The sequence below is a fragment of the Vigna angularis genome, chromosome 8, assembly GCF_016808095.1.
Source record: "Vigna angularis cultivar LongXiaoDou No.4 chromosome 8, ASM1680809v1, whole genome shotgun sequence".
In the NCBI taxonomy this organism is placed as follows: Eukaryota; Viridiplantae; Streptophyta; class Magnoliopsida; order Fabales; family Fabaceae; genus Vigna; species Vigna angularis.
The window spans coordinates 6,334,028-6,406,116 of record NC_068977.1 but is presented as its reverse complement, the minus strand read 5'-3'; the positions used below and the strand labels follow the sequence as shown (position 1 = coordinate 6,406,116).

At 32.2% G+C, this 72,089-nt stretch overlaps 5 protein-coding genes across 8 annotated transcripts in view; 2 read left to right on the top strand and 3 right to left on the bottom strand.

The window, feature by feature from the left end:
- LOC108343746 (ribosome biogenesis protein WDR12 homolog) overlaps positions 1 to 4,489 on the bottom strand; it is a 7,712-nt gene extending 3,223 nt beyond the window's left edge. Inside the window, exons 1-8 of the mRNA XM_017582107.2 lie at positions 4,169 to 4,489; positions 3,984 to 4,081; positions 2,395 to 2,501; positions 1,627 to 1,662; positions 1,429 to 1,514; positions 777 to 835; positions 584 to 694; positions 357 to 479 (exon numbers count right to left, since the gene is read on the bottom strand). Coding sequence (XP_017437596.1) covers positions 357 to 479; positions 584 to 694; positions 777 to 835; positions 1,429 to 1,514; positions 1,627 to 1,662; positions 2,395 to 2,501; positions 3,984 to 4,081; positions 4,169 to 4,337 — 789 coding nt within the window. The 5' untranslated portion in view covers positions 4,338 to 4,489. The remainder of the gene's footprint in view (positions 1 to 356; positions 480 to 583; positions 695 to 776; positions 836 to 1,428; positions 1,515 to 1,626; positions 1,663 to 2,394; positions 2,502 to 3,983; positions 4,082 to 4,168) is intronic.
- Positions 4,490 to 13,630: 9,141 nt separating this feature from the next.
- Positions 13,631 to 15,813, top strand: LOC108345408 (UDP-glycosyltransferase 83A1). The gene is made up of 2 exons (XM_017584009.2): positions 13,631 to 14,266; positions 14,813 to 15,813. Exons 1-2 carry the CDS (start codon positions 13,774 to 13,776, stop codon positions 15,685 to 15,687), a joined length of 1,368 nt encoding a protein of 455 aa, XP_017439498.1. The 5' UTR covers positions 13,631 to 13,773; the 3' UTR covers positions 15,688 to 15,813.
- Positions 15,814 to 27,473: 11,660 nt separating this feature from the next.
- LOC108345246 (transcription factor UPBEAT1) lies at positions 27,474 to 28,171 on the bottom strand. Its single transcript, XM_017583833.2, has one exon. It carries the CDS (start codon positions 28,099 to 28,101, stop codon positions 27,739 to 27,741), a length of 363 nt encoding a protein of 120 aa, XP_017439322.1. The 5' UTR covers positions 28,102 to 28,171; the 3' UTR covers positions 27,474 to 27,738.
- Positions 28,172 to 36,455: 8,284 nt separating this feature from the next.
- Positions 36,456 to 38,621, bottom strand: LOC108345439 (cytochrome c-type biogenesis CcmH-like mitochondrial protein). Of its 2 annotated transcripts, XM_052867414.1 has the most exons (4): positions 38,513 to 38,621; positions 37,944 to 38,093; positions 36,951 to 37,072; positions 36,456 to 36,842 (listed from the first exon to the last, which is right to left on the bottom strand). In XM_052867414.1, the coding sequence occupies exons 2-4, from the start codon at positions 38,085 to 38,087 to the stop codon at positions 36,836 to 36,838; spliced, it is 273 nt and encodes a 90-aa protein (XP_052723374.1). In that variant the 5' UTR covers positions 38,088 to 38,093; positions 38,513 to 38,621; the 3' UTR covers positions 36,456 to 36,835. The 2 variants fall into 2 exon arrangements, with proteins under 2 accessions (XP_052723374.1, XP_017439524.1); XM_017584035.2 differs by having other exon boundaries at positions 36,456 to 37,072.
- A 7,497-nt stretch (positions 38,622 to 46,118) lies between these two features.
- LOC108345530 (sister chromatid cohesion protein SCC2) lies at positions 46,119 to 71,426 on the top strand. 3 transcript variants are annotated; one of them, XM_052866749.1, is made up of 29 exons: positions 46,119 to 46,578; positions 48,274 to 48,383; positions 48,793 to 48,929; positions 49,011 to 49,101; positions 49,239 to 49,498; positions 54,188 to 54,295; positions 54,426 to 54,537; positions 54,804 to 54,900; positions 55,018 to 55,204; positions 55,330 to 55,761; positions 55,865 to 56,188; positions 56,303 to 56,379; positions 56,457 to 56,667; positions 56,741 to 56,791; positions 56,915 to 57,073; positions 57,207 to 57,374; positions 57,601 to 57,900; positions 57,976 to 58,128; positions 63,925 to 64,094; positions 64,514 to 64,622; positions 68,211 to 68,372; positions 68,451 to 68,555; positions 68,625 to 68,858; positions 69,366 to 69,499; positions 69,584 to 69,874; positions 69,947 to 70,358; positions 70,537 to 70,629; positions 70,752 to 70,877; positions 70,965 to 71,426. In XM_052866749.1, the coding sequence occupies exons 1-29, from the start codon at positions 46,328 to 46,330 to the stop codon at positions 71,199 to 71,201; spliced, it is 5,301 nt and encodes a 1,766-aa protein (XP_052722709.1). In that variant the 5' UTR covers positions 46,119 to 46,327; the 3' UTR covers positions 71,202 to 71,426. The 3 variants fall into 3 exon arrangements, with proteins under 3 accessions (XP_052722709.1, XP_017439602.1, XP_017439600.1); XM_017584113.2 differs by having other exon boundaries at positions 54,807 to 54,900; positions 55,865 to 56,379; XM_017584111.2 differs by having other exon boundaries at positions 55,865 to 56,379.
- The last annotated feature ends 663 nt before the right edge of the window (positions 71,427 to 72,089 follow it).

The following is a 72,089-nucleotide window of genomic DNA, read 5'->3' as shown; positions in this document are numbered from 1 at the left end:
TAAGTTTGAACATGACTCAGAATTAGATGATCAAATTTCTTCTAGAATAGTTTCAAAAACATCTTCCTACATGGCCTCCAGCCCCTAGTGCCAGCAAACATAGCAACCTTGATACTTCGAATTCAACCAGTAGAAAAAGGAGCAACTCAGTATCAGCCTTAAATTTTTACAATTCCATTCATCAATTACAATATGCAGAGAAGAAAGAGTAAAGGGTCACATCTGATGATCCCTTACAAGTCAAAGTTAAAACAAACTTCAAAATGTAAAATATTTGGAAGAAACATGTGTGACTACACAAATTGCAATTTTGACCGCATAATTTAAACAATAAGATGTAGGGAAGTTCTACAAACCTCCAATTGAGAGTCCTCAACTTGATCTCCAATTTTTCTCTTCTTAGAAACTAGGTCATCTTCTGCATTAAAGTCATTAGTTTGCCATAGATTGATGGTACAATCCCAAGCAGCAGAACAAACCTATGCATGAGACACAAGGAAGAGTGGTGTTACAGACTGCTATATTACTGTACTCATAAACCAAGGAGAGAAAGGTGGAGAAAAATAGAAAAGAAAATCCAAACCATTTCTCCAGAAGTCTGCGCTGCCACACTCTGAACAGCAGACTTATGACCACGCAAGATTTTGTAAGCCCTGACCCTCATAGGCTGGTTTACAGGCTCTTCTGTATTGAGCTTTTACACAAAGGGGAAAATATAACATAATAAGCATAAGCACAGCATAGGAAACAGTAGTTTAACAGTTTCTTTTAGTTACCTTCCACAGCCTTAATGTCCGGTCTTTTGAAGCAGTAGCCACCGTAACAGTTTCCAGACCTGATAACAGTACAAATATTCATATGTTGGAACAATTTAATCATAATACATATATTATGGAACAATATTTGGATTACACAGAAAGAACAACAAATGTTGCCACTATTCCCACCCACTAAAGCACAAATGCTTCAACATCATTTAATTAAGAATGTTTTGGCCGCCATGCTTTCTATGTCTTCACCAGGATGCATTCCACTATAGGCTTAGTTCAATCGTATAAATTGTGTTAATGATCCTCCACCAACCCCCTCCCCACAGTTTTCCATTCAGAAACTGAAACTCAATTTTGACTACAGTTGCACATATAAATGAAAGTATCTTTTGAGGAAGTTAAAACATTAAAATACTACTAATGACAAATAAGCATAATATCACAGTCTTAAAAAGGAACAGGGAAAGAACAAAATGTAAATAGCAAAATTAAGAGAATGCCAAGGCAAAACAGCCATAAGCTTTATTTTACTGTTAGATACAAAATTTCATAATTTTATCATCAGAAATACACTGGATATCAATAAAAAAAATGACAACTAGCAATCAGAAAAATAGACAGAAAAAAAAATTGGGGAGAATATAATTGTCTTCCTTACCTTCTGGATTGATGATACTAACAGAAGTGATTGCGTCACTATGTCCCTCCAATACATGAGTGCATAATCCAGCACCTTTCCATACTCTAAAGTATAATTTAATCATATAACGGTGGAAGCCAAGTAAATGGAGAAAGTAATAAATAATATGATATGCCAATAATTCTAAAAGAACAAAACTGGGTAAGACTCTTATACCTCCCTAAACCATCATAGCATCCTGTCAAAAAGAACCTGCAGAAACAGTAACACTCAACTTTAAATTCTTAGTGAAGGAGATACAGGTAAAAAAAACCATTCAACTTAGTAAACTAGAATCAAAATTATTATATCAGTGAAAATTACACAAAGTCACGAGGTAAACAAACAAAAAGTATTTACAATAACACTCATCATTAATCCACTGGCCAAAACTCTAAAGAACCTATTCACAAAGAGGGTTAGGCTGTTTCCCCTTGATACTCCCAATGTAACCATCAACCACAATGCAAAATAAACCTCAAAATGGGAACTCATGAGTTAAAAAAATGGCTTTACAATTGTCAACACGGTTGCGACAACAATAACACTCATTAACCCAATGGCCAAAACTTTAAAAAACCTACTCAAACTAGGGTTTGGTTCTGTCTTCTGGCTACTGCCAATGCAAAAATAAACCAGGCAGTGAACTACTGCTTCCAATCACTTTTGCCATTATCACCAAATATGATTAACAAATTCATTGAAGTCAATAAAAACCAATCACACTGACTTAAATTCAACCTTGTAAAATCTTTCACAAAGAAAATGGTTAAATAAAAAGAGCCCCATACAAAATAATGGCATATTACAGTTGCTAGCAGCAGTACAGAACATAAGAGTTAATATAGAATATATTAAAAAAAATTAAAATTGTTATGGAAATACTGAAAAATCTGTACTGGATTTTTAAAAATTCTATCAAATATGACACATTTGCAAGCTTACCTAGAAGAAGAACCATCAACAGCACTGACCCAGTCATCGTGTAAACAAGGGTCTTCCTCCTTCCGTGGGGCCACCGCCCTTGTGTACTCAATTTCCAATATCCTTTCCTATAAATTGACCACACAAAACAGTCCGTTACCTTTCCAATACTTGATCACTCAAAACAGTTAGCTAACTTTCCATAATTGATCACTCAAAACAGTTAGCTATGATTATATTACATCATAGCAAAAGGAAACAATGGTCTGTTTCCAATGTAAAGAAATAAAATAAAAGATATTTGTAATTATTTTTTGTAGTTCCCCAAGATAAATTTCCAATCCATGGAAACTCCTAACAACTCCATAAAAAATGGGTCAATAGTCACTTTTGTTATAAAAAGAGTAATTTAATGTCACTTTGGTCTCTAAAGTATTAAAATCTAAAAGAGGCCCCTAAAAGTGTAATTTTCCTATCACATTGGTCTTGACATTAGGAAATCTCTGCTAAAGTTTACATTTGTACACACAAAACACTATCATTTTGGTCTTTACACTAAACCACTTATCGTAATTCTAATTCTTGAACCTAACCACTGTTAATTACTTAATTTCATTTTAGTCCCAAACTTTGTGATCTTAAAATAACCCTAAACCCTTGTTTGACTGAGAGGAGGGGGAAATTGAGATTATATGGTGTGGTAGAAGGAAAGTGAAGAAATCATTTAAAAGATGGAGGGACCCAAACAATACCTTTTCTCGCCTATCTTTCAAAGTTATCATAATCGAACGGTTATAGACCTAGTCAAGGTACTAGATGAGTGGAACACTGATTGAAACAGGAGGTTACTATTTGAACTGCATGACCCACTATACTATTAACTATATATTTTATATCACAAATAGAGTACAAAAAAGTTGTCTTCCATTTTTTAAAGATACACATTAGTGTACTGACTATATTGATCTTAAAATACACATTAGCGTCTCTCCCAATAAAATTTTGAGTTTCCTTTACAATATATCTCATGAATACATAAGAAAGTAGCACGGTATGCTAGATGTTGGGCAGATTGGCATGAAGAAAGTAACAGGCATAGCTGGGTGTGGTAGGCAGACTGATGTGTAGGTTAGAGAAGAGGTGCAGAAAACTACCTTAGACAACAGTAGATCAGACCAGAGATTCACCAGTTTTATCCCGGTTCAGAGTCAGGTTGATGAGGTATTGCCTATTTCTACTCATTTGTCCATCTCTCTCATCATCTCTATCCTATATCTCTTTGAAAAAATGTTATTGATTACTATTTTATTTCTTATCGATTTCATTTCTACTTCACCAATTTATTAATTTCCTAATTCCCTCCTCTCCACCAAACACAGTATAAGTGTTTAAATTTGGGAACTAAAATGAGAATAGGTCGTTAAGTTTAGAAATCAATATTATCAAATAGACACAAACATCAATGAGCAGCTTCAATTTCTATTGGGAAAAAACGCAATCTCTTACTACACACATAGAACCAATGTGCATTTTCACTCTCTGTCATACAGACAATCATACAATTGTAGAGATAAGTAGAACAGGATTTGTAATCGTTTCAAAAGTATTACCGCAGAGATTCCCTTAGCGAGAAGAAACTGCTCGAGCGACATCCTCACGAACTCGCCATCGATCAAAAAATCAAAAGGCTCAGGCTGATAATCAGCATCTGCAGAATCAGCCACCAAGGAATTTCATCAGTAGTCTTGACTTAACACACAAAAAAAACATACGGCGGCGTTTGAGAATGAGATACCGTTGGATTGAATGAGTGCGTTGACAAGAGATGATAGGCCGAATCGAGTGAGGTCGGCAGGGATTGCGATGGCGGTGGACGGAACAATGAACGGCGCATTCAACTTCGTCACGAACCGCACTTGGATCCTCCTCGCGCTGGCTTCGTCACTTTCTTCGTTCATGTTCATTTTCGTTTCCTCTTACTCTTTCTTCTGCAAGGTTAAGGAGAAAAGGAAGCCCGACAAAAAGAAGAGTGCCAAGGGAAGAGGAAGAAGAAGAATAAGCAGCAGCTAGGGTTTAACGGTTTTCAAGTTAGCATATTCAGTTGTTAATGGGTTTTAGACAATACTACGCCGTTTTGATAACAAGAAAATTGGGTACCCTAAAAGAATAATCCCTTTAGTAGTATAGTATAGATATAGATATATATTTTATTATTTTATTATTTTGTATGAGTAATTATTTAAAAAATACGAATAATTTAATATATATATATATATAATTTTATATATTAAAAAATTATCTAGCAATTACTTTTCAAAAGAGAAATTATTTAGTTATTTAAAATGAAAATAAATTATTCAATTACTTATTTTATTAAATAAATAAACCATTTTTTATTTATTAAAGATAAGATTGTTCAATCAAAATATACAGCACAAAATTGCCCAATAATAGTGTATATTCTTTATATAATGAAATTGATAAAAGAAAATATTCAAAAACTGAATTAAATAATTTATTATTACTAGTGACTTTATTAAATGAAACGAAAGTGTTACTCAGATATGTGACTTCTCATAAACTTTAACCACTTAAAAAAAACTCCAGAAAAGAAGTGTAATAGTTTGTTTAAAATTATATTTATGGAATTTTAATTTTATTATATTAAAAATAAGGTTTTATAATTATTAAAATTTGTGATGTCCAACTTTAATCTTTTATTTTCTTATGAATAGAATCATATATAATTTATCAGAGACAATATAGAAGTACTAATTTTAGTTAAAACATATGCAACTTGTATTAGATGGTATTTTATATATAACTAGTAATCTAAATTTTATACTTAAGTTTATAATTCACTTTATTCTTATATTTTTCTTAACTCAATTAAATCTTACTTGTTAAATAGAATTAATTTTATTTTTCCATTTTCTATTTAGAATTTCTTTAAATTTTATTTTTTGTTTTTTATTTTTTTTCTTCCTAACTTCGCATTACCTTCTTCTTTACCTCGTTCACAAAAACATAACAAAATATATGGCAAACTTTAAAATCTAAATTTTCTTTCTAAACTACTATACCAGTGATAATCTAAAATCTTAATTTTGTTTTCTTAACTATAGCAAGTGGAGGAAGGTGGAAAGAGAAAGCTAGTGAGAGGTGGATGAAAAAAAAACAATGAAGTTTAAAGTAGAAGATAAACCATATTTTGACAAGTGAAACTTTAAGAGGAAGTTAATACCAATTTGACCAAGTGTAGGTGTGTGCATGTACATTTGACCAAGTGTAGGTGTGTGCGTGTGCATGTGTGTGTCTGTGTGTGTGGTGTTTGTGGTTATTGATAGGTGTTTAGTATTAGTAGATTTCAATATTAACACGGCATTTATCTTACTTTGATTGTGTATAAAATTCATGTTAGTTACCCTAATTTCACTTTTTTGTTAAAACAAAAGAATTCAACGAGTCAAAGTTGTATTTTGAAGGAAAGAAGAAGAAATTAAACACTTTTAATGAGATATGTCACAACACAGTTGTAACGCCATTTTGAGGGCATGGGCCATGAAGAAAACCCAACAAAGAAGGTTTCCTCAAGCCTTAGCCTAAAGCTCAAGCCATGGAGAATTCCTCATCATGAAGTAACATCATGCAGGTCCAGCCTAGTATCTCACTGCTTAAGCCATAGAGGAACCCACTAAGGGAGGAAGCCTCACGACTAAAGCCATGGACTATTGTTTGAGCCATGCTGTCAAGGTCTATAAATATCAGCATTTTGGACAAATGGAGACTTTTGGAAACACTTCAGGACTTCAGTCTCAGACACTTTTGATAGTACTTTTAGAGAGACTCTAAAAAGTCTTCTCATACACATCATATGTAATCAATTAAACATCTTTAGAAGATTAGGAGATATATTCTCTTCATTGTTTGTATTTCTTTCTATCATCTATGAGGAGCTTAATCTCCCTTGTGTTGAAGAAGAGTGTAAATAGATTTGAACTATCTTGTATTCGGTAATATATTCCATTTACGAATGATTTCTTTTGATCTAAAGTTTGTGAATTGACTTATACTTGTTGTTTGATGAACTTATCACTCATCTTATACACCTAACTTAAGATTAAGTGGAAACTAGTCTTAAGTTGTTGTCCAATCAATCATCTTGAGGGCTTTTGGATGCTAGGAATATATCTAGAGTGTGGAGTTGGAAATAGAGTGTTAACCTTAATGCAGGTGAGTTGATTATACAATCACTAATGATTCAAATTAAGCGGGCTGGAAATAGCCTAGGCTCTAGGTGCCAAGAATGGATCTAGATTACATTTAAAGAGAACTCTCAAGACTTGATCATCTGAGCTTCATGCTTAGAGGTAAATTTGATGTAAAAGAGGAAAAATCTATAAAGTTGAGCTTCAACACAGTTTAATCATTTAAAGTCACTCCTTTATTAACTTAAATTGATTTCCGAACTAATTTTACAATATTTTTGCCAATACAAACCTATTTTTCACACATCAATTGCTTTACAAAATATCAAACTAGTTAAAATATTGTGTTTTTTGCCAAATCCATATGTATATGACACTTGTTTACTATAACAACCTAGTATATTGGTTGGTATATTTTGGGTTGCAAATCACACGCGAACAGTTAAACATGTGATATATATATATACACACATATAGAGAGAGAAAAGTGAAAAGCATACAAAATTTTAAGGGTATGTTATATATGTTGTGTTGATACATAGTCTTTATATGTAGAATCTTTTATTATAATGTAGTCATTTTCCTTTATTTTTGTTAATGTGTTTTGTTATTGTTGTGTGGATCCAACATTGGTCCCATCATTTAAAACAATACAAAAAAAGTTAATAAGATCAAAGTTTAAAGATATGACTACCAACTTTGAGATTGGGAAGTTTTCTAACTAGAACAACTTCAAATTATGAAGGGTTAAGATGAAAGTTATCTTGATACAACATAGAAAAGTCTTAGAAAATGATTTTGATATATTTTTATTCATAGACAAGTATAATATATATACACAAGAATTTTTATAATTCATATTTTCTTAACATAATTATAGTTGCATAAATCCTTTATTTCCAACAATCATAATATTTAATTGTCTAATAAAATCAAATAGAATATTTGATTTACCGTAACATCCTCATTCAAGTTGGTATAGGGATATCACACATTCCCAACTAGAATAAAGACTCATTAGTTACCATATTTGTCACTTTTTTAGTAAGGAGATTGGTTAATTACAATTCTGACCTTACAAAGGGAAAATAAATGATTTCAACTCCAAGTTTCTCTTTAATGAAATGTCAATAAATCTCAACATGTTTTGTTCTATCGTGTTGTACATGATTATGTGCAATTGATATTGTTGATGTATTGTCACAATATAAATTCATTGGTTGCTTTGGTTTATGTTAAATATATTATCTTTATCTTATCTTTATCTTTTATCTTTAATTAGTTTGTTATTATTTCTCATTTGTATCTTGGACTTAGTTCATATTTCTTCTATTATAAATAGAAGACCCCATGTATATATTAAACATAAGGGAGATTAATCACATACATAGTTTTCACTATATTCAACATGGTCTCTAGAGCAAGGTTCTTTTGAGGAAAAAAATTATGTTGCCACTAAACCCTCGCTAACGACGGTGGCGCCATCTACTGTTGCCGGCAGTGCCATCGTCTACCATTTAAGAGCATTTTCTTTTGTTTTATACTTGTTTTTCTTCTTAGATAATTTCTTTTGTATTCGTGTGCTTATTCTCTTATTCTTATCTTCAAGAATCTTGAATTTATAGGCTTCAAGAAAATGTTTGTTAGATAGTACTTGTTTTTTATCTTTGGATTTTCTTAGCCTTTTTCGTAGATAATAGTTGTAGGTTGAAGTCAACTTATCAGAGCATACATGCTTTTATAGTACTTTATCAAAAGTAGGTTGTACAAACTCTTCAGCACGACTTTTGATAGTGAGAACATTCTGTGAATGTCTTCTTTGTTTCTAACGTCCACTTCTGACTTGTATATGATAAAGTGGGTCAATATTTGACATAAGCAATTGCAAAGAGTATAGCAAATATGCATGTAGGTAGATATGTCATTTTTCTTATCACTTTTGTTGTTTTGAAACGTTGTGCATTTAATGCTCTTTAATGCGTGTTCAGAGCAACTATAAGTTTTTCAAATTTTCTATTGTTCAAGCAAAATTTAATCGTTTAAGCATTCTTGTAGAGATACCAAGTAGTTCATAAAGGTTTCACCGTTTGATGGAAATGTCGTTAGGTATTGTTTGGCATGTACAAAGCGTTTTGTTTAGTGATCTTAGTTTGGTTCAAGAGTGCATTTAGTAAGATGTTGTTCAACACATGTTTTTGAAACAATGTTTGTATCTTTTAGTGTGTTTACCAAAAACATCATACATTATAGTGAGAGTTCGTTTAGTATTATTTTAGCTAAGTATAGCAAGAACGCCTTTAACAAGATTCTCATATAGCACATTGATGCATGTTATGAAGAAATCGTTTGCTAGTTCGTTTACTAAGATATTAGTTTTTTCACTTAAGCCTTCCTTTAAACATTTAGACGTCATAAGATTTTTTCACAAAATACTTATCTTTCAACGATATTGTTTTCCACAAAGACAACATTTTGTCCTATTTCGTTTATTGATGTTTGTTAAACTTCAAAACATATGAGGATTCAGAGTGTTGAGGTCGCTCTTTTTCCTTTTTTAGGTTCATCGTGCGTGGTCGCACGTCCCGTCTCCTCTCAAGTAGTTGTTCAAAGCATCGAGATTACTCTTTTTCCTTTTTCAGGTGTCTTGATTAAAGAATCTTGGATTTTTAAGGTTTCTCTCTCTTGTTCATCCATGACTTCTTTCACTACTGTCTCTTTTGACTTCCTTTCTATCACCATTGTGTTTGATCCTTCTATATATGTTTTTTCTCCCATGGCAAAGATGTTTTTTGTTGGTTTATTTATAGTCGTGATGGCTTTTCAACAATGATTTCTTTATCTACTGGATGTCCACAAAGCATTACTCAATGACAATTTGCAAGAAGAGATTTACATGAAGCAACCTCCCAGTTTTGTTGTTTAAGGGGAGTCTTCTGGGTTAGTATTTCGTCTTCCGGGTTAGTATTTTGTCTTCCATGTTGTATTTGCAAATCATTAACAACTTGGTGTCACTCGAGTGCGAAAGCAAATATTTTCATGAAGTCTTTATGGATTATATTAGTAACAAGCTTGGTACATATGATTTGTATGCATTAGCTTGAGGGAGAATGTTAGATATATTATCTTTATCTTTTATATTTAATTAGTTTGTTGTGATTTTTTATTTTTATTTTAGGTTTAGTTCATATTTCTTCTATTATAAATAAATGACCCTATATGTATATTCAACACAAAGGAGATTAATCTCATATATAGTTTTCACTATAATTAAAACCTAAATCTAATAAAACAGTTTGTACCCATAAAGTTCACAATCCCAAGTGTCATGCATTTAAACTCTGCTTCGACACTTCATCTTGCTACTATCGCTTGGTTTTTACTTCTCCAAGTTACAAGGTTCTCCCCAACCAATGTAAAGTATCGAAAGGTAAACCTTCTATCATTTTTTGAACTTGCCTAGTCAACATTAGTATAATCTTCTATCTCTAGGTTTCCATGATTTAAAAATAAAATTTCTTTTTCGATGTAGACTTCAAATACCACAAAATCCTCTCAACAACATTCATGAGGCATAAATTGACTAACAACATTCACTACATATATGGACATGTATGAGCATGTAAATTAGTTTTCCCACTGGCCTTCGATATTTCCCTCTATTTATGCTAGCCAAATTTGATCATTGAGAAAGTATATGATTTTGTTAAATTGGAGTGTCAACTGATTAACACCCAAGCAACCCAATTTCGGATAATAAATCAATAATATACTTTCTCTGGCATAGAAAAATACTATATTTGATCTAACAACTTCAATACCCAAAAAATATGAGGATTCCAAGTTGTTTCATCTCAAATTCATATACAAGATATTTTTACAAACTATAAATCTCATCATAGTCATTTTCTATAATTATCATAGCATCTACATAGATAATTAAAGTTGTAATTTTACCTTTTCTTTTCTTAAAAATAATATGTGATCACATACATATATACTTACTTTATAGCCAAAAGCCTTAATAGATTTAGTGAACCTTTCAAACCATGTTCTTGGGAATTGTTTTAATCATATAAAGTCTTTTTTTTTTTAATTTGCAAACAATCATTGTTTTAAGTCTAACATATATGGTGGGGAATCATATAAATTTCTTTTAAAATTTCTCCGTGTAGAAATCATTTAACACATCAAACGATAAAAGAGATCAATTTTGATTTGCTACAAGTAATAAAAGTATTATCACAATGTTGAGTTTAGTTACCAGTACAAACATCTCTTAATAATTTACACCATAAAATTGAGTGCAGTCTTTAGCTACTAGTCATGTTTTATACCTTATAATAATTCTATCGACCTTGTATTTAGTTGTAGACATCCAAACGTATATCATTCTTTTTTTTTCCTTCTAATTTTAAAACTACCATCTCCTTAAAACACAATAAGTAAAACTTGAATTATATTTTAAAACCGTGTGAGAATGTTCACTCCATCAATAGTTTCATTTGATATATATAATATTAAGTGATTTTCTTTAAAGACTGTATCTAAAAGATAAATGATATTCAAAGTAAACAAAAACTTATTTTACTTAAAAATTAATAAATGATCCTATCATTCTCAACCACTGCCAGGTAGGATCCAATTTTAAAAGAAGAAACACAATTTGATCAATGACACAAAATTTGAGAAAGAAATAGAAATTAGAAAAGAGCTAGGGTGCTAAATGACAAACACGTAATTTTTTATAATTTGTAACAAATATAAATAAAATTTGCAGCTAAATATATTTTTCATTCTAATATGCATAACATACCTTATTTAGCTGATAAAAATTATTATATGTATTCTTTGTTTCATCTCATATTTCAAATCGTAATACTTGATTATTTAATAATGCTTTAATTTATTTGGTTTCTCACACTTAGAAATTAAAAAATGTATTTTTAAAATTAATAATAATTATCATTTATCTCAACACAATAACGTGATAAAATACAGACACAAAAACAAGTTTCTATAACTTTGGATAACTACGTACCATCGTATAATTTTTTCTAGTCGATTTATTGTGTACCAAATTGAATTAGTTTATGCATGACAGCGAGGATTTGATTATCTTGTTTAATGGAGAACAACATTGTACTGCTAAACTATTTTTTTATAGGAATAATGCTGATTATATTCTATATATGATTAAATTAAGTGAAAATTGAAAGCAATGGCAACCCAACAACAGTTGAATAGTTAAAATGGTCCCCTATTTTCTCTTTCAAGTTTTGCAATTCAGTTAAAAATTTGAATCTTCCATCATAATTTTATATTTTATTTTCATCTATTCAAAGTTTATAACTTTTTCTAATTTGAATGATTATAAATAATGTCGTCGATATTTTATTTATCTTATAATTAGGATGACAGTAAATAGGACAATAGATAATAATTATCATTCTTTGTTTTATAGGACACAATTTATGAAAACTTGTTCTTTTGTATATTAGACATTACGTCATAAAACTATAAGCACATATAAAAAATCGTTAAAATTCATTGATGTTTAGGAATACTTTTAAAAATAAACAAACATATAACCATAATTTATATTTCATAATATAATCCTATAAGAGTTATTATGGCTTTATATATATATATATATATATATATATATATATATATATATATATATATATATATATATATATATATATATATATATATATATATATATATATATATATATATATATATTCAAAATACTTCCAAGCACAAGTTATCTTTAAACATACTCATTTTATTGTGATAAATGAAGTTAAATATATGTATATTCAATTCTTTTACGTGATAATTGTATAGTAATTAATTGTTAATTTTGAAACTATATATGTACACATAGTATAGCTACCCACAATCATTAATAAATAATTTATAGTACAAGACTTTACCAAATCCTTTAATTATTCAAAAAGAAACAGATTCTCTCATGTATTTATTTGCAGAAGGAGTATTATTCAACACTAAAATTTTGCAAACCTTTTATAGCCATGCCCTTGCTATTTTTTCAAATGAAATAATGATAAATAGATATGTTTTTTTATTTACTAACATATTCATAGTGAAGTGTATTCAATGTAGAAAAAATCATGCTCCTTTGTCATTGTATCAAACATTTGTCTTAGTGTTAGTTTTTTTATGGAAGCAGCACAATAATGTTCATGCAATGGACACCAAAAGTTGGAACCATCCATTAATCATTTATCAATAATTCCAAGAGAATATTTAAGTTCATGGCATTGATATGAATTGTACAATCATAATATTTTGTATTAAAATAGATTTTACATTTGATATTTTTATTTATAATTTTTTACTTTTTTTTTACCATATGATCACTCAGCTATAGATTAGACGGTCAACTGGTATTGAAACACACGAAACAATCACTATTAGGATCGAACGGTCGAGGAATCAGATTGATTGGTCAATGGTCAAGGTGATTAACTATGATGCTGAATAGTAAAATATGATTACTAACAATTGAGCCGTAATTAGGCCGTTGCTAATTAAAAGCTCAGTCTAAAATCGTAAATATAAGTTTGAGATAAGGAGGTAGGTGATTTGCATTTACTGTACCATTAATATCTGAACTACCAAACATTGAGCTCACTTTAACATCAAAATGTTTTCTGCATATACCCATCGAATAGTTTGGACGAACGGTTACAAGAAGACTTAGAATTGAAGACAACTTTATACCCTTAATCGATCTCCATGACGTTTGGACAGTTGCCCTCAACTTTAAACGCCAAAACATTTACAAATACAAAAATTTATTATTTTGTGCCCCTCTTACTCCATGGTTATTTTTGGACGTAAAACCTTTTTTAAATGTAAAAGTATCACTGTGTTATACTTTGGTGTTATGATGAGACTTTTAAGAATCAATTTTCAAATTACTATTCTTCCATTTTAAATCTTTCACTAATTTGTTGGTCATCACCCTTAGTTTAGAATAAATGGATTTTTGTTTGTTTGAGCTTCATGTAATATACATATTGTGTGTTCATACTAGGCTACAAGAACATGTCATGCCATACGAAGACAAGTAGTTGTAGACAATGGTAGAGTCAAATTCTCCATCCCCAAAGGTTTTCAAAATCTTAGTATACAAGAACACAGAGAATCTGCATAGCAAGGAATGACAATAATGATGGCAAGGCCACATGTAATGGTTGTACCTTACCCAGCACAAGGGCATGTGATTCCTCTGATGGATCTTTCACTGATCTTAGTCAAACAAGGTATCAAAATAACATTTGTGAACACCAAAGAAAACCATGACAGGATCAAGAGTGCACTTCCATGTGGGGATGGTTTACTATCTCAAATTTATCTGGTGTGGATTTCTGATGGATTGGAATCCTCAGAGGAGAGGAAAAAACCTGGAAAATCATCTGGAGCAGTGTTGAAGGTTATGCCAGAGAAAGTTGAGGAGCTAATTGAATGCATCAATGGATCAGAAAGTGAGAAGATCACATGTGTGCTTGCTGATCAGAGCATTGGATGGGCACTTGATCTTGCAGAGAAGAAGGGAATTAGAAGAGCAGCTTTCTGTCCTGCATCAGCAGCACAGTTGGTGTTGGGATTGAGCATTCCAAAGTTTATTCATAATGGGATCATAGACAAAGATGGTGAGTTCATACTTTTCTGATTCTTCTGCAGCTCAAGCTTTTATTATTTGTTTCTTTTCTTTCTCAAAATCAAGTTACTGAGAGTTTCATGAGTAATCAAGTAGTATCATGCTATTCCATACTTATGAAGTCAAGAAAACAGTATTACTTATATGTAACACTCCTTTATTTATGAAGAAATTCCCAACACTTGTGAACTTCATAAATTGATGTTTTATAAGCTGCAATTAGCATATGGCTTAGCATAAAAATTTGCTCATAAACCCTGAAATGAAACCACAATCAGGATGTTATCATACTCATTAGAGGAGTTATAAGGTTAGCTTAGGAGTCAAGTTGGAAGAGAGAACAAGAGAAGATGTGGATTTAACTTCTCCCACCAACATTTAGGAATTACAAGATTGACTTAGTGAGTTTGAAAAAGATGGTTGCAGAGGTCGTGAGTTCAACTTCCTTCACTAATATAATACTAACAAGTAACAATTGTCGATAAAAAAAATCATACTCATTAGTATTCATGTCTTACTCAGCAATTTAATTATCCAGGAACTCCATTGGAAAAGAAAGGCATTCAACTATCCCCTACAATGCCAAGTGTAAGTACAGAAAAGCTTGTCTGGGTTTGTGTGGGAAACAAGACCATTCAGAGGCATATTTTTCAACTCATGGTAAAGAACATAGAGTCCATGAAGAAAACTGAGTGGCTGCTTTGCAATTCATCTCATGAACTTGAGTCTGAAGCAATTACTATGGCTCCAGAGATCATACCTATAGGGCCACTTCTGTCATGCGATCAATTTGGCCACTCTGCAGGCAATTTCTGGCCACAAGACCTATCTTGTTTGAAATGGTTAGACCAACAATCACCAAACTCAGTAATATATGTTGCATTTGGAAGCTTTACAAAGTTTAGTCCTCCCCAGTTCCAAGAACTTTGTTTTGCTCTTGAACTTTCCAACAGACCTTTCCTTTGGGTTGTGCAACCAGAAGAGTCAAAACTTGCATATCCAGAAGGTTTTGTAGAAAGGGTGGTGGAACGTGGAAGAGTGGTGGGTTGGTCACCACAGAAGAAAATTTTGATCCATCCTTCAGTTGCCTGCTTCATAAGTCACTGTGGTTGGAACTCCACACTGGAAAGTGTCAGCAATGGGATCCCAGTCTTGTGTTGGCCTTATTTTGCTGATCAATTCCTAAACAAGAGCTATGTTTGTGATATTTGGAAGGTGGGATTGGGACTTGAACCAAATGAGAGTGGCATGATCACACAAGGTGAAATCCAAAGCAAAATCCATCAAATTTTTATAGATGAACAATTGAAATCAAGGGCTAGAGATTTCAAGGAGAAGATTCATATTGGCACTGGACAAGGTGGTCTGTCAAACAAAAATCTAGACAGCTTCATCAGCTGGATAAAAAGTTGAAAGAGTTTAAAGTTAACAGCACTTGCTATAAATTTAATACAATCATGCTTGCTTTCAGAATCCTTTTCTTCCTCCTTATGTGTTTCTGTCTGTGTTCCTTTACAATGACATTCTCTTTTTTCTTAGTTCAGTTGTATTATAATAATAAAATCCCAGAGACATGTTATCATCATGTACATTACATAATTTTTAACCATGAACTCACCTTCTATATGTTATGGATACTGAAATCTATGCACTTACTGGTGTAAAAGTCCCTCTCGCTGCTAAATAATATTAGATCTAAGTGAAACTGAAAATCTGTCAAGTAGCATCTATTTGAATTCCATAAGATTCTGATATTTATTGCCCTGACACTCTTGCAGCATTGGCTTTCATATAAATTGCTGTGTTTGCTTCTTTAAGAATTCAACTTTATTCTCTTCTCATTTCTAAAACATGTACATCATCCTTTTTTTTGTTCTCTAATACCTACCTATTAATTGCTAATGTGCTAATTTGTCCAAAATTGACTAACTTGATTTCTTAATAAAATTGACTAAGGATCTCCTTGATAAGCTTCTCATTAGTATTTCTACAATAAAAGATGAAACAAGTTTATTCATAAGTTAATATCGTGTTTGGTAGAAGCAGAGGGTCCATCAAAGACAGTATTTCCCCTTTATGATTTCATCTTGAAAATCTTATTTTTGAATTGATCCATCATTTGGGCCAAGATGACTCTAAACATTGATAAAGTTTTGAATCCTGAAAGAAGATCCTACTTTTTAAGAATGAACTTTAAGTCTAACTTAGTTTTATAAAATCAGTTTATATGACAAAATTTGTACTAGAAAAACGGGTCTTATTTCTAATTGTTGTGGATCTCCAATACTATTTGAAGTGAGTCTGAGCTACATATATGTTTGATAGGCTAAATGGAAATCTCTTAAAACATTATATGACCAAACATCCCAACTTGGACAAACTATTATTTGGTCATACAGAAGTTTTAGTTCACTTCTTAAACTGTCACAAACTTTGTGCTTTCCAAATATCTCTGTCTAGTTTTTCTCAAATATCATTCTTCAAAGATGTTAGAAAGTTTCACATCTGTCTCAAGTCTTGGAATTTTGTGTATGGATATGTTTGATAACTTCACTCCTTACCAGATAGTTTTGAAGTGAAATTTGACAAAAAGTCAATCCCCTTTAACCCTCATTGGTGTGACTGTGTTGCACATAGATAGCAAAATTTAAAACTCAGCAATGACAACACAAGACAGAAAGAGAATTATGAAAAGGAAACAATCAGAAGTGATGCAGATTTTTCAACATCGCTGTATGAACTGAGGTATCAGTCCTCCCTGGCCTCTGTGGTGTGTGTTTCACTTTTTTCCCTTCTAGAGTGGTACAGGTTTGAAGAGATGTTAAGGCATTTGGTCTAGAAGGGACCACACAGCGTTTGATCTTTGCTTGGTGAATGTTTGAATCTGTTTCTTTTCTACCCTTCATTCTCTCTTCTATTTGTTTTTCATTCTGCATCCATAAGAACATCAGCATGTGACCTTACCTCATCTTCAATTGTTTCAACAATAATCTCCATGACTGTTTTAAGATCCCAAGATTTTTGCATCAATGATAGCCTTCATGTTCCTTTGTCTTTCATTAATCCAATGTGTCAAGATTCATGAACAGTCAATACTGAAATCTGGGTTCAATTTACGTAAAAGGTTAATACTACTTTTAATCACTGACATTATAGCTCTATCGATGCTAAGTTACTTAGTTTTGGAGTTTGATCTTACTATGGACAAAACAGTTACAAAGAGATGAGAACCCTTCTTATATAAGATTCATCAATTTTACACTTATTGTGTTTCTTAATCACAACAAAACATGGACCAAAATGAACCATAACCGGACCACTTTCATTCGTAAAACACGTGAATGGTTTCAAGAACGAAACTTCTACGCATGGTGACATATACATAGTGACAAAGTTCACAAATATATGGATACGTAAAAATGGGCCCCTCAAAGCATGGTATATGTATAGATCAAAATTTAATGCAGTTTTTCTATAAAAAAAATTGCGTACAAATTACAAATGAAAAGTTTAGAAAAATTATATGATTTTTTTTACAAATTAACTTATGTATGAATTAATTTTATCTTCTGAAGTTTTTTCTTTTCTTAATTTTAAATTCTTAGTAAGAAAGATAATTGTTTCACTTTCAATGATATTTAGTGCTGTAAAAACGGGCATTCGGTCCAACCTGGTCCAGCCCACCACGGGTTGACTACTTAGTGAGTCAATCCAACCCGATCCATTTATTAGCGAGTTGAAAATATTCAAACCTAACCCAGTCCACCACGGGTTGGTGGGTTAAACGAGTTGGTTCGGGTTGGTTCACTGACTCATTTAATTACAAGATTTTTTTAAATAAAAAAATTACAATTTTTTTGTAATTTAAATTTAAATGATTTCACTCTAAAATGATATTAAACTCCAAAGACAATTCAAAATAAAAAATTAATATACAACTCAAATATAATCCAAAAACAAAGTCAAAAAGTGAATAAATGAGTTTATAATATTGATAATTTTTGTATCACTTATCAATTTATAATATTAGAGATAAATTTATAATATTTCACTCTCTTAAAAAATCTTTTTCTTTACTATCATTTACAATACAATAAGAAAATGTTAATAATAATATTAAAACACAAAATAATAAATAATTAAATTAAACTAAGTGGGTTGGTGAGTCAACCCTACTCACCACGGGTTACACCCGGGTGAGCTGGGTTCTAAGTGAGCCGGGTTGAAAATTGCCCCGCATAAAAAAATTTCATTTTTTTAAACCCAACTCAGTCTGAACCCGTGGTGAGCCAAGTTGGCCCGCGAGTACTAACTCACTTTGACAACACTAGATATTTGGTTACATATATGTATGATTATTTGCTTGAGGAGTTGTTTAAAGTGATTGAGAGATAGAAATTCAAACTCAGAATTTTTCTTCGGATTAATGGACATAAATATAAATATATATATATATATATATATATATATATATATATATATATATATATATATATATATATATATATATATATATATATATATGTGTGTGTGTGTGTGTGTGAAATAATACTTGACGTTGAATCAATTATTTTTATAAATAAGATTCATTTTGTTAATAAATTTTTAAAATTCACTAGTACAAAAAGTATAACGTCGAATATTTTCGATCTTTCACGTTGAATTCGAGGTCGACGTTAAATTGTAGTCAAATTTAAAAAATTCGACGTTAAATTAACGTCAAATTCTGTCAATATATAACGATAATCAATTTTTTTTGTTTTTTTAATTAATTGTGATCCCTTTTACAATTCTACTAGACCTAAAAAGCAGAAAAACAACAAATTTCAGTTTTTGATATTTTATAAAGTATGACCTATGAACGTGTAATGTATTATCAACAACAAACAACAGTAACCAACAACAACAAGTTGAATCAAACAACAACAACAAATAAGTTCAACCAAACAACAACAACTAACCTTCAAAAAATGGGTTCATTGGAATAAAGTGTCATCACCCGTGAGAGAGAAAGCAGAATGCCCCTATGAAAGACAAAAACATGAAAATAATCGGTCAAAACAAACAAAAATCATACATAAAGTAGTTAATTAACATGCATTTGTATCAAATGAAAGAAAGATTACATGTGATGGTCGTCAAACTTCGTTCCAGAAAAGTTTGAGAAGAGAAGAAGGTCTCGCGCGCTAAGATAAAATGAATGAATTTTTAATCTCCCACTCAAATGTTTATTGATTCACTAACCTTTTGATGTCTAACGCTGGGACATCCGACGTTCAAACATCATTCTATAATAGATCTCTTAGGATTTTGATAACAACACTTAATTAATGCATCTAACCGCTCCAATGCCCATCACGTTGAAGCCCAATGCAAATTAGACATTCTATTGATGGCTTAAAAGAAAAAATAATTAAAAAGGGGAAACTTTTGACTGATAAATAATACATCGAAACCCCTATAGAATTTGACCTATTATTCATGGTTTAAAAGAAAAAAGAAAAAAGAATTAAAAATGGATTACTTTTTGGCTTCTGACAAATCATATGTCGAAGCCCTACAGAATTTGACACATTATTTGTTGTTTAAAAGAAAAAAGAATTAAAAAAGGATAACTCTTTGACTTCTGGCTGAAAAATAATACGTCGAAGCCCCTTCAGAATTCGACGTATTATTGGTGGTTTAAAAGAAAAAAGAATTAAAAAAGGATGACTTTTTGGCTTCTGAAGAACAAATATTACGTCGAAGCTCCTATAGAATTCAACTTAGTGGTTTAAAAGAAAGAAAAAAAAGAATGGCGCGTTGGTTTAAATAATTACCATCACGTCGAATTGTATGGGGTTTGGACGTTTTACAATTATAAATGACGTCTAATAATTGCATTTATTTACAAAAATGTCACTGGTCATTTTTAACGTTGAATATTCAGTGGTTGGACGTTGAACGCGTGACGTTATACGTTGTTTTTGCACTAGTGATTGTTGTTTTTGCACGGGTGATTATTGTTTAAATTTTGATACCATAATTCTAAAAAAATTGAAAAAATTAATTATAACAATTAGTATGGTATTTTTGGAAGGTGTTGTTGTTGGTGAGTTGGCGCTAGTCCACTGTACTTTGTTTTTATAGGTGTAGAAAATCTCAGAATATCGACATTGTTTTTAAGTCGACATTCCTTGACCTTCGACTCTAGCTCAACTTTAACTCATGCTGACCTAACTCGACCTTTGATCCAAATGGACTCGTATTGACCTTTAAAATATTTTAAATATAAGTATTAGATAAAATAATACTTTATTTTTAGAAGATTATATTTTATACATAATTATTTGACTTTACTTAAATATATTTTTTATTTTAAAAAGTAATTTTGATTTTTTATCTCATTATAATATTTTTTACCAATAAATATATTATTAATAAATATCATTGTGTATTACTTTTTATCATTAAGGTTGTTTTAATAATTTTTGTTTTTTATCAGTTAAAATATTTTTTTATCTATCATATACGGTCAAATCTTATTATAATTTTACAAACTTCACTTTTAAATTAATTTTCACACACCTTCAAATGTTCTTTAAGAAGTAATACTCAATTTAGTTTGAAGACTCTTCAAATTCTTTCACTTTTCTCTCTCAAATATATGATTTATGTGAAACATATTATAAACGTTTAAAACTTTAAAAAAATCTAGAAAAATATCTCATTTTAAAATTTGTTTTAATTTTTTCAAACTTTGAGTTGGCCTGCATCTAGTATTAATTCAATTCAATCACATCTCTTTTTAAATCTTTGATTATTTCCAAACTTTTTTTAAATCTTTGATTATATTTTGCAGAAAGTCCCACTAAAGAATTAAAAATGTTATAAAATATTTACTAAAATGTTATGAAAAAAAAAACAAATCAAAGTTAATGTGAAAAACTGATGTTATTTTTAAATGGAAGATTATTCTCCGACTATGTAAATATGTTTATTGGGTTGTTGTGGAACAAATATTCTTTTTTTTTATGAGGTAGGCTTTTATGGAACATCTTTCTGTTTGATTGTTATTTTTATTAAATAGTTAGCTAAACTTTATATTTCCATTGTCACCTTGTTAATGGGATAACTTAATCATGACTATAGTTTGTTGTTGAATATGTATTGTATGATAGATTATTTTTATTTCAAATTTTGATGCTAAGAAATGTTAAAATTAGTTTATTAATATACATTTGACTTTATTAATATTTTAAAAAAATTAACTTAATATTATATATTTGTTGTAATTCTTTTATTAGTATTAGTATTGTTTACAAATTGTATATAGAAGTAGGTTATAAATTTATTTTTCTTTGTTCTAACACATACGACAAGAGAAATTCTTTTTATGGATAAAAAAATATTGGAGAAAGCAACGCTACATAGTTAATATTTGTTTAATAGCTTTCCTATAAAAAACAGTGTGCATGTCAGTGAATGAAACAACAATGGCAACACACACATCCATAAACAAAAGGGACATTATAGATTGTGAAAAATAGATAACCCACATGATGTTTGCAAACTATTTTTGGTTTAATTACTTTTTATTTTGAGCTTTGGAGATTTTACATTCACAGCCTTCAATGTTGGCTTTTTGCACATGGCTTCATTGACTCCTTGAGTGAACATGTCATGGTCATGACAACCACACACACCATCTTCATACGCAAAACAAATTATAGTATATATTTTTAATACTGAAAATACAAAATGAAGAGTTTATTTGTTTAGAATAATAAAGAAATAAATGAAGAAAAAATAGAAAATGAATAAAATAAGAAAAGGGGGGTTTTGTGAGCAGAGAAAAGTGTGGGGAGAATGGGGTAATAAAAGATGAATAGAGTAATTAAGATTATGGGTAGTATAGCAGTCAATGTCACTGAGATATTTAGCAGAAAAATGAAGAGTGAGAATGATGAGAGCGTGTCACTGCATAATTCCTTGCAGATTGGTGCAGCTACACATACATAGCTACCTGCACTCACTGTCTCTGTAACTCTCAATCTCTCTACTTTGCTTGCTTCTGTCTTTTCTCTGAGAGAGACTCACATCACTGTTACTCTGTTCCTGCCATGCAATACACCCCATCCTCTTAAATCAACATCATTTATATATATATATATATAAAATAAATGCTACACATAACCTAATATAATATAAAATGAATATGTTATTTTTTTTATAGTAAATAATAAAATTTTTATTATAATTATGGAAATAAAATAAATTATTTTTATGATTTATTGTTGATAACTTTTATTTATTTCGTGAACAAATTTTTATTATAAAAAGCTAATTTAATTTTAAAAAATAATCAAATTTTTAAAATATCAAATCAGAAAAAATTATTAAATTTTTAAAAAAATTATTAAATTTTTAAAAAAATTACTTAAAATAAATATTTAAGAGTAAAATTTTAAAAAATTATATATACATACACTGAAATGAAAAAATTTCTTTGTAATATATATATATATATATATATACACACATATTATATATATATATATATATATATATATATATATATATAAATGTTATATAAATCAATTTTATAGAATTAAATAAAATTTAATATATATTTTAAAGATAATATATGAATAATTCAAAATTCATTCAAATTTATTATTTATTAAATGTCTAATTTTATATGAAATTATTCATTAATATCTAATTTATAATATATATATATATATATTATTTTATATAATCAATTTTAAATTTAATATTAAATTATGTTTTTAGTCACTAATTTTGTAAGTTCTTTTATTTTTATATATCTCAATTAGATTTTTATTTTAAAAAAATTATGCAATCAAACTCTAATTATTAACGAATTCAATTAGGATTAAAGAAACAATAAATAAATATATATATATATATATATATATATATATATATATATATTAGTAAATTGTATCTAAACATTCATATACATTAGTTTTTAAATCACGTGTCACTAGAATTTAGTGATGTAGTTTTTTGTTGTTTAAAACCTAAACAAGAAATATCTAACAAAATAAGGTTTTCTTATAAGGTTTGAATTAGCAACATTAGGCAACAAAATTAGGGATTGGTTTGTTCAATATCATTCAGCGAAATTAAGGATTAAAAAGTGAGGGAATTTTCAAAACCATCGTATTTGGGAACATGTTTGTTGGAATTGAAGGTCGTGAGGTGAGTAAATGTTCTTAAATTGCAATTTATAATTTTTTGTTGGATGTTTTTTGTCACCATGTATTATGTTGTTTGTTCAAGTGAATCGAATTAATGATTTTGGGTATGATATGTTTAAATGTTAGGGTATAAGGTATTTAAATATGAGTGTGTCGTTTCACCGTGTTAAAATTTATGTTTGCATGGTGGTCTCTCCCTCTCCCCATGCCATTTCAAAGTCATATGGGGTTATCTTGTTTCAATGTAGTATGAGTTATAATATATATTTTATCTTGTTAGCATATGAATATTGTATAGGTGTATATATATATATATATATATATATATATATATATATATATATATATATATATATATATATATATATATATATATGTGTGTGTGTGTGTGTGTGTGTGTGTATCATGTGCGATGATATGTTTAAGGTGGTGTTCCACCACGAACGAAAGTTCGTAAATGATGGGAAATTAAAATATGAAGGGGATAGTTCTACCTTGTCTTATGACCCAGATCCTAGGAGCTACTTTAAGATTTTCAGTATACTGGAGGAGATGAGGTATGTTGGAGTGAAAGAGCTTTAGTATTGTGTATGAGGTGGTTCAGTGTTGGAAGATAGATTAGAGTTTTTGTTTATTGACATTGGTGTGATGCATATGATTAACATAGCCTGGCTAAATGATCAATTTCATCTATTTGTGGTGCATAACCAGAAGCATGGGAGTTAGAGAGGAGAAACATAAAAGAAGTCAACAAGGAGGCATTTAAACACTTGATAACAATTCTCCCAAGGTATGCATTTATTCCTTTTAACACTGAATTATTCTTACGATGAAGATTAATATTTAATACCCCCAAGATTAATATTTAATACCCTTTCATCTAATATTTCATTTTTATTGGAATAGATATTGGTCAAGGTTTAAGTTCACCACCACTGCTGAATTTGATACATTAGTTAGTAACATGTTTGAAGCCTTTAACAATGTACTGTTTTATACAAGGACTAAGCCTATCACAACAATGTTAGAGGACATTCAAGTGTATATGATGAAGAGATAAACAATAAACAGATTAAAGACACAATCATATTCACATTCCATTTGTCCTAAAATTCTCATGAGACTTCAAATTGAATCAAACTTAACAAGATATTGGATTCTTAGGATATTACACATTTATTTGTCTACTTTAAAGAGTTGGTATGTTAGTGATGACTTTTACTATTTTCTTTAACCTCGTAGCTAGTCAATAGAGGAGATATTTGAAGTCAAGCACGTTTCACACATTGAGGAGAAGTTTGTGGTGAACATTGACTAAGCATTATGCACTTGCAGGAAGTGGAACATAAGTGAAATTCCATGTCGTCATTTCCTTGTTGTAATGAAGTTTTTAAATATAAATGGAGAAGACTTCATCTCTAATTAGTTTAGGAAGTTCACATATGAAGAAATCTACACATCAATCATATTCCCTATCAACAGTCACAAACTATGGGAGATTACTTCATTTTGTGATGTCTTGTCCCCAAATAAAAGAATATTGTTAGGAAGACCAAAGAAGATTAAAAGATCGGGAGATAAAGAAGGTGACATAGCTAGGAAAAGTGGAGTTATGCAAAAGATGTCACATTTGTAGGTAAATGCAATTGCCACCAAGCATATTAGACAAACTTAAACTCAACCACATCATGTCAACTAGATGGACCTACATCCCCCAACAACTCCAAATTTTGAAGCTACCGACTTCAATGCACCCATTTATGCCACCAATAAAAGCAACATAACATTCTACTTAATCATCTCATCAACCAAACCAAGCATCACAATCTTGTACTCAATCATCACATCAACCAAACCAGTCATCATAATCTTATACTTAATTATCTAACAAGTAATCAACTATAGTCTTTTGTCACAATTCGTCTACCAAATAACCCATCACGAGGTAGACCAAACATGTGACAGAAACTAATGTTAAGAGGACACAAATATGAAAATCATGAGTTATAACTAATGTTATATTATGTTATTTTGTATAAGTTGTTTGAACCTTGGAGACTTTATAACACCTATTTTTTTCCTTTTTTTTTATTAAGACATATGATAATATTACCATGAAGTTGATGGACCACTTCTTTTGTGATGTTATTATTAAATACTAGATATTATGTGTTTTATATATATATATATATATATATATATATATATATATATATATATATATATATATATATATATATATATATATATATATATATATATATATATATATATATATATATATATATATATATATAACATAAAGACCATATAATAGTTCCTATTTATTTTATCTTATATTTAGGAGAACCTCACTTGTTCTTCTTAATATTGATTTCTCTCTTTAGCGACAAAAGAGTGGTTTTGCATTCTCCATTTTATTATATGTGCAAAACAAACAAAAATAGTTCAAAGACATAAGAAGAGTGAAAAAATAGAAACTATAATTGATATCCAATATAAAGAGGAGTGGTTCAAAGACATACCTCACTTAATCAAAATCAAACCAGAAAGTAGAAAAAAAAATCAAAATTAAGATCCAATAAAAACATACCTCACTTGCTCAAACAAAAAAGTGGAAGAAAAATCATAATTATTCAATACCGCTAATTTAAAACTTTAAGAAAAAAAAGGACAATAATAGACATATAACTGAAACACATAAAAAAAATAAAAGCAAATTAATACTTCCTTGTAAAAGTAAGGACAAAAAGCATAATTTAATTCTCTTTTTTAAGATTTAAGTTAAATTTAAAATTCTCCTTTTTCAAGACTCTGTGCGTGTCACTTGCTCAGCACCTAAACACAAATATATGTCACCCTTTTATTGAAACCCAAAAGTGTTCAGCAACATGGATGGTCTTACACTGAGTTTATATGAGAATTAAATATTGTTTTACCCTTAAAAAAGTGAGAAATGTTATATTTGATCTTTAATGAACTTTTACATGTATTTCCAACTTTTTTTCTATTTTGTATTTGATCTTGTCGTTATATTACTTGTATTTGATTATTTTTTATGAACTATTTCTTCTGATTCCAGTTTCTTTTTCTATTTTGTATTCGATCTTATCGTTATATTATTTGTATTATTTCACAAAGCATGTAATTGGTATAACATTTCAAGAATCCCAAAAATATCTCAAAAATTACTAAAAGGAATCACCCTAATAGAGATGGGATGAGAAAAAAAAAGCAAATCTTAAATTTGTAAATATTTTATTTTTAAGAAAATGTTAAGAGCTGAACGTAAAATTTATAATTTTTTGCAAAACTAAGAAAATATTTTACTCTTTTTTAATCATATACTAGTCACAATATTTTCAACTTCGAAACTGTTCAAAACTTAAAGACACTTCTTTTAATAGTAATTTTCCAGTTAGAATTAATGTTTAACTTGATTTGTAAGCAAACAATTCTGACTCTTAACTGTGAGAAGATTTTCTTACATTGAATGTAGATTTCTGGTATTTAGTTCAATGATTATCAGAAAAAAGTTAACCCTAATTAAAGAACAGTAATAAAAGTACTTAGACACCTACATTTAGTTCAATGATTTTTATTAACAGAGTGTAACTATTCCAGTGTAATAATAACCACCAGCTATTACCAAGTTTAATTTTTCGAAAGATGAGTCATCTAAATGTAACAGTGTAAGCATCAAATTCAAGCTCCATGTGTTCCTGGCATACTTGCTGCCAAAAGAAAACCAGAACAACTGTTCTGAAAAACAAAAAGAGTTTATTCAGAAATGAGTACACTATAATTACCTCTAATCAATGTTTTAATCAAAGAAAAAAGTGCTTAAAATTCCCATTTGACCCATTTGCAACAAACAGCTAGCATGATTGTTAAAATATCTATAATTTATAATGGAAATTTTGCCTTTTAACATGAGGGAAGAAGATTGAAGAAAACCATTCAATGTCAGATAAAGAAACATAAAAGGAAAAATAGAATAAAAATGGTTACATTACATGCATTGGATTTCCTTTACAAATTCTGAAATTCCCAACCTTTCCTTCCTCGTTTCCCCATTGAAATTTCTCTTCTACCATAGTCCCTACTCGAATCTAGTGAAAATAAAAATCATAAACCCCAAAAAATAAATAACCCCAGAAGACCAAAGATCTTTGCTTTTTCTTTTTCATTAACGAAAGGACAAAACAAAAACATTTAGAAGAACCCAAAAGAATAAAAGAGAGTAAAAGGGAAGCTACTATAACAACAGAGCATGTTCATCGTTCTGGGTGCTGTTGTTCCCATAATACTCAATGAGTTTCTGCAGCACCACCACACGTGTCCGCAGCAACACGATGTAATCTGCGGTTTCCTTGAACAGCTGGTCTGGTTTCACAGCCTCTTCTTCGGTGTTCGTTGAGGGAATGAGGTTCTTCAAAGCCTCAAGCTTTTGTGACAGTTTCTGGGAATTTTTGTGGCACTTTTCATGGTTGGAGGGGTCAATTGTGGTGATGAGATTTTGGCTAAGTGGGTGGTTTCTTCTCCTTCTTCTTGTTGTTCTTGTTCTCTTTGTGGCTCTTTTGAGAGAGAGTTTGTAACTATGCCTTGTGGTTGTGGTCATGGCAACAGAAGAAAAAAAAATGGGTTTGGTTTAGGTAACTTTGGTTGTGTTGTGTTTTTTTTGTTACAGTTTTGGTGATGATAGAAGAGGGGGTTCTGGGTTTAAGTACTGAGGATTAAAGAGATTGCCACTGGATGGTGTTGGTTATTACGACAATGCCACTGGTTTTTTCCTTGATGACCAAATTTGTTTAGAATAGGTTAAAAAACAAACATCATATGCCAATTGATCATGTGCCAATAAAGGATAAGATCCAAAAACATTAGGTGTCAAGTTTTTGTTGTTACATAATTTTTCTTAAGAAAATCACATCAAGATGTTGCACAATTGAAGCATGTATGTATAACCCCTAATTTGGTGAAACATGCATTGTTAGCATGAAATTAAATTGTAGAATTTTTTATTTTTCTTGCCCCAACCAACCAGATATATAAGGTCCATGGCAATAAATCCTCCTCCTTTGGTGAAACATGCATTGTTAGCATTAGAAAAAGAGTGGGACCAAGGGACATAAAGAATGTGATATTTCCATGAAAGAAGGCTATTTTGGTGATTTCACATGTGCCCCCAAATGAAAAAAGAGAAAGCGGGAAGAAGAGAGGCACAACTTGCGAGCCAGAGAGGCAGAAAAGCCTGCCCTTCTGTAACGGCACATGTGAAGGTCCCGGGAACTTCACATTGTTCTTAATTACCATTTTACCCTTCTTATCATTTCTTCCCATATCAATTACATTACATTACTTTTTAAAAATAAATACACTATATCTTAACTTAAGAAAAAATTCCCTTGTAATTTTTACTTTAAAAAAAAAATCAAATATCACTCAAACGCCAGCCAATAATAGAGTTTGGGATTTTTTAACTGAATTTTTAAAATATACTAATATTAATATATTAAACAAATTCTTAATATATTTTAAAACATTCATGTATTTTGAAGATAGTAGATAAATAGTAAAAAAAAAAATCCAAATTTATTAAAAAATACCTCCTTAATAGTCATATAATGATATCTTTGTCCGTTGTAAGTATGGTATTTAATAAACTAAAAATATAAATGAGTAACACTAATGTATATATAGATTATATGGTAAAGGTTATTGATTATTTAACAATTGATAAAGGGATCAAAATATCACACGTTTGAAAAACTCAATTGGTTGAGGTTTAAAAATTAAAATGTGTGTTGAGATTGAACATCACTTTTTGTATTTTAGTGGTAAACTTTGGTGGGCATATGTTTTTGATTTCAAAATATTCATTGTACCTCTCAAAGTATATCATGTCATGTGGTGGTAGCTTTTGATTTGTGCCATCCTTTTTCAATTTCTTTTACTATGGCTTTTGTGATTTTCCCACTCCCATTGTTTTGACCATGCAAGCTCTCTCAAATCTCAAACTGAAAATCAAAGTTGTTCTTTTCCTTCTTCTCAAGGGAATATACTATATAGACGATGTTTCTAGAAAGTACAATCGATTGTTATTATTATTTTGGGGTCAATTAATTTGTTCTTTGATAGAACTATCATATATTGCAAATAATTTTATAACAAGGATTTGCTTAGGTTCATTGCATAGTATGCATTAAAAAGCATGTATATAAATTATTGAATGATCAAACCCTAATTCCAATTTATCATGCTTAGGTTCCATTCAATTCACTTAAACACAAATTCATCATCCAAAGTGTGAATTTGATATCTTTAACAAATAACACAATGACACTGCACCTTTTTATTTTAATATTTAGTTAGTAACTTAGTTTTTATAATTAAGTTTACAATTCATTTTTATTTTTATATTTTGTTTTTATTTAACTGAGTTTTAATGTTTATTAAATAGAGTCAAATTATCATTTTATATATTAAATTAAAATTAATAACATTTATAAAAAGTCATACATACAGTAGATATCACGTGTCAAATTATTTGAAAATATCATGTATCAAAATCTAGAAAATTTCACGTATTAAACCAAAAGAAACACAAAACAAAAAATATCTAGATTTTGATATACGATGCTTTTCAAATAATATTAATATTAATTTAAAAAATATCTAAAAATAAAATTGATTATTTAAAATATATTTAAAATCAATTAAGTAAAAACCATATAAAAACCAGAATAAATTATATAATTAAATATAGAAATTAAATTATTAATTAAATTTTATTTTAATTAAAAATTACAGTAAATTTTGAATAAAAGATGATTGAAAGTAAGATATGAGTAAATCTATTTAACATGTATTGTAAGAGATAAGTTTGAGGAAGAAAAAACTTGTGACTTAGAGTGAATTGTGATGTTGGCACGTGAACTATTTATATGCCACAATCAACTCTACCCCTAAGTATAATATTGGGATTTAGATTTGAAAAGGTTATAGGCAACATCAATAGGTGTTGAATTAAGGTGTGCTAAATCTAAAAATCAAGAGTACTATTTGAGACAATAAGATATTTGAAGAATTGTACCTTTTGTGCTACTACGATTTGGCACTATCGATGGTGGACAAAACTCTTAAACAAATGGTGAAAAGGATTCATGATAAAATAAGAAGATAATACGGGATCATTCACAAATTGCACCACACAAAGGAAGCTTCTCTTCCATAAAAAGCATACTCTTAAAAAAAATTAGGGTAAAATAGAACTTTATTCTTCCATACTCTTATAAAAAAATCACATTAAAATGTTTAATTTTATCTCTCTAAGTGTTTCTACTAGATTTAAGTAAATCACTTTCATGAGTTTTTTTTTTTTCATTAACAACACACTTAACCAAATCAATATTTGTTTGTATGATGTTGGAAACTCCTCATTAGACATAAAAAGTATGTCGGAACAACAAACCCCATATCTATCTTTTTGCTTCAAAATTATGTATGAGAAATTTTCAATGGTAACTCAAACATATAATGCACTAACAAGTTGTGAATTGCCCGAATAATTTTATTTTTTTTACATTATCTCACCCAATTAAAAGTTTACAGCTGATATGATTTTCAAACTGTTTATTTAAAAAAAATGAACAAACTGTATCATATAAAAAGTTTGTAATTGAATAATTAGGTCTGTTTGAACAAGAAAATTAAAAAAAAATCATAAATCAAAACTAATTTATGTATAAAGTTATAGAATAATCGTAGTCCATGAAAAGTTTACTTTTTTTTAATCTTTATTATTTCTCTTCTAAAACTTATGAAAAGAAAGTCCTCCCAATAGAGTTCCTGTCTAAAATTGTTGTACCCTTTTGGATTAAAATCTCATATTTTTTTTCATATTATATTTTTAACAAAAAAAAAAAAGAACTCCCCCAAAGAAATAAAAAAAGAAAGGAAATTTGAGTTAATAAAGATGAAAGGGGTTTTAGGGTAGTTGAGCATAGAAAAGAGGGTGTTGTGTTGAAGCCTAAAGAGTGCATGTGGAGATGATATAGGCCAGCAAGGCTTGGTTAGAGGAAGAAGATGGAGAGAGAAAGAGAGAGAGAGAGCACATGGGTGGCACGTGAGGAGAGAGAATGGGTTGCTTGATCTTTGAGGAAGAGAAAGCATGTGAAAAAGGGGGGACAGTGAGGCAGCATCAAATGTACACCATGTTCTGCACATTCCCTGCATCAAACTGATCAAATCGCAGCACACCAATCTAATCTTCTCTTTCTCCATTCTCACACACACATCCATTTAATTACTCTTATTTCCCATTTTCTATATTTCCTTTACCACCACTTACATATAAATCTCACACTTTCATTTCATTAATCATTCCTAATTATAATACATGTATTTCTATTTATTATTCATCAGTGTTCTTACAACACCTATTTCCAATCCGTTTACAGGTAAAAATCTAAATATTTGTTTTTATTTTTTAAGATATCAGAATAAAATTATGATGAAATTTTAGATTCTAAAATGAATAATACTTTATAAATATAGTAATTAATTTAAACAATGTTTTGACGAATTTGAAAATTTTGTCTTTAAAAATATTTTAAAAATTTGAATTATATAAAACTATTAAGTATACTGAAAGAAATATTTTTTATAGAAGATTTTGCTAATATTCTAACTTTAAATTCATTAAAATAATACTATTAATTTCAACTACTACACCTAAAAGATTGTCCACTTTAAAATATAGAAATCCATTATCTAAATATGCATCTGACTATACAAAATATAAAAAATTGATTGTAATTTGTAAATTTCCTAAATGTTGCTTTGATGAAATATTTTACCAATTTTTCAATAAATATTTTTCTTGTCAATTAAATATTCCAAGCTTATACTGTTTGCATAAAATAGTTTACACTATTTAACAACTAATATTTTTAGAGAGATTTATTATAAAAAAATAACAATTTTATTATACATAATTCACTATTAGATGCGTATCAACGTATTTTAATACATTCTATATGTATAAAGTGATAAGGCACATGCATGTACTTGGTTTCGAAACTTTTTCTATTTGGCATGTGTGACATGTGTGGGGTTCTACATGTGATTCAAACCGTGTCTTTAGCCTTATCCAATTCAATTTGGATTTGGGTGGAAAAGAAAATTGATTACTATATTGAAAAACAGTTATATATATTACATATATGCTAATTATACTTTATCACTTGAGCGTTAATGTGATAAATTAATCAATTTTAGTCTAAGTAAATTGGTTTAAGAGTTTAACTCTGTATATCTTTCCAGTTTGAAAAAAATTATATTATGAATGAATTATTAATTATATTAGAAAGTAGATTTGTAAGATGAGGATTGCACGTGGTCCGGTCCGTCAATGGGTAGAAACAAAAATGTCCATTTAGAACTCGATATGATAGATTCTAACAATGGCTCTAATACCATATTAAAAAGTGGGTTTCAACCTAACTCAACCCTACAAAATCGGCTTGTAAGATGAGGTTTGCACCTCACTTATATATTATAATTTGGTCTTATCTCTAGGATATGGAACTTCCAACACATTATAGAAGGATGAGATTTAAACTAGTTAGTGTAAATTATCATTCATAATATTTTTTTCAGTTATATTTATGTCCATCAATAAGTCTAATTATCCTTTCAAACTGAAACACAAGTAAAATGAACCAGCAAATTAGTATCATTTAATTTTGCTAATCACATTTTAAAAAACCCCTATAATACCTTGAAATTTAACGTATAAAAATAAGAAAGAGAAAATAACAAAACAAATTTCAATGAATTAAAGTGTATTTTTAGGATGCTAGTAAAAAGGAACAGTTAAAATTTGTTCATATTTATCTCTAACTTTTTTTTTTTGTGTCGTAAGGAGACAATACTAATTGGTGTTGATTTTTGAATTAACACCACAAATCTAGTTAACTGAAAAAAAAACAAAAAAAAGACAGAACAAAAGCAAAGCACCATAATGTTTTTGTTTTTTCTGTGAAATTCAGGTTCACACTGTGTCATTCTGCTGCAACTATATATACATCTTATTAACTGAACAAGCTGAATAAAAAAAGGTTTTATAATATGTATTCATAATGTGTGTATAAATAGTACTATTACCTTTGCAGTGCATGCAGCTGAAGTCACTATCTAAGGGGTGGAAACAGAATGAGGTTTGTATGGATGGTAGGAACAAGATGATGGCAGTGCAAAGAAAGAGATGTGATGTAACATCTTTTTTAGGGTTTCTTTCAGCACTTTAACAATTGCTTGCATCATGTGCAGCTTGGTTCCTCTGCTTGCTTATACCTTTATTCCTTTTGTTTTTTCAGAGGGACAAATGTTCATTAGCTGCCACTATGTGTGTGTGATTCATGAGAAATGAGTGAGAGAGTCATTGGTGAGAAAGTACCTTCTTCAATTCTGTGTGTTTTGTTGTAGGACCAACATGTTTTGTCTAACATGACACACCTTCACTTTTCTTCTTCTGCTTTACTACTTGTGACATGGTTGTAATAATCATGCAAGTTCATGGTGTTTCTTGTTGGCCATACCATGCCCAATGCTCATATAGAGAATTTAGAGTTTTCTTCTTCTTTTTCTTCCTTTTTCCCACAGATTTATTTTGGTTACAGTGTCTCCCAACTAATAGTAATGAACTCATTTCTTTCAAGTTCAGACACAGATTATCAAAGTAGCTTTTGTCCTTTTTGATAATTCTATATGTATGTATAATTTCAAATAAAATTTCCAACAATGAATCTTAGTTACCAACCAACTATGTTCAACTTTTTTATCTTTCTTTATGTTAAACATGACATATATAAATGCCTTTTTTTTTAATAAAAATATGATCTTTTTATTTTAAATGATTGATTCGTTTGGTTAGACTTGACCCCTTTGATAGTGACTTTTTTTTTTGTCATTTTATACCATAGGTATGAAATGTTAACTATTTTTATTGATAATTAATCTACGTTGAAAAAATTGTTTAACAACTTTTCAGTTATATTTATTTTATATTCATAAATTTTGAACTTTATATATTACTTGAACTATCTTAATCTAGTTTTATTCATTTGAGTGACTTTTTTAATTGAAATATAATTGTGTAACTGATAAAAAAACAAGAAAGATAAAATATTTCATGGAAGAATATTAAATTTGAATATAGAAAAATCCGTTCTCAAATAAATCTAAAATTAATAATGTTTTTGGGGGATATCACGTGTTGCTTCAATTAAGAAAAATATGGTTTCCAAACAAAAAATTGTTTTTATAAGCAAGATTAAAGGATTTAATATTTTAAATTATATATGTGTAAATTTGTAGTTTCAAACATTCTAATCAATTCAAGAAATTACTCTAATTTATGGTAATTTTAGGATTTATGATTTTCACAAAATATATTATTAGAAGGATTTAAGAATTTACCTATATCCATTGTGATATTTGAATATAAAAGATTTTTCCTCTCTTGCACCAATCCGATAAATATTTATAAAGATGTAATTATTCATGTTTAGAGAGTTCTCTTTAAATGTAACCTTAGTTCCATTCCTAATACCTAAAACCTAAGATCATTGAACTTTATTATGGTTCTTTAATGATTGCTTGAATGAACATTCACATTAAGATCAAGACTCTATAATCAGGTAGAGCCTTAGATTTATTTCTAACATCCAAAAGCAAGAAGAGAATCAGTTGAACCACAACTTGGAATGAGTTCCCACTCAATCCCAAGCTAGTGAAATAAGATGACTGATTAGTTCATGCAATAACAAGCATAAATTAATTCACAGACATGTAATAAAAACATACTTTAATAAATACAACAACACTTATACAAAAAAGTTTCAAAGGCTACGTCTTAGCTTTAACACAAGAGAGGTTTAACTTATCATAAAGGATACAAACTTTGTAATGCTTTTGATAGCCATGCCTTTTCTCCCTCTCTAAAGGTATATAATAAGTATAGAGAAAGTGTGTCTAAAAAGCTCTTTAAAAATGTCTCTCTAAATCTCCCAATTTTTTTTTACTAAAATAGGGATACAACATTTTTATAAATTGTCTAGGGTAGTGTTCAACAGTGCACTTATGACTTAACAACAAAAGGTTTCCCTCTTATGTGGGTTTGCTTTTATGGCCCAGCCTCGTGATTTGGTGCTCAACTCCTAAGATAATTTCTTTAAGGAGTTTTCATGGTTTAGCCTCAGGTTTTAGTGCTTAAGGTTTTGTGTTTTCTACATAACCATATGACATAATAGTTAGTATCATTTAAGATACCATTGTTTAGAAGCCTAGTTTAGTCCATATATTGATTTCTTTAATTTACATACCATATTGTCCTTTCCTATGGAAATGAACCCCTCAAGTTGATCTATATATATTTCTTCCTCTAAGTCACCATTTAGAAAGAGAGTCTTTATATCCATTTGATGAAACTCTAAATCATAATGAGTCACCAAATCCAAAATAATTCTAAAAAAGAGTCCTTCTTAGAAATAGGAGAGAATGTCTCTTTGTAATCAACGTCATCCTTTAAAGTAAAACCTTCAACAACAAGTCTAGCCTTCTTTCTTTCAATATTGCCTTTTTGAGACGTATGAATACATAACACTAAATAAGTTACAACTCCTTTGAATCCTTAAAACATAAATAAACTAGGGACATGTTTGTTTTAATTTCATAATCAATTTCACCCACTATTTACTCCTTCCAACAAAAGTTTATGGTTGAAATTATTTTAGGTATCCATTTCAATTATGTTTGGAAGTCTCACATATACTAGAGATAAGGTCAATTTAGAGTATATAAACATATGCAAATCTCGTCTTATAAGTCAGTTTTGTGGAATTGAATTAGACTTAAAATCCACTTCAAGTTCAACCATTTAAAATAAATTCTATTAATCTCTAAAATAAATATTTATTCATACACACATTCCAATTATGTTTGTTTATTGATTCAAACTAGGTTCTATCCAAGGAGGTATTACAATCCCAGGCTGGAAAATTTGTGGATTAACATAAAAGTGAAACTTACTATCACAAACATGTACCACATCAAAGGTTTTCTTCAAGTCATAATAGTAGATGGTCAACGTGATCATTGACCTTATCATCTCCTCCACCAGAAGGGTGTTCTAGCTCCCTGTGAAGGAGGTAGCGTAAGGATATCAATCATTGTCTGCTTCTCTTTTAGGGTCAATAAAACACCTCTAACAAGGTCCAGAACCATGATATGGACATTAGTCTTTTGTTTATGCTTCTTGTAAGCCCATCCTCCTGTAGCTGCAACAGCAATTAGGACCTATTTGAAAGAACATATTTTCGGAATCAGCAAAATTTAAACTACATTAAAGAAAAAAGCAAACTCGAGTCCTTTCAGTCCTCTAGAAAAAAATTTGCAGGTGATAACCACGAAGCTGCTGTTTGCATTTCAAACTTGGGCGTATAGAGCACAGTCTCTCCAAAATCGTCCTCAAGCTTTTTGTAGATTTCCTTGTCACTCTTTCCAGCCCCAATTTCATCATGAATTAACTGAGAAACAGTACAAGTGCTTAAGGTTTGTTTGATAGAAACAAGGCTCACTTTCAAAAACTGCTAGTAGACATGGCTATTTTTTCATTTTAAAGAAATTCTGAATAGAAATGGAACAAAAACGGACATAAAACTAGGCAAGAAACTTCAAAATCTTAAAATATATGTTCTACATAACATAGGAAAATCAGTTATTTCACACGCCCTAAATTCCATCACAAGCTTGGCATATTCTGTTTAATTTCATGTTGCTTCGTCAAGACAAAAATTCAAGTTAATGACAATGAAGGGTACAAAAAACAAAAGGCTTTGATCAAAGCAAATGAAGCTTTACAAACTGTGTATTCAATTAAATCAGTAAGGGGAATTTTTCTTTTTCTTTTTTTTTTCTTTTCCTCTTGTGGATTGCAGGAATGAAAATTGGCAGGCATTTAATTGACAGAAAACCAAAGTAAGCCTCAAAGAAGATAAACTATGCAAGCAAACAAGAAAGAATATTGCATTCCTCCATAAAAGTTTACTTGTTACCACAAGGGAAAGCTGGTTAAAAAGTATTGCATCCAAATGACACATTGATATTTGATAACTCATTCTAGAATTTACATTAAAAAAGAATTTCGGTGGTCGATGTTAATTTTTAATTTGCAAACAAAAAACAACAATCTGATATTAGACGCCACCCTTATGCACCAATTAATTTCAGTCCCTTCTCCTAATTATTTCAAGCTCAGAAGCCATTTGAAGTTCCAAACAAGTAGTTGAATGAAACACAAAATAAACACACTAAGAGAATCATGTTTCAGTTGACACTAAGGAAACAATTAATGAGTACGACACCCGTACCAGAAGGTAAAAGTGCATAGAAAAACACCTTTCTGAGCAAAATGGCAATGTCTGCTTGAGAATCCTCAATGTATTGACTCCCACACTCCGTGCACCTCACATTGGGACTAATGTTTCTAGCCCGAGCATCAACTATCATTGCCTTCTTCACTGCATCATTCTCACTCGCCATCCCAACCTACCCAAACAAATACCATTAAAACGTTCAAAGGAAAAAAAGGACTTTGTATGCTATGCTGAAGAGAAAGTAATGAAACTTCTGTTTTAGTCACACATTTCACCAAACAGCCGCAAGGCAAACAAACCAGGACAAGAACACAACAAACGGAATCCAAAAAATTGAATCACGATGCCTTAACTCTAGCACCTAATGATCATGAAAGTGACAGAACAACAAAAATTAATTCCTATAGTCAAAAGCATAAACAACGCGAAAAGTCTTCATTCATTCATTTTGTCAAACAGTTGCGATACACAAATTTCAACAGAAAAAACATTCCTTCCAAAACAAAAGAAAAAGTAAATTTTACAGTAGAGTTTAATATATGAATTTATTGAATATAGATAAATGAATATAGGTTTTACGTAGAAACTTACCGTGAAGTCGTGTCTCCTCCCACATGTTTTCAGTGACGGATAATCGATTACAACCAACTGTAATCGATTACACAGTACTAAACTAATACAGAGAGTCTAGGACTTTACTAATAATCAATTACATCATTATAATAATCGATTATCAATGCTGAAATTTGAATTATAGTGTCTAATAATGGATTACAGTGTTGTTGTAATCTATCATCAGACGAAGAAATGATTAAAATAAAATTAATGGTTGAAAATGTGATATATGATTTATGGTTTAAAAGTACAATGAAGTTATAATTCATGGAGTATGATTTAAATTTTGAGCATACTAAGAACAAATCAACACGAATAGAAGTAAAGAAATTAATAAACAAAATAAAAGGTATTTTATTAATTCATAAAGTCATTACAAAAAGATAATAATAAAATTAAAAAATATTACAATAAAATTAAAATTTAAGAGAGTCTTGGTGGCCCAAAGTTAAGACATAGATAATGCATGTCTTGCTTGAAATGTCTAACTCAACATCAATATTGTTAAGTGACAAAAATGGTACTTTAATATGTAACTCAATGGTGTTCGTCAAAAGTTCAATAGATTCCATAATTAGCATGATTGGTACATGTCATTTTACAATGTCTTCTTCACTTCACTTCCAGTAATCTCTCTAGGTGTTTTTGATAAGGATGTTTTTGCCAGACTGTGCCTAAAGGTACTGTGTTGCCAATTTTTAAAATTTGCTTCTGTATGTATTAAAGAATATTTAAGAAGCAGCAGATAGACATATACAAACTGTATGCACTATTTTCTCTATAGGACGTTCATGTCACCAATCTAGAACCTTTTTCATTAATTATGTTATGTTTCAACGAGAATACGTTTTTTGTAATTACCATATGTTCATACTAAAGTTTATATTTATTATTTGTTTCTGTAAAATTCTTGGTTCTGCCTTAAGACAATGGAAAAAGGAGTTTGTAGCAGTGAGGTTCCTACATTCACTCAAAATATGCCATTACTGATTTGAGATGCTTTTTGACATTTATAATGATTTGTTTCTTTAGTTTCTCTCTGAATACATCTGCTTTGACTGTAGAGTTTTTCATAAAGCATTATCACTTTGATGTAATATTCACCTAATACTCTGAATGCTTGGATTTTCTCTATCTAAGTGTTTTAATTGCTACATCTACTATTTTAACAAAACTAGCTTCTACGTACTAAATTTATAATCTGCTTATGCAGTCTCTTTTCCCTTCCCTCGCATTTCAAATAGCTAGTTTTGTAAAGAATGAATGATATAGATTTAAATTTGTCAATTTTAATATATTAATTTCAATTACTAATAAAATTAATCGATTAAATCACCGTTTTAACAAATTAAAATAAGAGTCCAAAAATTGACTTGGTTAGTTTAAGTAATTTTAATTTATTTAAAACTTGTTTTAATAAATTAAAACATAAAGGATAAAACTGCACATGTATTTTGAAATCTAAATTATTACACTGGATTATCATTTTAGAATATGATAATGAGTAAGTTTAAATCTTTTCAAGGCTTATGAATAACTTTTGTGAAATTGTTTATGTCTTTTTGTTTGTTCGGTGTAAGAATAATATTATATCATAGATTAATCACATATAATAATATGATCAGTTTCATCAAGAGTTAGTAAAATATTTTAACAGTATAGTTATCCAAAATAACCATAAAACTAAAAAAAAAACTTTACAGAGTAACATAAGTCTGATACAAAAATATAGACATAAACCGAACAGTGATACAACACCCTGTACAAACTAATCGGTTTACAAAAGATAAGCTAAGCCTATTGACCGAACGGTCCAATATAAAACTATATACAACTGATGACCGAGCGGTCCTAACTTAAGCAACAGGATCCTCGCTTTCCAACGCTTGCTCCACCGAACACTCATCGCCTTCTGCTCACATCCACAGGATGATCATTGCAAAAGAAAAGATAACCGGACGGACAAAACAAGACAAAACGAGAAAGTAGGGTAAACTAATGTAATTTAATTATAAACACATGTATACATTTCATGCAAGTTCAATCCATACGAAACCGAACGGTACATCATGTAAACACTAAATACAATTAATCACATACAAACCGAACACCACCATTCATATATATATATATATATATATATATATATATATATATATATATATAAACCGAACACTATGACTTGACTATCCGAATTGTATGAATATGTAGCTACAGTCGTCCTTGCACTTGTGGTAGTGTAACAGCTGACACCAATCAAGCTACTACCCAAGGTTAATCCCATAATACCTACCTCGGCACCCTGAGGTGGTAGGACCTCCTACTATTCTCACAAATGAAATACATCTCTCTATGTGAGAATGATACTCATAGAATTTTGGGATGAACGCCAGCTTAGCATATCCATATTCATTCTTTACAATTCAATAACCATACACGAGACATTCCGCCTTGGAATTCTTTTCCACAGTATTTAGAAGTCAAAATTCTCATATTTAACATAATCTATCATTCATCAGTTATATTTTCATTCATAGAATAAAGAGAACATGTGAACGTTGGAGACCGAACATCTTCACACTACCCAACCGAGAGAACCGAACGGTTAATAAGAGACAAAACAGAAGAAAATGACCGAACGCTATTATTGACCGACCACCATAGAAACCAACTACTAGGAACTTAGCCCAACCCGAAGAGCTTAAACCGCACACTCATAGCTCAAACCGAACTCTTAAAAACTTAGACCGAACACTTATACTAGACCGAGTACTTAGAGAGTACTGGATACTCTATCCAGACCGAACACTAGTTTAATATCAGAAAACTGTGATTAGACCGAACGGTCATAAATAGATAATAACTCTAACAGACCGAACCCAGTTAATGATTGAGTACGTAACACAACCGAACGGTCAACAAAACAAAACTCTAAATAACACTTCTTAAACCAAAACAAGATATTTTTCTTAATTTTTTAACCTCCAAACTTGATTTCTAAGTTATTTTAAACCTATTCCACTGAACCTATTACACACTGTTCACAACTCACTTTCACATACTCTTTTTCCCAAACCAGAAATGATCGAACGTTCTACAGCAGGAAACTCCAACCCAGTTCACAGGTCTCGGTCAATCACAGACATTGCATACAATTCAATCAAACATACCATTATTCATACATGCAAGTATTCAAACAAAAATTACAAACACAGAAAAACATAATTAAATACTAGCTTCCCTTACCTTGAATAAACTAGGCACTTCCTAAGCTTCCACCGTTTTCACTGACCAACAACCACTTCTAAAGCAACCTACTAAAATTTTCGATCGGTGAAAAAGGACCAACCAGAGGATCAAAGACAGAAATAGATTCAGAGAGAGATGGATGATGAACACATGCAAGCTGAACAATGCTTACATGTATCAGAAAATACAGAAACTTCAACAAACGAGTGAATTTACTTACCCACTTCACACAACAGCTAGATTGATGGAAAGGGAAACTCTTGCCACCAAGGAAGAACTCAAACACAGCCTAGATAATGATTAGAAGAAGGAGAAAGTGAGAATTTGTAGAGAGAAGGAGGAGAAACTCAGAAAGTTTGAAGAGAAGAGGTGCATGCAAAAGTGGCTCAACGTTTGAAAAATTTACTTATATACTACCGTCAAAAACCGATCGGCCAATCAGCTACACACACATGTCTTCCACTTTTTGAATTTTCTAAATCCTTATACCTACACCTGGCTTCCACTCACTGTTGATTTTAATGGTCCTGACATTCGGTTGTTTAGAGCTCTTTTGAAAAATTATTTATTGAAATAACTATATGTTACAATTATCTTTTAAGTTATAAGCCTTATAGGCCTAATTATTTAATTAAATATAGAAATCATAGTAGTTTTTTTTGTCTTGTAATTAATTCTAATGACTCAAGGCCTATTATTTCGGTGTTATTAGCGTTTACAAAAATATAAGTTAGTAAATATATTTAAATAAAGTATGATGGTATGTTTATTAGTAATTAGAAAGCAAAATTTTAGATATATTTTAATATCTCACCTAATTTAACATACATGTATAAGCAACCTATAGTTCAAAATAAATATACTTTCTAGTGTAATATGGACATAGTTGTACAATACTAAGATATTTGTAGGTTAAATTACATTAAATTCTTGTTTCGTTTATTTACCTCTATTTTTTATGCTCTTGTTCCTAACAAAAGTGCATAGTTGTCTCCATGGAAGTATGGTTCTTATTATTTAGATCATTCAGAAGCAATCCAGAAGCACGCCGTTTCTTTTACTAGTACTTCAACATCATTCAACTTGGCAGTTTGTCTTTCTTACCTCTACTACAAGCAACATTAACACTATCCACCTTCGTTGACACGTTGCATTTTTTGGGAATGCCTATATAGAAATTGGATAGAAAGGAAATTTTTATCCAAGTTATCATAAGCATCCCAGTTGAGATGCTAGAAACGTGAACACTTTAGAGTCTTTTTGGTCACGAGCTTAGGGAGTAGTTGCTCCAAAACTTCAAGAGTTGCGAAGTCCTCCAGGCTCATCATGGTCAACTTCTAGGAGTTAGTCCAAGTAAGATTTAATGTCTAGTAAAGGAGAAACTTAGGCCGATAATCCCCATCAAATAATAGTTTGTGGCTCTTATTGTTAATGACAATCTTGGAAAACTATCCTTGAAGACTTTGTAAGAGGCCACGAAAAACTGAAACAAGTTCCGACCGTGTTCAATTATTACTTACACACATCCTATCCGAGCGCTTGAATGATTATGGTAGTGATCAAGAAAGGCAGGGGTAAGATTGATACATAACCCCTTACATAAGATGTCAAACGCCTGCATAACAACCTAGACATTTAGGTGGAGCTGCGTGGAAGCAACGTTCAGATCCTGTAAGACTCCAACTTGAAATCATCAAACAGGATGCACACATGCAAGTCTATGAAAAAAAATAAGTAGATAATGAAGAATAATTTAGAATATAATGATAAAGTGATGTTGGAGCAATGATTCATACATTTTGATGAATTCAATATTTGTGTGAATCTGGAGACTTAAAAGTTTTGCTTTTTTTAATTAAGACATTAATGTAAGTTTTTCGTTTTGGTAACTTGACCCTACATTGCAATCAGAAAGTTGTTTTTGCTTATTAGAGTTCTTTTTATATAGATAATCTTTTAATTAGTTAAAAGATTATTGAAGCAAAGTTTAACCGTTTATAATTTTGGTTACATATTTATCACAACAAAGTACCATGAATTATAAAAAATAATAGATATTGTAAGAAGCAAGTGTTTCGTTTGATAGACAATATAACATCTTACAACCTTTTTTTTTTATTTTATAAAGTGAAACCTAGAAAATAAACACACAAAGTCTTTAAGTTTATGTTATATATAACAAAAATATTCTTGAAGCTTATTTATGTATTCTTGAAAATGTTTTATTCTATCTATTTAGATGATTCACAAAGCATAAGTCTACATAAAAATTCACTTAATACGAGTTAAAGTATTTGTGTTAACAATCATCCTAATATATAAGTTGATGTCAACTCTAGCCTGCCTAACTATTTTCCTTGTATAATCTTTGTTTTTTTATTTTAAGTAAAAAAAAAACTCTCTAACCTAGCACTAACAAGTATTGTCAACTATTAAAATGTTGTTTCAAAAGGATATTAACATTTAATGTTGCATGGGATGCATTTAATATATCTTTATATCAATGTTTGTTAGACATTAGAATATAAAGTTATTTGTGTTCAAAATCTCTCAAGAGCCATAAAGGGATTTAAAACCTTTATATAGAAAATTGCTATGTTAATATAGTAAAGTAAAAGAAAATTCATATATTTATATGTATAGTAAGACACTAACACTTTATGGATGAGTAAACTTGTGTGATCTATTTGATCACATCTTCATATAAACTTAGTTTGTTTAGCCAAAAATGATTGTTTTTCAAAAATACTCAATCTCTTAGTTAAGAGTAATTGTTTTTCCAACAATATTTTGTATTAAGCACAGTGAATACGTTTTAAACATTGAATGAATTATTGAGTTTCAAAAAAATATTTGAGTTGTTTAGTTAAAAATAATTGTGTTTCAAAAATTACTCAGTTTTTTAACCAAAAAAAAATTAATTAACAAAATTGATTTATAATTCATAAATTATTATATTTCAAATAATTTGTAACTTACAACATTAGTTTACATAATAAAAACTCATGCATTATTAACAAACCAATATCTAAATCTTAAAGTAAATATTTATTTCCTTTATCTTTGTTCTTCACATATTATCATAGATATATTTGCAAAACAAACATTAGAAAAGGTTTTTGAGAGATCGGTTGTCAAGTCAAAACTATTGTTTGATTGCGTAGTATAAGATGATACATTATGAAGTTTTCAAAATATCTTAAAACACAATTAAATCTTCTCTTTTTCTTTTTTAACCTTTTTTTCACAAGATGTTTTTAATACATTAAAAATACATTAAAATGTTTTTAGTTAGTATGAAATGACTGCATGAAATATTTTAATAGACTAAAAGATTATTTTAATTTGTTAAAATCACCATTTTACTAAAAAAATACATATATATGTACTCTATTTGGCTGCATAAATTTCCTTACGAGATTTGTAAATAAATGTATATTATAGTACTAAGAATGACAAAATAGTTTTCTCTCCTTGTCTTACATTGTATTGATTTATTAACCTGTTAGACTACAAACAAATTTGATAAAATAAAGTGTACAATTGATAAAATTGATTTAAAAAATAGCATAGAAAACAAAATGTGAAAAAAAAGAAATTCTTTTTATAACGGTGTGTAAATTCAGTTCTCTGTTTACATCTTACGATAATAACAGCTTTAATAGCACAACAAATCCATCAATAAAAAGTTATGAAAATTGAAATTTTGTAAACCAAATCCTGACAAGAGCATTCGATAAAGTTAATTTAATGGTAAATGACAATTGAATTTTTACTTATAAACTTATGATATCACGTAATTTTTAGTTTTATTAATTTATGAAAATCAACACATAATTTATACTTATTTACAAATATAGATTTACTTAAGCATAACATTTCAGTGACCATTTGGATAAAAATCTTTACCATTACTTATATGAGTAAACTATTACCAATAGTTAATGAAGTATTAAAATTGATGATATCGAAATCCAATTTAAACAAAAAGAACTTTTTTCACGTTAAAATTGATTATTTTGGAATTCAAATTAACTGCCATTTAACGTTAACATAAAAATATTTAAACGCACACAACTGTTTTTTGCAAGTTTAATCTTAACCATAGTTAATCCTATAATTTAAGAAAAAACAAAAATAAATAATGAGGTAATATCTTTAAATAATATTTTGTTTAGGAATTTTGCTTTGGCACCACCTCCCTTCTCTCAGGTGGTTAATAGCTTCCGTGACAATCTTGGCACAGAGGGTAAGGGGTAGTCTGGTAATTTTCCGCTAAACTCGGTTTCTTCTTTCTTACCTCATAAAAACCAAATCCACTTTGGAGTATCTCTCTCGATAATAATTTCCAACACACTTTTCGCAAATCCATTCTTTTCCCCGCCATTCACTTCGCAATTTCTCTTCCAAATCTGTCCCTCTAGGGCTCCCACTTCGTTCCTCTTTCTCACCCAATCCCTTCCACGCAAACCCTAATTCCCCTCAATTTCCCTCCAGATTTCACCGTTCTCCACGCTTTCATGCCCTTCACGTGACCAATCCATGAGCTTCCCAGTCACTTCCGGCGCCGGCGCCGCCGCGGCCTTCTCCGGCTCTCGAGGCATCGGCCTTTCCAACACCGTCCACTCCGAGCTCGCCGCCTACCTCCCGCTGCCGTCGCTCCCGGTTTTCTGCGGTGCCTCCGACCAGGACCTCCGCCTCGTTGACTCGCCGGCGCGGCTCAACCGCGTAGACGTGCTCGCGCAGTCCGGCAAGATCGCCGAGCTGCTTCGCCACACCGATGTGTCGTACTTGTAAGCTTCCTCTCGCTTCCGTTCGTGTTCTACATTTTTCGCACGCCGAGGTTTTAGTCGCCTGCATGTTGAATAGTTGAATCAGTGAATCTCGTAAGCATGTGTTGAATTAGGCTCGAAGTTTCGACTGAATAGTTGTTACTTTTTTTGTGCAACTGAAGTTCGCAGTTGCGAGCTGAAGTTACTTGCATTCGAATTTTCATGTGATTTAGTGCAGCATATGTGATGAGAATTGACTTTTGGTTATCGTACGAAATTTGCATCTTAGGTACTTGTTTACTATGTGTTTAATACGTAAGAGAGAAATATGTGATAATAAGAGGAGATAAAGATAGTAAAGATACAAATAGAGCAAATGGAAGTAAACGAGACATGAAGTGGGAATAGAAGTTGATTGGCTCTGAAGAAAAACGAGTGAAATAAAAACAATTAATATATATATTTCAATTTAATTTTTATGTTAAATAACTGGTGATGAACCAGTCATAATTGATTATGGAAAATTGAAAATTAATTGTGATAGATTGATAATCTATTATGAACAATTCATTACCGATTGTTTTTGGAAAACTAATGATTTCTCATATAAAAGTTATTGATAATCCATTATAAATCACTGAGGTGACTGAAAATGTTGTTACAGTAGAATCTTCACACTGAGTCGTGGAGAAAAATAATTTGTGAGACCTACTAAACTCTTCCCCTCTTCCTTTCCTTTTTCTAAACACATAGTGAGACCGTGTTGACGGTTATAAGCAAAGTTGGTGCCAGGATCCTAGCCAAAGGTTAATGGGAAATGAAAGTGAAAGAGGTCTTTATTGATTGAAGAGGCTTTGTACCTAGGACTAATAAAGATCCAGCAGAATGGGTCTAGGCTTTGGAAAAAAATGAAGATGCAAAGGGTAAAGAGAAAAGAAATGTCTTATTGTTGTGATTATAAGATACTTTTGATTGGTAATTATTCCCTATAAGGCTATAAAATCTGCAACAAAGCGCATACATCCAAACAGATACCATCATCTTTTTATTTCTTCTCTATATTTCCCTCCATTTTTCTCGCGTACCAAATCTACCTCTAGTTATAGTTCTCTCTCTAAAGAAAATTAATTTATTTATATTTAGTTTTTGTTGCCTTTTCACTTGAAGTTTGCATGTTTAGGTCTCAGGCAGATTAGTATTAGACTTGTAAATAAAATTGGATGCTATTATATGCAAGGTATTGAATTGCAGTTGCAGTTTGATTTCATTTTGTCATATTGGGGATAATGCAGACAAGTGTGGCCACAATTGGGGTTGCTTAGTGGTTGTGGACGCTAAAAGTCCCTTACATTGTGGCTGAAATTGGGGTCACTGTCTTCTTTCTAAAACCCTGTGCATAAGGTTTACTTCTTTAGTTTGAGAGCTTTACTTAAATTTTTTATATCTTATAAAATTTATGGAAGAAGTTTTTACCACAGTTTACTAGTACATCTTTTTCAAACGAGTTTGGAGTTTTATTTACCATGTTGGTTGGATGTAAGGAAACGACATTCATTCAAGCTGTTTTCACGTGTTCAAATTCTCTTGTTTTGTTAAAATTGGATGTTTCAGTAAAGGTATACATATTGTTGCCATCATTTTCAATGTTGGTTATGTTGTAACTATTCTATTTATTATTGAATTTAATACAACTCTGTTTAATTTTCTCTTCTGTAGGAATTTAAGAGATGAAGCCAAAGGTGTTCCTTATATATATGTTGAGCCTTTAGAACTCCATGATGAAGTTCTCAGGTGCAATCCTGAAGCATTTGAATACAGCACTGCAGGTAAAAGAGTGCTTGGTTTCTGCCCCGAATATCACTAATGTGGATTTTGTTTCAAATCTAATGAAGTTGCTGTTGCTCATTGTTCTATAATAGTCTGACATAAATTGAGGATGTGATTTCTTTGCACTTGGGAAAGTTTAGTCATGCTGAGATTTATTATGAAGAGAAACTATCATAATAGAATGAAGTTTGATTTCATATTGACAAATTACTGTCCTTTGTACCTTTCAAGATGGCTAATGTGATTTGTTTGTTTGATTAAACTAGAATTTTGTTTTGTGATGTCAAACTTATAAAGTTGTTTACCTTTTTCACCTAAAACTTATGTTTTACTTTGCTCTTTGGGCTTTCCATTAAATAATTTAATGGTGCTCTGCTTATTGTTTATTGTATTGGTCAAGTTTCTCAGGTCCTGTTAAGGAGCAGATCTCTGGCAGTGCAGTAACTGAAAGGAGGAAATCTGAATCAAGTTTTTCTGTCCCAAGTCAGACTCAGAAAGACTATAATGCAACACATAGTCGCCAGCTTGATAATTTTTCCACAAATGTATTAATATTATAATATTATATTTTATAGTGTTAGTTGATATTTGATTTTCATTTTTAAATTTTTCAAAATTACTTGCAGGATATTTCCACGTTGTCTTCTAAAAAATCGAAAGTAAAAAAGAAAGGCGGTGATGGAATATCTATAGCACCTGATTCTGCTGAGCTTCAAGGTTGGTGCATACTTGTTTCCTGAAATCTTACTTTTTATTGTTGTCTGTTTGCTATCTCTATGTTTGTCATCACATTACTGAAGATAAATGTGCTGCTGTTACATGCGTAATCAACTGGTATTTGTAATTTTTTCTAGGTGCCCACATTCAAAGGTTTTGTGAACTTTTGGAGGATTTATGCAGCAAATCTGAACTAAATAGTGATGACAGAGATGAAGCAGAATGGTTGTCACTGCCTCTTTCTGATCTTAGATTACTTGTCAATGAAATAACATCTATTCGTGAAAAGAAACTTCTGCATTTGGTTCCCATAGAAGTCCTTGTTAGACTATTAAAAGTTCTAGATCACCAGATACATAGAGCAGAGGGCCTGTCAATTGAGGAATGTGATAATAGTGTAAGTTCATGTTGCACTTTTTCTGTATTACTTTGTATTGAATTTCTTTGGCTTGTTTGGATTTAGTTGACATTGGATATGACCTCAAGTTTTCCAAAAATTTATTAAAATCTAATTTCTACATACTATTGAGCTGTAAGAAAAAAACTTAATATCAAAATAGCAATGTCAGCTTTTTGCAGTTCCAACAATATCACCATAGAATCGAGTTTGGTTGCTGAAGCTCTATTTGAGAGTTGTCTTCACTTTCAATTTTGTGATATTGTTGAATGGGAACTCTTGAGGTTCTATATCCATCTTACCTTTTTCTTTAGGGACATCAAATACATAAATTCTTTGTAAGATGAAACTCTCCTTTTTTGAATAAGCAACCTTTATTCAAAAATACTTGCATTTTCCTAGGTCTTTCATCTTAACTTGGGTTGCTGATTTTTTCTTTAAAACGAATTTCTGTTTAATCGTTCTACAATAATCATATCATCTGAATATACTAGCACTATAGTGAGTTTACCTCTGATAAAGTGCTTTATGAGTAATGTATGATGGCCTTGGCTTTGTTTATATCTTAAGGAAACTTTTACTTTTGTAAATCTCCTAAACCATGTTTATGAAGATTGTTTAAGATCGTTTGAGACCCTCATTAGGAGAAATACCTTATCCCTGTACTAGGAGTTTCAAATCCTAAAGATATCTCAATGTGCACTTCTTCTAAAGCTCCGTGAAGAAAAATATTCAAAAACATTCTTTACATTTTACTGGTTTAAGTTCCAACCAAAATGAGCTGTCAGAGCAAGAACAATGCAAATTACATTTATCTTTGCTATTGGAGGAAATTTTCTCTGCATTATTCAGTCAACCTGACTTTATATTTGTCTGTATTCCCATTTGCTTTATATTTCACTATAAAATACTGTTGAAATGTATTAGTGTAATGTATTACTGTGTAACCCAACTTTGATGGTTGGGATTATTTCCCACCTACTACATACTCTATTTATAGAGTATCACACACATTGTAAAATATCATCTAGAAATAAAACTACTTCTGTAGTTATTTTAACAAATACAACCGTTTTATGTGTCTTTATTTATTGACAATCTCCCATGTTGAGTTTCTTTCTAATGCAGTCATCACCTCTCTTATAACTGTTCAATGTTCACTTTTTATGGTTTCTTAGATTGTGGTAGGATTATTTTGTGGCATCAGTAGCAACAATAAAACTTTAATGTTTATAAGAGTGATTATTAGTGCAAACATATTTATTGAGAAATAAGATATTTAACACATGATCTTTTCCTATTTTGATGCACTGGGTTAATTCCAATTCCAAATATCTAAGTTAGGCAACTCTTCTTGCTCCAGAGCCAAAGTGGCTTGTTTCCTTCTTTGATATATTTTATCAAAAATGTCTTCTACCTTATTGTAGAAGGAAAACTCCGTTGTTTCAAGTGTTTTTGTCCCTTGAAGTAGAAGGTTGACAAAAAGGGGTTCTATTTCATGCAATGTAACATCTATGGTGATAAAGACACTACGATCTGATGATGATAACGATTTATATTCCTATTTAGTAGGGGTAACTAATAATGACATAATTAAGAGTTCCAAGATCTAGTTCATTGCAATTTGCTTTGAGAGTGAACAAGAACAATGGACCCAAAGACTTGGCAACGTAGACTCGACACTAAGGGAGAAAAGATAACAAAAGACAATGAGGACTTCATAGGACTCATGTCATTTAAGACACAGGTGAGTAACCTGTTGATGAGGTATGTGGTAGGTAGCACTACTTTTCCCCAATAGATTTATAAAAATTAGAAACAGAGATAAGTGGATCTATATGCCTTGAATTGGTTTAGAAGAGCTTTATGACCTTCTATTTATAATGATGAGAAAGTGATACAATGGGAAGATGAAAGATCAAAGGACTAAACTAGACTTCCTAGGTACAACTCATAAGTTGCACTTGACTCATAGGTACTGCTGGAAGTAGTTCCCAACACACTACTCTCTACTTTAGACTTAATAATTACTCTAACATATATAAATTTAATAATTATTCTAACAAGATTTTTGGAACAAACATATGGAAAAGGGGTGCTCTAGCTACTTTTTTGTGAAAATCCATTTTTGTTGTGGAGTGCAACACGTGTTGATAATAATACATTATGAGATAAATTTTGAGAATTCACAATTTACATATTTAGTAAACCATTATTATTAGACCTAATTGTTTTGATGCTTTTTTCAAATTGATACATATTTAGTAAACCATTATTACTAGAATTACTTGGTTAAAAAAGTATTTATTCAACCACTTTTAGATCAAAGATCTGGGCTATCTAAAATATTTTCTTGGTATTTAAGTGGTGCAATCAAAAGGTGTCATCACCTGACAAAAAATATGCTATTGATATTTTGGAGGAAATAGGCTTGTCAAATTGCAAACCCATTAATAGTCCTACGAACTCAAATTAGAAGTTAACGAGACACAAGTGAACTATTCTCAAATCATGAGAGATAGAAGGTTGGTTGGAAAATCATTTATCTCACTATAACATGACATTATGTTTCTTATTTGTTATAAGTTGTGAGTCAATTGTGCACAACCCTCATTGATTTCTAGAATGCAGTACTTTGCATTCTTAGATATGTAGAAGAGAGCCCATGAAAAGGATTGTTGTATGAGAACTAGGGAAATACTAAAGTCTTAAGATATTGTGATGTAGATTGGGTTTGTTGTCCCATTGACAGGAGATCTACCATAGGATATTGTGTATTCCTTGGAGGGAATCTTATATCTTGAAAAAGTAAGAAATAGAGTGTTGCTTGATATGGCGTAGAAGTGGAATATAGATCTATGACCCTAGCTACATGTAAACTTGTGTGGATTAAACAAGTCTTTAAGAGTTTGAAATTTTTGAGAAAATGAGCATATTAAGTTATATTGTGACAATCAAGTAGCTCTTCATATTGCCTTCAATTTTGTGTTTCATGAGAAAAATAAACATATAGCGATTAATTGTCATTTTGTTAGAATGAAATTATTGTCCAAGGATCTCATTATAGTGTTTGTCAGCTTTAATGAACAACTTGTAGACATTCTAACTAAATCTCAATGAGAGCCTAAGATTCAATTTATATCATCGAAGATTGTGCATATGATCTATATGCTTTGGTTTGAAGGGGAGTGTTGATATGTAATGTTATTTTGTTGTTATTTCTTTTTTGTTTCTACCCAACTTTAGGGTTAGGGCTTAAGGCAAGTGTATCTTGCCTCTATTTATAACCATATATATATATGTATGTATACGTGTGTGTGTGTGTGCATGTATGTATGTATGTATGTATATGTATATGTATACACACACACATCGATAAAAGGTAAAACAGTGTAAGTTGAAGACACTGAATTTTGTCCATCTTATTTATTCAAGTGTGATGTCATGAAATACACATTAAGAAGAGAAAACGTTATTGAATTATTTAAATTTTTTGTATGACCATAAACATAAAATGTTGAAGACCCACTTTCCTATTGTCAAGATAAGCATGTGTTGGAGAATTTCATGCTCCAAAGATCATTAGGACCCAAAGAAACGAATTTCATGCTTGGCATTTGCTCTTATGAGTCAAATGTTGCTAGTTCGATCCTTGTTGGAGCTAAGCGTGTAGGCTACATGTGTAGATTTTAGCGGTGGTGTGTGGTGACTTTTTGCCGATGCACTTGCTGTTATTGTAATTGTTTGAGACACACCATTTTGGACCATCACAAACCTCAAAGGGCGATGATGGTAAATAGTGGCAAAGTAGTGGCCAACAACAATGGTGGTTGTTTACAGGGCAGCGGAAACAAAGCATCCAAGATCAGGAACTCTTATATCCAGTGCTTACTATTAGACCAAAAGCTATAAGTTATATTCAAGATACAACTTTTTTTACTTAAGAGTGTAGTATCCCAAATGTCATGACTCAATTGTGACTTGGTCTACTTGACTTCTGCCACGTGACAATTGATGTCCCTTGCAACAATTACCCCTCTAGGAAATCAAATTATTTAGTTGTGACTTCAACGGCTTGACTTTTGTTATGAAACAATTGATGCAGCTTGCAACTATCTCTCCTTAGCAATTGCTGTATTGGGAATCAAACATGAGACCTTGAATTTGATTCCATCTTAATAAGTAAGCTTCAGATCTAACTCAACCTCATAAAATTAACTTGAAAAGTAAGGTTTGCACTCACTTATGTACCATAATTTGACCACATTTAATTGATGTGAGATCTTTAATGCTTAGGTTACTAGGCATGGTCAATCTTACTATTGCTAGAATGATTTCTGATTTACATGTGTCTAGGTTGCGATGTCATTACTATTCCAATTCATGAACAAACTATTCATAATATTTAAGCCTAGATTCTTTATATTTTAAGCTATTTTTATTCTCTATTCTTTGATCAGGATAATCAAATGCAACAGTTAGAGAAACCGTTAGAAAGGACCTTGCTATATATACTGAATGGATTTAATTAAAATTCGTCTTTTGATATATCCCAACAGTATTGTTTGGTTCATGTAGTTGAACACATTATTTTGTTAATGCATATGGTTGTAGGCTGTTTTTTAATCATAATTTATGTATTGAATTTATATTAGTGACTTTTTTTTTTGCTTTTGATCTTTCTTTCAGTCAGATTCAGAATTAGTTTCATCTGTTTTTATTGCATTGGAGTCCATTCATGCTGCATTAGCAGTGATGGCTCATTCTGATATGCCAAAGCAACTTTATAAAGAAGAGGTATTTTCTTTTTTTATGCTAGTTTCAAGCAAATATTTTGTCTATGTGAAATCAATGATTTGATTTATTTAGCTTTCATTTTGTTTTAAACTATAATCTATAACGTCTAAAAGTAATTTATCCATGCCAGATAATTGAGAGAATTCTGGAGTTTTCTAGGCGTCAGATAATGGATGTTATGTGTGCATGTGACCCATCGTATCGTGCCTTGCATAGACCTGGTGAAAACACTGGATTTGAAGGTTAGCCCTACCAGTTTTAGTGGTTAATTGAACTGATATCTTAATTTTGTGTTTTGGAGAATGAAGACGCTACTGGAAGTGCAATACTTTTCTTTTAAATGGTATCTGACTTTAATTGTTTGTACTTAAAGTTGGATTTCAATTTCTCCGATGGCCAACATGGGATGGCAGAGTTCACACAAAGTGTATAAAAGGACCTTGAAATGGAGGGAGATAATTCCTCGGTGGTTTTCAAACTCCTAATATCTATATATATTTTTTTCCAGTAGATGACTATGAAGAAAATGAAGCTGAATTTGGTTCAGCCAGCAAGAAACGACGCACTAACAAGACTTTGAAGTTGAAGAAATCGGCATCAAGCAGGTCTGGTTATTTTTATTCACTTTATATATCCTTTATGTTGGTTTTCTTTTGCATCTATAGTTATTGTTAGTATTATTCTTGTCCACATTATTTTCTTATTGGTCCTTGCTTTATTAGGGTCTCTACTGCTGTGAATACTATCCTTCAGAAATTATGCACTGTTCTTGGGCTACTCAAAGATTTATTGTTAATAGAGAGGTTATCAGATAGTTGCATTCTACAACTTGTAAAAACAAGTATCACAACATTTTTGGTTGATAATATCCAGCTTTTGCAACTGAAGGCAATCAGTTTACTCAGTGCGGTACTGATACTTCTCTTTTACAGCTCTGATTGTTATCTTTCATGCACATATGGTAGTTCTCATGTTCCTTCATAATTTTGAGCATATGCTCTTGTATAATTTGTTTTTCCTATATGGTGGCGCAGATATTCTATTTATATGTACAGCATCGCATTTATGTGATAGATGAAATGGTTCAGCTTCTATGGAAATTACCGTATTCAAAACGAGCTTTGAGGTCTTATCATGTACGTGAGGAAGAGCCAAGGCAGATCCAAATGGTTACTGCTTTACTGATTCAGTTGATTCATTGTAGTGCTAACCTGCCGGATGCTTTAAGAAAAGCATCAAATGGTAATTCTGTATTAGAAGCCTCTGTTGATGCTAGTACTCCAATTAAATCCCACGAGGCAGTTACAGAAGCCTGCTGTCTGTTTTGGAGTCGTGTACTTCAACGCTTTGCAAGTGTAAAGACTCAGGATGCTTCTGAGTTGAAATCCATAATAGAGAATCTTGTTACAGATTTACTGACGACTCTAAATTTACCTGAATATCCTGCTTCAGCTCCTATTCTTGAGGTAGATCATGTGTGGGTGTTTTCTTGCTGGGATCTGCATATTATTTGTATACATATTATTTTGGTTGTTGCATTAAATTAGTTTACCTTGAGAGTTGTTGCAGGTTCTCTGTGTTCTACTACTTCAGAATGCTGGGCCAAAATCTAAGGATGTCTCTGCACGTACCATGGCAATTGATATTCTTGGTACAATTGCTGCAAGGTTGAAGCGTGATGCTTTGGTTTGTAGCCAGGAGAAGTTATGGATACTTCAGGATTTCCTTAGTCCTGATGTTCATGCTGAGCATCAAGCAAAAGATATATGTTGTGTCTGTTTAGGGGGAAGGGTTGAAAACCTGTTTACATGTCATGGTTGCCAGAGGCTTTTTCATGCTGATTGCCTGGGCATTAAAGAACATGAAATTTCCAGCCGAAACTGGTCCTGCCAGGCATGCATCTGTCATAAGCAACTACTTGTATTACAATCATGTTGCAATTCACAGCAGAAGAATAATGTGAAAAAGAATTCAAAAGCGTCAAATGATTCTGAAGTTTCTACGCAGGACATTGTTCAACAGTTACTTTTGAATTACCTACAAGATGTCACCTCTCCTGATGATCTGCATCTTTTCATTTGCTGGTTAGTACTTGCGACATATCTTCTAATTGACATTTTAGTTATATGTATGCAAAGGTAATGTTTGTGTAAATGTGCAGGTTTTATCTCTGCCTGTGGTACAAAGATGATTCAAATTTTCAGCAGAAGTCCATTTATTACTTTGCAAGAATGAAATCAAAAATCATAGTACGGGATTCTGGCGCTGTATCTTCTATGCTGACAAGGGATTCAATCAAGAAGATTACTTTAGCTTTGGGCCAAAACAGTTCATTTTGCCGAGGGTTTGATAAAATTCTTCACACGCTTCTGGTCTGTTGATATTCATCCTTTCTTTCCACAATTTGTTTAAAAATTGTTCTTTGCTAATCTTTCTTGTGTGCAGGCAAGCTTGAGGGAGAACTCTCCAGTTATTAGGGCTAAGGCTTTAAAAGCAGTAAGTTTAGAATACTTTTTTAAGTTTTCTGCTTTCCAGTGAAAACGGGATGCTTATAATAGTTTCTTGGTACCAAAGTAATCTCCTCTGATTTTCATTTAATACAATTAATATAATGAGCAGGTTAGCATCATTGTAGAGGCTGATCCAGAGGTATTGGGAGATAAGCGTGTGCAGTCTGCTGTTGAGGGAAGGTTCTGTGATTCTGCAATATCTGTTAGAGAAGCAGCATTGGAACTTGTTGGTAGGCATATTGCTTCACATCCTGATGTGGGTTTTAAGGTATGTGGGTCACTGGATCTTTCCTTTGTGGTCAATAAGAAAACTGGTCCTGTCTTTTGTAAACATAACTGGTATGGAGAAGAGACTCTCCATGATGAATTGTTAAAACATTTTTCTCAATTGTGTTTTGTAGTATTTTGAGAAGATTGCTGAGAGAATAAAAGATACTGGTGTAAGTGTTCGAAAACGAGCTATAAAAATCATTAGAGATATGTGCACGTCAGATGCTAACTTCTCTGGATTTACAAGAGCTTGCACAGAGATAATTACACGTGTTAGTGATGATGAAGCTAGCATCCAGGTATTTTAAATTTTTTCTTCCAAACATATGGTCATGTTTTATAGCATTGGTGATGATATGTAATGTTTATGCGTTTCATTTGTACTCTTCAATTTAATTACTAGTCATTGGTTATGAGCGTGTACTTATTTGATGTTAAGTCTGGGAACTGTTTGTTAATTCTTTTATCAATGCTCTCACTCACATTATATTAAGATGTTCTGCTTGCTATGCTTTGGTTCTGCAGGACCTTGTTTGTAAAACTTTCAGTGAATTCTGGTTTGAGGAGCCTCATGCTTCACAAACTCACAGCTTTGGGGATGGTAGTACTGTTCCACTCGAGATAGTTAAGAAAACAGAGCAAATTGTTCAAATGTTAAGAGGAATGCCCAATAATCAACTTCTTGTAACTGTAATAAAGCGCAATTTGGCACTTGATTTTTTGCCTCAGTCTGCAAAAGCCACAGGGATCAGTCCGGTGTCTCTTGCTACAGTACGTAAGCGGTGTGAGTTAATGTGCAAATGCTTGCTGGAGAAGATGTTGCAGGTGTGGTAGTATTTTGGTTATGCCGTTACGTTTGGCTACTTTGATGTTAACATGACAGTTCTTGTTCATTATCAGGTTGAGGAAATGAACAGTGATGAAGTTGAAGTGCGTGCACTTCCGTATGTGTTGCTCCTGCATGCATTTTGTCTTGTGGACCCTACTCTCTGTGCACCAGCTTCAAACCCTTCCCAATTTGTTGTTACATTGCAGCCATATCTGAAGACTCAGGTATATATTGACCTGCTCTGGTGTTATTGTGAATTGTGTAATGTTCCTCTTTTATTGGTTTAATTAGTATCATTGATTTACTGGAGGTAATTTTCAGCTATGCTATGTCATCCATATTGGGGTGGTTATTTTGAACTTTGGGTGAGCTATGGGGCTAAAATGTATATTTGATAAAATTGTACCGGTAGATTAGAAGATAGAAGATAATAGATACTTGTATTGTGCAGCAGCACCAACTAATCCAACAATTCACCGAAGTAAACCATGGCAGCTGGGTATTCATAGTATCTAGGTATGGATAAGGAGGCATAAAATAGTATGTGAGCTTCAACTATGGTGAAAGAGCTTAAAATAGTTAGGTTAGTTGATAATTGAGCATGCCATGATGATTTAAGGATCTCTTCTAGAACTTTATGACCTTGGTCTGTGGGTGGACCTTTATGTGCCTCTAAAAGGTCTTTTATAGTGTGACCAATGCCGCAGTTAGTCCTGTATATGTGACTTGTTATCAAGAACAGAATTGGAATGTGTTGGAGATTCTACATCTACTAGAGAAATGAGCATATTATAGTATATAAGTGATTGCAAACCTTATCTTACAAAACATTTTTGTGAGGTTAAGTTACACTTAAAGACTATCCTCTTATTAGCAAAATTCTTTTCCTCACTGATAGGATACTGGGTAATAGGATAGAAGGGAGCCGAATGGTAGGAGGCAAGGGGAAGCAAGCTGAATGGTGGAAGGCGGGAGAGGTCAAGTCGAACGGTGGAAGGCGGTGAAGAGCTGGAACCGAACGGTAGGGTGTAGGGGAAGCAAAGCCGAACGGTAGCTGGGTTGAAGAGTGACTATCCTAACTAGGACAACAGATATGATAGACGGGAAATATTTAGAAATAATTATAGTAAATAAGAATATATCTTAAGGAAATATTTTATTTAGAGAACAATATTCATATTTTATTCTAGGGAAATATTTTATTTAGGAAATAATTAGTATAAATTAAGGGAGAATCTAGGGTTAAAGGTATGCTTTTGATTATTGAGTTTGTTGACCTGCGGCTACCGTCCTATGAGGGAGGTTATGCTCCCAAGTAATTGAAGGAGGTTATCCTCTCAATTATTGTTTACTTTTGTTTATTCAGATATTACCATCAATACAAGAAATTCATTCGTTCATTATCATTCAGTCATTGTCTTTTCTACCTATTGTGATCGTGATTAATTACGTCTCCGACTCGGATACGTAACACTCATTTTGTTTTGTTTTGGTCTTGATCTTTTTATTACTCCTTGTAGCTTTTGGTCTATGATATTTCATTGTATTTTTCTAGTTTGTTTTTGTTAAAATGTATTATGTTTATGTTGTTGTTTGATGTTGTTTTGTGTGTGTACCCAACTTGAGAAGTGGGTTATATTGTGTCATTGTGTTCTGTCATGGTATTCTATATATATATATATAGAATACCATAACCTTGTAACTTACACTTTTCATATATGAATAAAATGTCTTAGTGTTTTAACATGGTATCAAGAGCCAGACCCAATGTGCCACTGCTGTCGCCGCCAGCTTCCGCCGCCGCTGATGCTATCACCGTCGTTGCCGCCGCTGTCCGCCGCCTTCCGCCGCCGCCGCCGTCCGCCGTTTGTCAGGCAAAGTTGAGGGTTAGGTTCGCCTAGAGAAGCGCGACCCAACCCTGGTGGTCGCTTCCTCAGAAACCTCCACGCGCAGCTTCTCTCCGATCTACGCCGGCCACCGTCCGGCCACTGTCACGGTTTTGACCGGTGACTAGCGGATCTGGACCGTCTTCTCGAGCGACGGCCAAACTCGTCGGAGTCAAGAGCAGACTCCTCTTCACGCGCCGCCACGCGCCACCTATATCGAGCAAGTTCCCGGCTCGTGGTCCTCACGCGCCGCCTATTTCCGGCGATTCTCCGGCGCGTGTTCCTCACGCGCCGCCTTCTCTGTACTAGGTCGACACTGCGCCATTGCAGACAGTTTCGTCGTAGCTTCCTCAGCGTGTTTTGGCCCTTGCTTCGCTGGTTTGGTAGTTGTTGTTTGCACCTAGGGTTTTCTCCCTTAAATTTCACATTGATGAGCTTCATTTCTTAGTATGGTTGAAGAGGGATTCTGATTTCCCATAGTCATTCTTTTTGGATCCTACTCACAAATCTAGAATGACATCGTCTACTAAAACTAATTTCTCCTTATTTGCCACTTCAAGGAACGGAGCTAATGGAGGATGCCATGGTAGTCGAAGTGGGTATGTGCAATGTTCAAATGAAGAGTATCAAGAATTTTTGAGATACAAGTTTGACAAATCCACTGGCCATTGTCAGTTTCCTTTAGTGCCAAGTGTGTCAAGTGCACGTATCTCACAATCTGCGGAATGTCAAGGTTCATGGATTCTTGATTCAGGTGCCTCAAATCATTTGTCTGGTAACACTCGTTTGTTTTCCTCCATTACCTCTCAAAAAGTTCCTCAGTTAGTTACTATTGCCAATAGATCCAAATTGACATCTCAAGGAATCGGCAAAGTGTCTTTATCTCCCTCACTGAACTTAAATTCTGTTTTGTATATTCCTCATTGTCCTTATAACTTAATGTCCGTGAGTCAATTGACACGTTCATTAAATTGTTCTATAACCTTTACTGCTACTTCCTTTGTCATACAGGAACATGGTACAGGTCGTCGAATTGGAGAAGGATATGAGTCAGGAGGATTGTATTTCCTAAAACCTACCTCTTTTGTTTCTTGCATTTCAACTTCATCTCCTAAAATTTTACATGATCGTTTGGGTCACCCAAATTTGTCTAAGCTGAAGTTGATGGTTCCAAGTCTTAAACACATTCCTGTCTTAGATTGTGAGTCTTGTCAGTTAGGAAAACATGTTAGATCTTCTTATCCAAAGAAATCTGAGACACGATGTAAGTCTATTTTTTCTACCATTCACTCTGATATTTGGGGACCGAGTCGGGTTACTTCCTTTGGTTTTAACTATTTTGTAACCTTCATTGATGAATTTTCTCGATGTACGTGGCTTTATCTTATGAAAGAGAGATCTGAACTTTTAGCCATTTTTATGTCCTTTGTTAATGAAATTCAGAATCAATTTGGAAAGACAATTAAAATTCTCAGAAGTGACAATGCTAAGGAATATTTTTCTGCTGCATTTTCTTCATTTTTATCTTCCAAAAGAATTTTACATCAGTCAACATGTCCTCACTCCACAACAAAATGGCATAGCTGAGAGAAAGAATAGACATCTCATTGAAACAACACGTTCCCTTATGTTAAATACTAATGTTCCTGTTCATCATTGGGGGATGCAATCCTCACTGCCTGTTTTCAAATCAATAGGATGCCGTCTTCCTCTCTTGAGAATAAAGTTCCTTATTCTGTTATTTTTCCAAATGACGCCCTATATCATATTCCCCCACGTGTATTTGGGTGTACATGTTTTGTCCATAATGTTTCTCCTGGTCTTGATAAACTTTCTCCCAAGTCTATTAAATGTGTCTTTTTGGGATATTCTCGCATTCAGAAAGGATATAGATGTTATTCTCCCTCCACAAGAAGGTATTATATGTCTTCTGATGTCACCTTTTTTGAGGATACACCCTTCTTCTTGTCTTCCAAGGAGTATCCTTCATCTGTTGAAGAGATGCTTCCTATACCATTATGTGATCCCTTGGTCATTCCCGCTTCTCCATCTTCAGCTTAAACTCAGAATGCACAAGATATTGTTGAACCACCTTCCTATGTGCCTGAAGATCCTCGAGACTCAGCTCCTTCTCCATCAGATTCTCAGACCATGGATCCTTCATCCTCCTTGTCCTCTCTTGACTCAAATCAGGCTTGGCCTATTACTCTTCGAAAAGGTATTCGATCTACTCGAAATCCTTATCCTGTTTATAATTTTTTAAGTTACCATCGTCTGTCTCCTACATATTTCTCCTTTGTTTCCTCCCTTTCTAACATCAAAGTTCCTAATAATGTTCGTGAGGCACTTGATCACCCTGGATGGCGACAAGCCATGATTGATGAAATGCAGGCACTTGACAAAAGTGGCACTTGGGAACTTGTACCTCTTCCTCCTGATAAGAAACCCGTGGGATGTAGATGGGTATATGCTATTAAAGTTGGTCCTACTGGTGCCATTGATCGTCTTAAAGCTCGTCTAGTCGCAAAGGGATATACTTAGGTTTATGGTCTTGACTATTGTGATACTTTTTCTCCGGTGGCCAAAATCAGTAGTGTTCGTCTATTTCTTGCCATGGCTGCCATTAGACAGTGGCCACTTCACCAATTGGATATTAAAAATGCCTTTCTTCATGGTGATCTGGAAGAGGAGATATACATGGAGTAACCTCCTGGGTTTAGTTGTGTTGCTCAGGGGGAGTCTAAGTTAGTTTGTAAATTACGTCGTTCACTCTACGGTTTGAAACAATCACCTCGAGCTTGGTTTGGTAAATTTAGCCATGTTGTGCAACAATTTGGATTAAAACGATGTGAAGCAGATCATTCAGTGTTTTATGGGCATTCTACTCTTGATAAATGTGTTTATCTAATGGTTTATGTTGATGATATTGTAATTACAGGAAATGATGTTGCGAGAATTGTTCAATTAAAGGATCATTTGTTCAACCACTTTCAAACCAAAGACTTAGGTCGGTTGAAATACTTCCTTGGTATTGAAGTGGCACAATCAAAAGAAGGAGTCATCATTTCACAAAGAAAATATGCCCTGGATATTTTGGAGGAAACAGGTCTGACAGATTGCAAGCCCATTGATAGTCCTATGGACTCAAATAAAAAGTTAATGAAAGACCATGGTGAACCTTTCTCAGATCCAGAAAGATACAGAAGGTTGGTTGGAAAACTAATATATCTCACCATAACAAGACCTGATCTTTCTTATCCAGTGGGAGTTGCGAGCCAATTTATGCAAAATCCTCATATAGATCATTGGAATGCCATGGTACGCATCCTTAGATATGTAAAAGGGAATCCAGGTCATGGACTGTTGTATGAGAACAAGGGAAGTACTGAGTTAGAAGGATATTGTGATGCAGATTGGGCTGGTTGTCCAAATGATCGAAGATCTACTACAGGATATTGTGTACTCCTTGGAGGGAACCTTGTATCATGGAAAAGCAAGAAACAAAGTGTTATTGCTTGATCTAGTGCAGAAGCTGAATACCGATCTATGGCCATAGCTACATGTGAACTTATATGGATCAAACAACTCCTTCAAGAATTAAAATTCTGTGAAAACAAGCCTATGAAGTTGTATTGTGATAACCAAGCAGCTCTTCACATTGCCTCCAATCCAGTGTTCCATGAGAGAACAAAACATATAGAAATTAATTGTCATTTCATCAGAGAGAAGTTATTGTCCAAGGATCTCATTACAGAATTTGTCAATTCTAATGAACAATTTGCAGATATTTTTACTAAGTCTTTAAGAGGGCCTAGGATTCAGTTTATATGTTCCAAGCTTGGTGCATATGATTTATATGCTTCAGCTTGAGGGGGAGTGTTAAAATGTATTATGTTTATGTTGTTGTTTGATGTTGTTTTGTGTGTGTACCCAACTTGAGAAGTGGGTTATATTGTGTCATTGTGTTCTGTCATGGTATTCTATATATATATATATATATAGAATACCATAACCTTGTAACTTACACTTTTCATATATGAATAAAATGTCTTAGTGTTTTAACAGTTTTTATTTGTTAGCCTAAAAGAAAGTATAATCTGAAAATGACAAAAAGGCCCCATATCCTTTTTTCAGGTTGACAATCGTATGGTTGCGCAGCTGCTTGAGAGTATACTATTCATAATTGATGCTGTGCTGCCCATGCTTGGGAAGTTGCCTCCAATTATTGTTGGGGAACTTGAGCAAGATTTAAAACAAATGATTGTCCGGCATTCTTTCTTGACGGTCGTCCATGCCTGTATCAAGTACCTACAGTTTCTTACCATTGCTTTCCTCAGTTAGCTCTGTTTTTACTTATTTTCCGCCTTATCCTGCAATTGACCAGCTGATAGATTCACGCGATGTGGAGTTCTCTGATTTTTCTTGATGGATAATAGTTTATAGTTGCTAAATAAGTTTGTGAAGCTTGATGTGAGAATATCTGAAGATTTTTTCTTATGTTAATTCATAAATACCATTGTGAAAACATGTGACTTTCAGCAATTTTTGACTTTATTTTGTGAAAATTTTCTGAAATCCTTGAACTACATGTAATGTTTTAATTTGCAATTATAGTATGTGTTACTTTTTGGAATTGTAGAAAATTTGTTTTTCTTTCCTTTAACGGAAGGGAATTTGCTTGCTTTTCATCTATATATTGATCTTATTACTTTTTCTTTATCAGGTGCCTCTGCTCTGCGAGTAAAATGTCTGGAAAGGGGGCTGTTGTAGTTGAACAACTTGTTCAGTTCTTCTTCAAATGTTTGGATACTCCGGCTGTTGATAACAAGCAGGTTTATTGAAAAATTCATATTAAAATTTGTCTTTTGATTTAGTGTATGTAATATTGGAGCTGTCCTCCAATTCTTAGCAATGTTTTTCAACTTTCAGAAAATATGAAATTGTATTTGGAAATCATTCTGTAGCATTGTTTTTATATTTTTTCCTTATTTATGTGTTTCACGGCTAGGTAGGGCAAATGTTCTCCTGACAAAACTTAAGAGGGGGAGGGGGTGGAATCGGTGCATGGTAAGAGCCCTACCTAGTCTTGACATGGGTCACTAGTCAATGTCTAGTCTTAGAAACCTTACACTCCAAAAGTTCACTTTTGGGCTTGAAAGCAGTGTTAAATTGTTCCACATACGCTTGGATTATGGTTAAAATACTCCTAAGTAGTACACGAATATGATACATGCATGGGATTCGGTACGATGCATATCCTACTAGGTGAGAATACACTTATAAGCGCATGCTATATGTGACACACAGAGAGAGTTAAGAATGTATAGAAGTTCTTAAAGCATGATAACTATATAATTGCAATTGTGCGGATCTAAATTTAAATTACCTTTCCAAAATAAAAAATAAGAAAATCATTGTCATTAAATAAGTATTTGTGCTTCATAAGTTTGGGTACTTCATCAAAATATATTGGTGAAGTTTCCTAGAGTATTGTGATCAGATATGTATTAGACACGAAGACATGAAACAAATGGAAGTATTGGTGCTTTATAACTCCTCAGGGCCTATCCTCTCACCTTCTGCTAACTTTTGGGCTTGAGTTTGCTCATTTCTAACACTTGAGATTAAAACTGAGAAAATATATTCTTGAGGGCTGCTCAAATCCCTCTTATTATCTTCTATATATATTGAAAACACAAAGTACTTGGAACATCAAGAGTCTGCACTAGACCTCTAGGTACAGAACTAGGTACGACTCATTAATGGTCTGGCAGACAAGCCTTAATGATGATATATAACAGTAATTATTCTAACACTCCCCCTCAAGCTGGAGCATACAGATTGTATGTACCAAGCTTGGAACAAATAAACTCAATCCGAGGTCTCCTTAATGACTTAGTCAACACATCTGCGAGTTGGTCATTTGATCCAACAAACTCGGTACATATTTCTTTTGACAATAACTTTTCCCGAACAAAATGACAATCAATTCCTATATGTTTAGTTCTCTCGTGAAACACTGGATTTGATGCAATGTGAAGAGCAACTTGGTTATCACAATACATCTTCATACTCTGGATGTCACAGAAGTTAAGCTCTTGAAGGAACTACTTCACCCATATAAGTTCACATGTTAGTGACGCCATTGCCTTATATTCAACTTCAACTATTGATAGAGCCACTACATTCTGTTTCTTACTTTTCCATGAGATAATGTTTCCTCCAAGGAAAACACAATATCCAATAGTAGATCGTCTATCAATAGGAGAACCTGCCCAATCGGCATCACAATATCCTAATACCTGAAGGCTTCCTTTTTCTTCATATAACAGCCCTTGTCCGGGAGCCTTTTTCACATACCTTAGAATGCGAATGATAGCATTCCAATGGCCAACACATAGAGCTTGCATGAACTAACTAACCACTCCAACTGCAAAAGATAGATTCGGCCTTGTAATAGTGAGATAGATTAGTTTTCCAACTAGCCTCTTATATCTCTCCGGGTCGGAGAATAACTCACCTTCTTCTGTTGTTAATTTTTGATTTGGGTCCATAGGACTGCCAACCGGTCTACAATCAATCATGCCTGTTTCTTGCAAAATATCCAGAGCATACTTCCTTTGGAAGATTACAACTCCATCTTTTGACTAAGCTACTTCAATGCCTAAGAAGTATTTGAGGCTTCCAAGATCCTTGGTTTGGAAATGTCTACACAAGTACTCCTTCAATTGAGATATTCCAGCAGTATCATTTCCTGTAAGGACTATATCATCAACATATACTATTAAATAAACACATTTCCCGAGAGACGAATGATAATAAAAGATTGAATGATCTGCTTCACTGTGTTTTAGTCCAAATTTTTGAACAATGGAGCTGAATTTTCCAAACCAAGCATGTGGTGATTGCTTGAGCCCATATAGAGATCGGTGCAATTTGCAAACCATACCAGACTCCCCCTGAGCAACAAACCCAGGAGGTTGCTCCATATAAACTTCTTCCTCAAGATCACCATGGAGAAAGGCATTTTTGATATCCAATTGATGAAGTGGCCAATGACGAATTGTTGCCATTGCGAAGAAAAGATGAATGGTAGTCATCTTGGCCACGGGAGAAAAGGTGTCACAATAATTAAGGCCATAAACCTGAGTGTAACCTTTTGCAACTAGTCGGGCATTTAGCCTATCAATGTCACCATTAGGGCCGACTTTAATTGCATATACCCATCGACAACCAACAGCCTTTTTGCCCGGGGGAAGTGACACAAGCTCCCAAGTATTACTGTGGTCAAGAGCCTGCATTTCTGCAATCATGGCTTGTCGCCATCCAGGATGATCAAGTGCTTCTTTCTCATTTTTGGGTATAACCACAGAAGACACTGAGGATAAAAGGGAATAAAAGGAGGGCGACAATCTGTGATAGCTAAGAAAATTATAAATGGGATGGAGTTTCGAGTGGAACGAGTACCTTTTCTGAGAGCAATGGGCCAACCAGAATCATCTTCACCAGGAAGCGGGGCAGAGGGCGGCGTGTGAACAGTACGCGCCTGTTCGCAGCGCACAAAGAAGCTGCGCGTGGAGGAGAATCAGACTCCGGCACTAGATCCTGTGGTCGCCGGACAGAACAGTGACGACGGACGACGGCGGACAGATGCGAGATGACAGAGAACCAAGTTGAAGAGCTTCAAACTGCAGTTGACAGCTGCAGATAGTGACAAGACAACCGCGGACAATGGCAAAGGGCACCGTACAGATGCGTACAACAATGACAATGCTGGTGGACAACCCAGGACAGAAACCAGAGCAGGATGAACCTGCTCTGATACCAACTTGAGATTAAAACTGAGAAAATATATTCTTGAGGGCTGCTCAGATCCCTCTCATTATCTTCTATATATATTGAAAACACAAGAGTACATGGAACATCAAGAGTTTGCACGAGACCTCTAGGTACAGAACTAGGTACGACTCATTAATGGTCTAGCAGACAAGCCTTAATGATGATATATAACGGTAATTATTCTAACACTAACATTTCCTTTTTGGGGAAGGGGCATTTTTTTGGGTTGAGAGTGAGGTTGGTACTTTTTTTAGGTACATAAAATGGATTTGATTTCATCATTTAATTATCTTTTAAAAAGTTGTAGGCTCATGCTAAAAGATGCATGATGTAGTTTATATATTATGAACTCTTCCTGTTATCTGGACCATTCATCTGACAAGTGCCAACTTAATTAGTGTCAAGGGAGGCTATTATTTCTTGTAGATTATAGCTCGTGTAGAGAATTGTGGTTATGAACATGAAACTCGCAATGTATTTTTTTGTTATGTAGTTTTTATACTTATATTTAACTTGATGATGAATGCTTTATTTTAGAATGGGATTTAAAATAAAAATTTATTGTTCCATGCTATTTACAGAAAGTTGGACGATCTCTCTTTTGTCTTGGGTTACTTATCCGTTATGGTAATCGATTGTTAGCAAACTCCAGTAATAAACTTATTGATTTTGGAAGCAGTGTCAGACTGTTTATTAAGCATCTGTCTGCAGAGGATTTTGTTGTCAAAGTTAGATCTTTGCAGGTATGATTTATTTGTTAACTTTGTTCTTATCCCAGTTTAATTTTGAAGTGTATTAATGTTTTATTGTAACTCTTGTAGGCACTAGGGTTTGTTTTAATTGCTAGGCCAGAATATATGTTGGAAAGTTATGTTGGAAAAATACTGGAGGAAATATTATCCTCTGCTGCTGATACTCGCCTTAAGGTAATATATTTTCCCTGATATATGTGTACTTATACTTCGGTATATACTAAAACTTTTGCTGTAAATCAGATTCAAGGATTACAAAACATGTACGAGTATCTTCTGGATGCTGAAAGCCGAATGGGAACTGATAAAGATGATGATAACGTTGCTGGTTACACAGTAGGAGCTGGACAGAGTGTACCTGTTGCTGCTGGTGCTGGTGATACAAACATATGTGGGGGTATAGTTCAGTTATATTGGGATAATATTTTGGGCAGATGTTTGGATTTCAATGAACAAGTTCGTCAATCAGCCCTGAAGGTGAGATCTAGCTTCTATATTGGTTCAGATTCAATACTCTTAATCCAAATGTTATTGAACAATTAAATCTCTTCTTTGGAAACAGTTAATAAACATATGCATGTGTGTGTATTGTATTTACTACTGTTTGAATTCTTCCAAATCTTTTGGATTAATGGGGGTGAGGTAAAGGATATGAGTAAATTAGGTAGATGCTTTTCAGAGGAGTTTAAAAGTGAATCTTGCAAGTGCTAGTTATCAGTCTCTTGGAATATGGTCTAAATTATCTATCGTTTTGAAGCTTATTTTCTTTGGAAGATTAAGTGCCTCTTTTTATTAGCACAGTCTAGCTTTGCGAACGGAGAGCAATGACTTCCAATGGACTTTCTCTGAAAGCAATTGCCGTGGTCCAAGTTTTATTTGAATATGTTGCAATGCTAAAACAATCAGGACTGAGGCATTCCTGTTAAAATAGTCTAGTTTTCTTTTACTCTTACATATAAAATAAGAGATTTGTTGATAATGCAGATTGTTGAAATTGTGCTGCGTCAAGGTCTTGTTCATCCAATCACCTGTGTTCCGTACCTAATAGCACTTGAAACAGATCCTCTGGAGTCAAATTCAAAGTTGGCTCATCATCTCCTGATGAACATGAATGAAAAGTATATCTCTTATGTATTGTTGTGGTGATGTACTACATGTTACCTTGGGCTTTATTAGCTAAGCTATTGAAAGAATCTTTTCAGGTATCCTGCATTTTTTGAAAGCCGCTTGGGTGATGGACTTCAAATGTCATTTATGTTTATGCAATCTATCTGTGGTGGTTCTGAAAATGTTGACACTAAGATCCAATCTAAGATGCCTATTTCTGGAAAAGGGAAGCCTGAGGCTGGGCCGCTTGCTCAAGCTAAACTTGGGGTTTCTCGAATATACAAGCTCATCCGAGGGAACCGGGTTTCAAGGAACAAATTTTTGTCCTCAATTGTGAGGAAATTTGATAATCCAAGATGGAATAAATTAGTAATTGCTTTTTTAACGTAAGTACTGTCTGTTGCTATTTTTTGTTTCTTTATATGGGTTCTTAGATGACCTTTTAGTTTTTTCCACAGATACTGTACGGAAGTCCTTGCTTTGTTGCCATTCATTTCACCTGATGAGCCCCTTTATTTAATCTATGCCATCAATCGAATAGTTCAAGTGAGGGCCGGACCGCTAGAGGCGAATTTTAAAGCCTGGAGTTCAAGCATTTCAAATCACGGTACACCTTATGGAAATGGAATGCATCAACAGGCGCCAGAAGAGTCTACTGTTACAACCCAAGCAATGTCAGTGGATTTGAATGGATCAATTCAACAAAATATATATGCTCATCTCAATTCCAATGACTTGAGATCCCTGGATTTAAATGGATCAAATCACCAGCAGGTAGATTATTCTTATACGGGTAGCCCTGAAACAAAGCCGCATGCTACGGGTTACACAGATTTTAACTTCTCAAAAGATGATCTAGAGAAAGTTCAGGTATTCTGGAACCCACGGTCATTAATTTGGTCAGTAATGATTTGTTTGAGGAAAAATGTTTTAAAGTTTTGCTAATGGAAACCCCTGCTCAAACTAAGAAAGTCAAATGTTTTCAGAAAACGGCCTAAACATTAGAATATGCATATGTGTGCTCATTTTGTTACATGTGATTGTGCAGGCCGACTGTTTATCAGCAATTGCATTGCAGCTTCTTTTAAAGCTCAAGAGACACCTAAAAATCATGTATAGTCTCGACGATGCCCGTTGTCAGGTAAAATTATGCAGTGCATCTCATCATCACTTACGCAACAGTTAAATGTTGTTCATCCTTGACTAGGATATTATGGGTACAAAACTAACTTCTCCCTCTGAAATATGCTCCCACTTGTTCAGGCATATTCTCCTACTGAACTACCAAAACCTGGAGAGGTTATCTCCAGACAGAATATAGCCTTTAGTTTAGGTGAATCCCAATTCAGTTTGCCTACGACTCCGCAAGAATTGGTACCGAGATATCAGGTACTATATGTTGTGAGAATGTATTTGCTTTCATACCCTTGTGAGCTTTAGTGGTCTTTAGCCATTGTTTCTCATTTGTTGCACCAGGAATTTAAGCATGCTTTGAGAGAAGACACTGTTGATTATTCACACTACACTGCAAATATAAAACGTAAGAGACCTACCACTACTCCAAGGAAAGTTCAAGCTCGGAAAGCTGTACATGTGTCAAGTGGGAACTACAACGAGGAATATGATGATGATTATAGCGGTGGAAGTGCGATGCGCAATATATCATTTAGTGGCAGCCGCAGGAGTAGCCTTAGAAGCTCTAGGCAATATTGATTTGATGTAATTACATGATAGATAGGCTAACTTGTACATTAAATAGGAAGAAAAAAAAATTACAGAATAGGATGAGAGCCTACAGCATAGGGGTTAAGGAAACAGAATTTAGGTTAAAAGTATGGACATGGAATACACCTTGTCCTTTCACTACTATGATTTTTGTCTGTTTCCTTCTGTGTAATTTCCATTATAATATAGTGCCTGCATTCTTTTGTTGATTAACCTTTATCTAGTTTCCTTGCTTTTCTGCTTTTACAAACAATACACCTTGCTTTGCTACCAATAAGTCACCTTTCACAAAATTACTAAAATCGAAAAAGTTATCCCTAGTACTCCATTTTTAAGATATTTTCTACTAAATAATCCCTACCAAGTCTGTCTTCTCTATTTTTAGCTCCTTCTCTAATCAAACGTCTAATAATGACGCAAGCGGAAAATCGTTCTAGGATGTTGCAGCTATTTTATAGTTTCCGTTTTGGATGGGTGGAATTTCTTTCACCACGCTACCTTTGTCCACCATTCACTGTACGAAAAATATCAAAGTGTTTTCGTATTAAGAACTCATGATTAATTAAAAATAATATTTGAAGTTATGCAATTAAAAACATTTATGGTGTATACATTTTAGAATTATATTTCAGATTAAGCAATCCAAAATATAGTTTCAAATTTGATCTGGAAAAGTGTTTTTAATTATGTAATTTGGAAATGTTGAGTATATTTCTTAGAATTATATTTCAGATTAAGCAATTCAAAATATAATTTCAAATTACATCTGGAAAAATATTTTTAATTATATAATTGAATATGTTTAATATAGAATTTAGAATATAATTCTTTCTTATATAATATCAATTTTTCTAATTATTTTAATTTATAATATAG

Coding starts and splice junctions, on each gene's coding strand:
- LOC108345439 (XM_017584035.2), bottom strand. CDS start 38,087: ATGGCGAGTGAGAATGATGCAGTGAAGAAGGCAATGATAGTTGATGCT. Junction 37,073..37,943: donor TTGCCATTTTGCTCAGAAAG/GTGTTTTTCTAT, acceptor ACTGTTTCTCAG/TTAATTCATGATGAAATTGG.
- LOC108345530 (XM_017584111.2), top strand. CDS start 46,328: ATGAGCTTCCCAGTCACTTCCGGCGCCGGCGCCGCCGCGGCCTTCTCC. Junction 56,380..56,456: donor CTGCATCTTTTCATTTGCTG/GTTAGTACTTGC, acceptor GTAAATGTGCAG/GTTTTATCTCTGCCTGTGGT. Junction 70,878..70,964: donor AATTGGTACCGAGATATCAG/GTACTATATGTT, acceptor TTGTTGCACCAG/GAATTTAAGCATGCTTTGAG.
- LOC108345408 (XM_017584009.2), top strand. CDS start 13,774: ATGACAATAATGATGGCAAGGCCACATGTAATGGTTGTACCTTACCCA. Junction 14,267..14,812: donor TGGGATCATAGACAAAGATG/GTGAGTTCATAC, acceptor TTAATTATCCAG/GAACTCCATTGGAAAAGAAA.
- LOC108345246 (XM_017583833.2), bottom strand. CDS start 28,101: ATGACCACAACCACAAGGCATAGTTACAAACTCTCTCTCAAAAGAGCC.